The 63550-nt window shown below is 42.6% G+C and overlaps 1 protein-coding gene across 1 annotated transcript; it reads left to right on the top strand.

Moving 5' to 3' along the window:
• The first annotated feature begins 10475 nt into the window (after positions 1–10475).
• On the top strand, positions 10476–40904 carry LOC105036081 (uncharacterized). Its single transcript, XM_010911821.4, has 4 exons — positions 10476–10904; positions 37179–37320; positions 40133–40226; positions 40324–40904. The coding sequence occupies exons 1-4, from the start codon at positions 10522–10524 to the stop codon at positions 40659–40661; spliced, it is 957 nt and encodes a 318-aa protein (XP_010910123.1). The 5' UTR covers positions 10476–10521; the 3' UTR covers positions 40662–40904.
• The last annotated feature ends 22646 nt before the right edge of the window (positions 40905–63550 follow it).

Here is a 63550-nt window from a genome sequence, read left to right as displayed (position 1 = left end):
ATTGTAAACATAGAAGTAACATACATACAAAGTCAACTAGCTCATGTCAATACATGGCCCCAAAAATACAGATCCTAGAGAGGACTAAACACTAAGACCTAGGATCTAGAAATGATCAATGATCAGAATCATCAGAAATGTGATAAGGAGCAGATGGATCTGGATCTGAGATGCGTCCTCGACCCCGTCTGCCTCTGGCACGAGAGGAAGAACTGGCACGAGCAGGCGAACGGGAGGAACTGGGTGGCTGAGAACGCTGAGAAGCTAGGGACTGAACTGAAAGGGTAAGTCTGATGGAGTCAAGTACAGTCAGTGCCCTGGAGACAGCCTGGAGAAGTGCAGTGAACTGAGTAGTAGCTTGCTCACTTGATCCTCTGATCTCCTTCCTCAGTAACTCATAACCGCCCTCAAGAGCTCCTCTGAGTCTGCCGGCCTCTGCAGTGAGATCAGTGACCTCAATCGTAGACTCCTGAGGCTGAGGGTGTGCCAAATCGAAGACCTGCCCCTGTAACTCGAGAACTCTGCCAGTCAGTCTCAGTACAATGTCCTCAAGCTGCTGAATCCTCATGGACTGATCTGCCATCATCTGATATACTGTGGAGATGTGGAGTCAAAGTCTGATCAGTAGAAGTAGCCCCTGGTACAAATGAAGTACTGCTCATCTGACTCGACATCAAGAGACCATACGCTGTGCAATCCGCTCAATCTGATAATCGGACAGTGTGAACTCTGGCAGAGGTGCTCTGCTCTCTGGCTGATGCACAGGTGTGGTATCCTGGTAAACTCAGAAGGGCCAGCCTCTGGATCCGGAAAGAAACTGTATATCTGGTGAAGCTGCCCTGAAGTCATGAACAGGAGATGATGGACCTTCTTCTTCTTCAGCTCTGACTCCTGCTGTATCCTCAGCTCTTTCTTCTGCTCTCTCTTCTGCTCTTTCTTCTGTCTGTCCTCAGCTCTCCTGATCCAACCACCACCACTTTTTGTGAACCCCATCGATGCAAGTGTGTAGGTTGAAGGTATCAACATGAACAGTTTGGTGGAGCCTCCCCCTCACAACTAACTCCAAACCTCCTGAAAACTCTAGTCAGGGCCATACCATAAGGCAAAGTGCCTTAGATCTATTCAGAGTCTCTCTCATGGCCTCTATCATAAGTGCTGGGAGTTTAGGGGTTTCTGTGATAATGTGAAACATAATGCATATGTCCCTGCCTGACAGAAGATCGTGCCTACCACTCCTAGGGAAGAAAAGTTTTGTGACCATTTGATGTAAGATTCTCATTTCTATAGGTAAAATCTTGGCCTCTAGTTTATTCAAATTCCCTTGTAGGTTCCTCCAAGTATAACACTTATACCTCTTCTTTCACGGGGAGTTCCATGTATGCATAACCTTCACTAGGTAAGGTGTAAAATCTCCCCTAAAATGACAGGATCCAGACAGATATCAATCCCTTCACAGTTGAATTACTGACCCATTTCCATAAATAAGATTCTGATAAAACTCCCTAACAAGGTCAACAAAGGTGACTTCTTTGAGTGAACAGTAAAAGCTCCATCCCTGATTTTTGATCTTACTTGCTAAAGAAAATCCCTCACTTTCAAAGAACCGAAAGTCAATGTTTTTCCCGTTTCTACTTTCTATCTGAGAGAGGGTCTTACTGGGGGTTGAGAAGACTGTGAAGGACCTTGAACTGAAGCTGGAACGGGAGCAGAGGAGGACTGTGCCGCTTGCCTTTTCCTTCGGACACTTTCTTCAAGTTCCCGGACAGACTTTCTCCTTTGGGAAAGTTTCATTTTTGGGCCATAACCTCTTCAATACCAGGCGAGGAGACTTGAGGAGCAAGTGAGAGAGTGAGGAAGATCACAAGAGAGTGATTTGAGGTTTTGGAGGAGAGAATGAGTGGATTTGAGAGGACGGTGGAGTGCTAGGGCACGCTCCAACCATGAAGAACAAGGGAAGAGGTCACAAAAGAACCTTTCCCGGAATGGCTATTTGCGGTGGAGAGGAGGCGGGAGGAGTTCCACTAGCTCAAGCCTTGGAAATGGAGCAAATGGGAGATGGGAGAATGGATTTCGGAAGGAGGAAGACGAGCGTGAGGTCGGCTCACGAACAGTAATTCAAAATATAAACCCTTCAGCCCGTTGGAAGTTGCTGGGAATTACAAGTTTGCCATTGAGTCGACTCATGGGGTCGACTCATGAAGTTCAGAAAATCAGGAAAATATGAATAAATTCCAAAAAAATTTGAAATTGGGGAGGAGTTTAGCTCTAAGATGAGTTTTAGAATGAAAAACTTGAGCTTTTGGGACCAAGAAGGTGTTGGAAATTGAGCTCTTAGGAAATTTTGACCATAAATCATTGGAATTTGAAAATTAATTCAGACAAATGGATCAAGAATTCCTAGATTTCTCCTAATTTCACAGAATCTATCCTCACTAAGGGCCTTTGTAAAGATATCAGCTAATTGATTTTCGGTGCAAATATATTCAAGAATTATATTTTGTTTTGAACATGTTCTCTTATGAAGTGATGTCTTATTCAATATGTTTGGATCTTGAGTGTTGAATAGGATTTTTAGATAGATTTATGGCACTTTGTTGTCACATCTTATTGGTGTTTCATTAAGTTTAATTCCAAAGTCTTCGAGTTGTTGCTTAATCCACAAGATTTGAGCACAACAACTTCCGGCTGCAATGTATTCGGCCTCAGCCGTAGACAGTGCTACCGAATTTTGTTTCTTGCTAAACCATGAGATTAGGTTAACTCCAAGAAATTGACAAGTTCCACTTGTGCTTTTTCTATCTAGTTTACATCCAGCAAAGTCAGCATCAGAATATCCTAATAAATCTATTTGTGAGTCCTTAGAGTACCATAACCCTAAAGTTTGAGTACCATTTAAGTATCTAAAGATTCTTTTAACAGCATTCAAATGAGATTCTTAGGATTAGATTGATATCTAGCACATAAACAAACACTAAACATGATATCAGGCCTACTTGCAGTTAAATATAATAATGATCCAATCATACCTCTATAGTATTTTAAGTCTACACATTTACCTTCATCGTCCTTGTCAAGCTTACATGAGGGACTCATTGGTGTGCCAATGGGTTTGGAGTTCTCCATTCCAAATCTTTTGAGTAGTTCCTTGGTGTACTTGCTTTGGGTGATGGAGATTCCCTCTTTTGATTGTTTGATCTGGAGTCCGAGGAAGAAGGTGAGTTCTCCCATCATGCTCATCTCGAACTCCCCCTGCATAAGCTTAGCAAAGTCTTGACAAAGGGATTCATTAGTAGACCCAAAAATTATGTCATCAACATAAATTTGTATAACTAACATATCATTTTGATTTCTTTTGATAAAGAGGGTTGTATCTACATTACCTCTTGAAAAACCATTATTTAGTAAAAATTTGCTTAGTCTATCATACCATGCTCTAGGTGCTTGTTTTAATCCATATAAAGCCTTATTTAATTTAAAAACATGATTAGGAAAGGCATGATTTTCAAATCCAGGGGTTGTTCTACATAAACTTCTTCAGCAATAAATCCATTTAAAAATATACTTTTAACATCCATTTGAAACAATTTGAATTTCATAAAGCAAGCATATGCAAGTAGAAGTCTAATGGCTTCTAATCTAGCTACTGGTGCAAAGGTTCATCAAAATCAATCCCTTCTTCTTGATTATATCCTTTAGCAACCAATCTTGCTTTATTTCTAATTACATTACCATGCTCATCTAATTTGTTTCTAAAGACCCATTTTGTGCCAATTATTGAACAGTTTTTAGGTCTTGAAACCAAAGTCCAAACATTATTTCTTTCAAATTGATTAAGTTCCTCTTGCATTGCATTAATCCAATTATGATCTTTTTCAGCTTCTTCAATAGTTTTAGGTTCAAAATGAGATACAAAAGTACAATGATTAAACACATCTCTAAGTGAAGAGCGAGTTTTTACACCATGCATAGGATCACCAATAATTAACTCCTTAGGGTGGTTGTGAACATACCTCCATTCCTTGGGTAGGTCATTTGTACCTTGAGGTTGTTCTTGAATTTTCTCACCTATCTCATCTTGTTTGTCTTCTTGTTCCTTGTCCTCTGGAGTGGCTGAATCTTTCAGAGTGATCTCCTTCATACCTTCTATTAATGGATCTGCATCATCAACACCCTCATTCTTCCTTGAAGGAAGATCGTTAGATTCATCAAAGACAACATGAATGGACTCCTCAACTACTAAAGTTCTTTTATTAAAAACTCTAAAAGCTTTACTAGTAGAGGAGTAACCCAGAAAGATTGCTTCATCTGATTTTGCATCAAATTTACCAAGTCTTCCTTGCTATTATTTAATACAAAACATCGGCAGCCAAAAACATGAAAATATGCAATATTTGGTTTTCTTCCTTTCCAAAGTTCATAGGGGGTTTTCTTTAAAAATTGTCTGATCAAAGCACGATTTAAAATGTAACATGCTGTGTTAATAGCTTCCGCCCAAAAATATCTTGGAAGGTTGCTTTCACAAAGCATGGTACGGGCCATTTCTTCTAAGGTTCTGTTTTTCCTTTCAACTACCCCATTTTGTTGGGGTGTTCTAGGAGCAGAGAAGTTATGGCCGATTCCATTCTCATCACAAAATTTTTCAAAGTCTTGATTTTCAAATTCAGTTCCATGGTCACTTCTAATATTTTGAATTGAAAATCCTTTTTCATTAGTGACTTTTCGATGAAATTTAGTGAAAATATGAAAAGTTTCATCTTTGTGTGCCAAAAAGAAAACCCAAGTAAAACGTGAATAATCATCTATTATTACAAAACCATATCGTTTTCCTCCTAGACTTGTGGTTCTAGTTGGTCCAAATAAATCCATATGCAAAAGCTCTAATGGTCTAGAAGTTGAAACAATGTTTTTGGATTTAAATGAAACTCTAGTTTGCTTACCTAGTTGACATGCATCACAAATCCTATCTTTTTCAAAATTCAGTTTAGGCAAGCCATGAACTAATTCTTTCTTAATTAATTTTGAAAGAGAATGCATGCTAATGTGAGCAAGTCTACGATGCCAAAGCCAACTAGTCTCATTAACTTTAGCATTTAAGGATACTAGGCATTGCATGTCTAATTTGGCTAAATCATTTAGATCTACCATATAAACATTGCCATGTCTATGTCCTATAAATTTGATGCCATCATTAATAGGACTAGTCACAATACAAACAGATGATTCAAAAACTACTTTATACCCTTTATCACAAAATTGACTAATGCTAAGTAAGTTATGCTTTAAACCTTTAACTAACAAAATATTTTCAATATATTTGGAGGGAGTGATACCAATGTTACCTATCCCGATGATCTTTCCTTTGCCATTATCTCCAAAGGTGACCATCCCTCCATCCTTAGCATCAAGCGTGATGAATTGTGATTCATCACCAGTCATGTGTCTCGAGCATCCACTGTCCAGATACCATTTCCTGTTTTCTCCATGGGATGCTAGACACACCTGCAAATAAATATCAAGTTTTTGTTTTAGGTACCCAAGCTTTCTTGGGTCCTTTTTGGTTAGTCAAGATGGTTCCTTTTGGAATCCATATTTTCTTTACAGTTATGTTTGCACAAGTGTAAGATTTATGTCCTATTCTACCACATTTAAAACAAGTAGTATTGGTAGGCTTGTTACTTGAATAATTTACATAAATATTTTTCAGAAATTTTTGTTTCTTTAAGGGGTTATAGCCAAGTCCGGCCTTATCATATACGGCCTTTTGATTTTCAAGAATCATATTTAGTTTGTTTGAACTTAAGGTGAATTTATCTACTATAGGTTTCAGCTTATTAATATCATTCTTTAGGCTTTGGTTCTCTTGAAGCAAAGTAGATTTTTCAATTGAAAGATTTTCTGCTTGTTTTACTAAAGACTGATTTTTCTATTTTAGTTCTTTGTTTTTCATTCCTAGTTTCTTCAATTCATCAATTAAATCATTGAAGGCTTCATGCAATTCTTCAAAAGTAAATTCACTAGGGGTTTCAGAAATTACCTCATTATCGTGTGCCATAAGGCACAGGTTGGCTTGTTCTGTTGAGGTCTCCTCATCGGAGCTTGAGTCGTCGCTCGCACTCCATGTGGCCATCATTGCCTTCTTTTTAAACTTTTTGGGACCTTTCTTCAATTGTGGACATTCGGATTTGAAATGCCCCGGCTTCTTGCACTCATAGCATATAAGGGGTTGATCTTTTTCTTTCTCTTTGCTTTGTTCCCCTTTTGTGAAAGGTCTCTTTCTCATCCCCTGTTTCCTCTTTCTTAGGAACTTCTTGAATCTTTGAGTGATGAGTGCCATTTCTTCATCCTGTTCTTCATCTTCTGTGTCGTCAGTTTCTTCATCAGGAGAGGCTGTGGATTTGAGGGCAATGGTTCTCTTCTTTTTGACTTCATCTTCTTGATGTTGCTTCATGCTAAGCTCGTGAGTCATCAAGGATCCAAGAAGCTCTTCTAGAGGTAGAGTGTTCAGGTCCTTTGCTTCTTGGATAGCAGTCACCTTGGCTTCCCAGGTTCTTGGCAATGACCTGAGAATCTTCCTTACAAGCTCACTGTTAGTATAAGATTTGCCAAGACTCTTCAAACCATTAATTATGTCAGTAAAACGAGTAAACATAGCAGTTATGGACTCATCATGCTCCATTTTAAATAACTCATATTTATGTACAAGCATGTTTATTTTAGACTCCTTTACTTGATTTGTTCCCTCATGGGTTACTTCTAACCTATCCCATATTTCTTTAGCAGATGCACAGGTAGAAATGCGATTAAATTCATTTGCATCAAGTGAACAATAAAGAACATTCATAGCTTTAGCATTTAACTGTGCCAATTTCTTATCAACCTCATCCCATTCTCTTTCGGGTTTGGTTGACTCCTCACCATCTATTATCTTGGTGGGTGTGTGTGGACCGTTCACTATGATACTCCACATATCATAGTCTAGTGCTTGTATGAAAATCTTCATCCGAGCTTTCCAATAGGTGTAATTAGACCCATTGAAAAGTGGAGGTCGGTTGGTAGATTGCCCCTCGGCTAGAGAAGTGCCGACGTGGGTTGCCATAGATCTTTGGCTCTTTGATTGTTAGATCAAAGAAGGGCTAGAGCACCGGGCTCTGATACCACTTGTTGCCCAGCTATGCAACCCAAGAGGGGGGGTGAATTGGGTTTTAAAAATTTTAGGCTTAACTAATTACTTGTAAAAATTATATATCAAAAGCTTGATGAATGAGGAGAGAGACTTTAGTTTGAGATTAATTACTTAAAACAAGAATGCAAGGATATAATGGAGAATTAAAGAGAAACAATAAAGCATGCCACAAACACAATGATTTATAGTGGTTCGGTGCCAACCTTGCACCTATATCCACTCCCCAGGCTCCTACTTGGAAATTCCAATCCACTATACTTTGTATTCAACCCGAATACAACCGTCGGAAACTCCGACACTAGCTATCCCAAGCTAGTCCACTTGTTTCTCGGGTACAAGCCGACCCAATACACTCCGATTTCAGGTTCGGATCAACCTTTCCTTGTTTTGGAAACCCTCCAAAACAAAAACAATTACTCACAAGATAAAATCAGTTTAGAGCACAAATAAGTACAAGAATAGCTCCTTAAGTGAGCGAATATAACAATAAATACGCTTTACTCAAATGAAGAAGCCCCTCTTGGATTTCCTCAAAGTGGATGAGAGATGAAGTAAATGCTTGAGGAGTTGGTGAGCTTGATTGATGGCTTCTTGAAGGCTTTTAAATGAGCTCTTGTATGATGTTGAGTAGTTGGCTTGAAAAACCTTCTCTTGAATGCACTTGAATGCTCTTGATTTTCTCTTTTCAAATCACTTGAATGCCTCTTGGATATTTGGATCTCTCTCTATTTTGTTTTCCACCTTTTGAAACCTTTTATAGCCTTAAGAGACAAAGGAAAATAAACTAGGCAGAAAAAGAGCCGTTAGAGCACAAAAAGCAGTATTAAAAAGCAACCAAATCTGGCCAAAAACTAGCCGTTACAGGCAAATCCCGTCATATGAGTCGACTCATACCTCAGGGGTCGACTCATGAGTCGACCTCTGTTGCAAAGTCCAGAGATTTGGTTTCTGGATTTTCTTGGCCCAAAACAGCAGAAGTCGACTCATGAGTCGACTCATGCCTTGTGGGTCGACTCATGAGTCGACTCACAGGTCGTGCCAAGCCAGAAAACCAGCGTGCCATGGCTAATCTTTGCATGCCAATCAGCTCATAATTTCATGAGTTGACTCATGAGTCGACTCATGAACTTCAAACCTTCATAACTCCAAAAATATAAGTCCAAAAACCATGAAACTTTCACCAATAGATTACATATCATTTGTTCTACACGATGATGCTATCAAATCAGAGTTTTGATGAAATTACGATTTTGCCCCTGTAGAGCATAAGGTCTTTTTCAAATAAAAAATATTTGTATCTCTTCAAACTGTTTTGTAGTCATCAAAATCAATCTAGGAGCAATATAAGGGAAGGGGACGAGCGAGGTGGGGCAGCTGCCGCCGGCCCACCGACGGACCAACGAAATGGGGGGGTGCGCGGGACCGCCGCCGGCCGACTGTCGCCGACGGGCCAAGGAAAAAGAGGGAGAGAGAGAGAGGAAGAGGGAAGGAAGAGGGAGAAAGAGAGAGGAAGAGGAAAGAGAGAGGGCGACCAGTTAAGGGAAGGGAAGGGGTGGGATGGCTGCCGTTGGCCCACCGGTGGACCAACCACATGGGGGGCGCACGGGCCCACCGTCGGTCGTCTGTCGCCGACGGGCCAAAGAAAAAGAGAGAGAGAGAGGAAGAGGAAGAGAAGAGGGAGAGAGAGAGGAAGAGAAAAGAGAGAAGAGGGAGCTCACCGTCATCGGAAGCTCGCCGTTGTACTGCTAGAGAGGAGAAGGAAAATGCGAAGAAGAGGGAGACGTCAGAGAAGAGGGAGAAGAGGGAGGGTTTTTTTTTTAGGTCTTAAACTATAAAAATGCCCAAAAGAATGGCGTTTTCAAAAATGCCATTCTCTTTGGCTTTTTTATTTTATTTATTTTTTCTCTTTTTTATGATATTTTTAAATTTTTAAATTATTTTTATGTGATTTTTTAATAAAAAAATTAATTTAAAATGGGGATAGTAATTTGAAATGCTAATTTTTATTTGAATTAAAGTTAATTTTTTTAAAAAATAATAATTATAATTTTTATTTTTTTTATTTTTTCCCCTTTTATTCACTTTTTTATGGCATTTTTTATTTTTTTAAATTTTTTTGGAATTCAAATTAAAATTTTAATTTTTTTATAATTTAAAATTATAATTATAATTTTTTAAATTTTTTTATGGCATTTTTCCATTTTTGGCATTTTTAGGTACTTTTTTCCTTTATTTGGAATATTTTTTAAAAATTAATTTTAAATTAATTTAATAATTTGAAATCATATTTTTTATTTTAATTAAAATTAATTTTTTTAAAAAAAATCAAAATCAAAATTATAATTTTTATTTTTTTCTCATTTCTTTCTCATTTTTTTATGGTATTTTTTATTTTTTTAATTTTTTAAAATTTTTTTCGGATATTTTAAAAAAAAATAATTTTAAATGGAAAAAATAATTTGAAATTATATTTTTTATTTAAATTAAAATTATAATTGTTATTTTTTTAAATTTAAAATTATAATTTTTATTTTTTTCTTATTTTTTTATGATATTTTTTTAAAAAAATTAATTTGCAAATGAGATTGTAATTTGAAATGATGATTTTTATTTGAATTAAAATTAAAATTTTTATTTTTTTAAAATTTGAAATTATAATTTTTATTTTTTTAATTTTTTTATAATATTTTTTATTTTTTTTACACTAATTTTTTTCAGATATTTTTTTAAAAAGATAATTTGAAATGGAGATACTAATTTGAAATGATGATTTTTATTTGAATCAAAATTATAATTTTTATTTTTTTAAAAATTTAAAGTTATAATTTTTATTTTTTTAAAAAAATTAATAATTAAATTCGTCACTTAAAATATCGTTTTTGAAAACGTCATTTGAAATGGTATTTTCAAAAATATCATTTCAAATGGTATTTTAAAAAATATCATTTGAAGTGATGATTTTATTTTATTTTATTTTTATCATCCATATAAAAAATAGATAGAAAAAGAAGGTGATGTGTTTATTATAAAATATTATTTTGAATGGCGTTTTATGCGGTTTGAATTATTTTGATAAATAAATTAAAAATTAAATTATTTTTATAAATAAATTTTTTTTAAAAATTTTTTAGGTAAAGCACGTTCTAATAGCGGTGGTGCTACGCGTCTTCCTATCGTATCCCAAACGGTGCGCTCATCGAAACACCCAGTTGAAGAGCTCTAATAGCATTACCAGGGCGCAAGTTGGGGGTGACTAAAATGGTGCACGTATCAAACATGAATTCTTCTCGGTCTCTAGAAACCCCGATCCCTCGGACATTTCGGACGAGACGAGAGAGATGGGAGGAGGAGCGATGAGAACCGCGGCCAAGGCCGCCCTCGGTGGCTACCGCTCCGTGGGGCCGCTCGCTGGCCAGGCGGCGGTGGCTGCTGCCCGGAGGGCTTCCAGACCACCGCCCGCGACCGTCTCCGCTGTGGCGCCGGTGGCTGAGGGAGGCCCCGCGGTCCCCCTCCTCTCCTCGGAGAAGGGCCGGAGCGACGCCCTCGCGGTCCAGGAGATCCAGAGGTCGTCATGGGAGATCGACGAATGGGAGTTCGCTGGCGGGGAGGAGGAGGAGCTTCTCGATTCGCTGCATCCGGCCCCGAGGGTCGTGTTCGGGCCCGTACCGACCTTGGAGGAGGCGAAGGAGGCGACTGCGGATCTCAAAGATGCCGTCGAGAGGTGAGCTCTGCGTTCATATGGCTTTATATCCTCTCAATTTTGACCTAAATTTCTTCTTTATAAATATTTTGTGAGTGATTCTTCAATATTGATATTAAAAATGTCATTTTTAATTATTAAGAATCAGCGAGGACGCTTTTGTTGGAGCAAGGAATGCTTTAAGCCAATATTGAATTTAAATGTACTCTTGTGAAGAGAACTGAAGATATCATCAACATCCCAAGACATAATATGTTTTTAAGGAGGAAAACAATGACTTATTATAATGTGATATATATATATATATATATATATATGATCATTCATACCAAACATGGACATTACCACCAAGTTGTCGCAAAGCACCTGTAGGAATTAACATGCATTTCGATATTAGAATGTTACCTAAAATCCAAACTAGATGTCAATGGAGACTCATTCAGGAAGCTGCCAGCCAGTTGCATGGTAAAGTTAATCTGGCTGTGACGCTATAGCAGGACTGTCTGGTAGTATGTGAACCAACATTCTTCACCATGGTAAAAAGAAGGAAAGAAAAAGAAAAACAGAGGAGGAGAAAGAAACAAGAAGTGGCCCAACAGGTCAACTTGACAATCCAATGGGTGATTAAAGCACCAAAGATCAGGCTGTTCTTTGTTATGCGAATCAGCTTATGGCAGGACTTGATCATCATATATATTTTGACAATGGACTTACAAACTGGAAAATGGTTGTGATTTACTTGATAGAGTTGGAGGAAGAACAAAAATTTTTGGTTAAGTTTGGTGGTCTGCTTTTGAGCAATTCTCATATAATCAATAGGAGGGTCCTATGTGTTGATCAAAGATTGTCGACAATGCATTTGTTATTACATGAGACATATGAATTGAGGTGGGGATGTCTCACATAGGTGCATGATTTAATAAAGTGATGGGTGCTAGTATTCAATTTTGGCTTTGAAATGGGAGCCATTTGCCAAAATCTTCTCTTGCATGTCATTTTTAGAGAAGAGTGAGCTTGGAAGGAGGTTTAATAATAAAGAAATTGGATTAACGTATAAATCAAGATGGCAAGAATAAAATGTTTTTAATATTAGATCTATACATCCTTATTGATTTAGAGATACTAGGGTAATAACAATTATGGTACATAAAATATGATAGAGGGAGGAACATAAAGGAAAAAAATGGACAAATTTCATTGAGGATGGGAATTATAAAAGCAAAAATAGAGGAAGAATTGGAAGAAAACCTACTCGAGAGGCTATGACAATACTATTGCTTCTAAAAGGTATAGCACCTAAACGTCTTAGGTTTTTGAAGATCTCAAGCAAGCTTTTAAATCCTGTGGGATAGAGGTGTCCTGATATCTTTTATGGAACAGGATGTCCTGTTGTTCTGTCCTATCCTGACAGTGGTCTCGATTATGCATCCAGTGAAGGAAAAAATTGGCTTTTTCCTTGTAGGATCTTTCAGATCTAATGAGATCTGGGATGGAATATTTCAAAAAAAATTATCCTATGATATTTCAGATCTAAGATCTATTAGATCTAATTCCTATTATCTGATATTAAATCTAAAATTAAATTTAAAATCATGAGGAATAGAGAAATATCTTTAGGGGAACTAGATTATCCTGTAGATGATCGCAGCAATGCCCGAGGTTCTAAAATAGCCACGCAGTCGTCTGGCTTCTACCGGTATCCACTCGAGCAGGATCTGGATCGTCTTCTCCTCGCGAATCTTTGCTCCAAAAATCAAATCTGGATCTGATCTGAAAGATCTTCAAAAGATCTTCTGAAGCTAGAGCAGTAGCTTCTCGACAAATCTCTGCAGCCTTCTAATCAAAGAGCCACCACGTCTTGGATAAGTACCAGATGGATGCCCAACCTCTTGGACGTGAAGAGGGGAGGGAGAGGAGCAGAGGGGGCATGGAGAAGTGGAGGGGTTTCAGGCTTTTGCTGGGTATTGAGCAGAGACTCTAAACTCTAGGCACAGACAGGGTTTAAATAGACCCTGCTGCGCCATGCAGTGCCACATCATTCGATCAATCAGAAAATTTCAATTAATTCTGAAAAAATTTTGATTGGTGGAGTGATGTCATCTGATCATATCAGATAAGAATCCCTACAATCCCTCCTACTATTGGCGCCAACACTGGATAAGCACAGTGAGATTGGCGCCCTACAGTCCAAGTTGATCAAGGGATCAGAGTCCTCATCTCATGGGACTCTATCCTTATCCACTTGGGGCGCACGCCATATCTGATTATGGTGCTCACTTTGAGGGTAAAATTAGCAGGTGGACACTCCACAAAAAATCTCCAATGACCTCTTGCCAAGTGGCCTTCAATCCAAGGTCCATGGGTCAACGTTTGACCAATGTCCTAAAACGGAATGGCAGGTGACAGAAATTAGCAGGTGTTGTCTTAAATTCATCTCATGAATTAAAACAAGTCCTTTCTGAGCTAGACTGGCTTCAGTCAGACTGAGAAAAATCTTCTCAAAGTTCTCTGGATGAGTCAAATCATATTTGGCTCAGTCGAGATAGAAAAAATTACATGAGGAGAAAGTTAGGCTCAATCGTGTGCTAGTACGATTTTCTTAAACCTAATTGGATCTAATCCAAATCAATCGAACTGGACTAGCTCAATTGATGACATCCAGATCCTAACTCTTGTTTGTGTGATCCAGTTAGGTTCATTTCCATATGGTAATGAGACATGTCGTGATCTCATCATCGACATCATCGAAACTCCTTTCGATGGATCAGAACTCTTCTGATTCAGACAATTAGAATGATCGATCATCAAGATCATTCTAATTGCTCTCAAAATCCACCAGTGACACCTAGCAGTATATGGTGGCAACCCATCAGAAATGAAAACGAATCTCTCGGTGCAGCTACTTGTGTGATTGAGTTCCTCTATCATGAGTTCTGACTGAATTAAGGTTAAGGTGAACTCGTTAAACCCAATATCAGTCATATGAATCAATCGATCGATCCAAGTCCGATGTGAAACCTTAATGAAAAATTCTTTTCTATTATTTCACTTTGCCATGGTCATGGGCTTAAGGACTCAATCTTTCGATCATCATAGGACTACTCTTATCTACCGAGGTTGATAGATCCTATCTTGGTGCAATCTGGTTCCTACAATGAATATGCTACAGCCAACATACACCTCAGGATTCCGAATGGCTAGGAGATCGAGTTATGGTGTAGTCAAACTATAACACACTCAAGATGAACTGTCAATGTACCTCAGGTCAAAGAACTAGACACACAGCTGCAGCATCGAGCTAGTCATCGACGAGAAGGTAGACTTCCTTATGACTGCTCGAGGTGGTCACGCTCAGTACTCTCGTTCTCAACGAATATCTGTACTCTCGCTCCGGTGTCTCTACACCGTAGACTCAAGACACATCTATCCTAAGAAAGCGATCGTACACCAACCTTCCGGATCGATCACCATCCTCATGATGATTCTTTGGTCAGGAGCTGTTTATGAGTTATGTAAATTCATGCCTTAAATTTTCAACTCTTGAAAATATGAATTAACATTCCTACTAACTCAAAGGATGTATCACAGACATAATGTACACAATGTGATAGTAGAATAATCCTTTTATTCATTTATAGTCAAAATTATAAATTTGTTCTTACATTTGTACAGGAATGTGTCAGCCAATCTGGCATCTAGGGCACACATCTAACAAACTCCCACTTGACCTAACATCAATTGGTTACATATCTAAGTCCCATTTTCTCAAGGTGGGTTTCGATCTTCTGCTGGCCTAATGACTTTATCAGTGGGTCTGCCACATTGTCTGTGGAGTCGACTCTCTTAACCTCAACATAACCTTTTTCGAGGTAATCACGGATTAGATGAAATCACCGCTCGATATGCTTGGACTTCTGGTGAGATCTTGGCTCCTTAGCTAGGGCTATGGCGTCATTATTGTCGCAATAAAGAGGGATGGCATTCGATGACATCACTCCAAGCTCTGCGGCAAACTTCTTGTACCAGAATGCCTCCTTCGCAGCTTTCGATGTAGCAATATACTCTGCCTCCATGGTGGAATCAGCAATCACCGTTTGCTTGGAACTCTTCCAGCTAACTGCACCACCATTGCAAATGAACAGACTCCCAGATGTCGACTTTCGATCATCTATATCAGACATAAAGTCTGAGTCTGTAAATTCCTGAACCTGGAGTTCTCCATTTCCAAAGACTAGAAACATATCCTTAGTCCTTCTCAAATACTTAAGGATACATTTTATAGAAGTCCAGTGCTTTTCGTCTAGATTCGACTGATATCTACTTGTGACACTCACAGCATGGGCTATATCAGGTCGTGTACATAGCATGGCATACATGAGGCTCCCTATTGCGGAAGCATAAAGGATCTTGCTCATGCATTCAATCTCTTCAGGTGTGCTAGGGCACATCTTCTTGGAGAGATGAATGCCATGTCTAAAAGATACTAAACCTCTTTTGGAGTTTTTCATGCTAAATCTTTTTAGCATCTCCTCTATGTACATCTTCTGTGAAATCCTATTTGGTCTATCTCTATTGACCTTAATACACAGTATAAAGCATGCCTCTCCTAGATCTTTTATAGAGAACTCAGACAACCATATTTTGATTGACGTCAACATGGAAATATCATTCCCAATCAGGAGGATGTCATCTACGTACAGTACGAGGAAGACAACTGCGCTCCCATTGACCTTCTTGAACACACATGGTTCCTCTTCGTTCTTGATGAAACCAAATATTTTAATCACATCATTGAAACGAGTATTCCAGCTCTGAGATGCTTGCTTAAGTCCATAAATGGACTTTTGCAGCTTGCAGATCTTGTGATCATCATCACTGGATATGAAACCAAGCGGCTGTTCCATATAGATATCTTCCTCAAGATATCCATTTAAGAATGCCGTTTTCACATCCATCTGCCATATTTCATAATCGAAATAGGTTGCAACAGCAAGCAATGTGCGGATGGATTTTAGCATGGCTACGGACGAAAAGGTATCCTGATAGTCAATGCCTTCGCGCTGACTATAACCTTTCGCTACGAGCCTAGCCTTGAATGTCTCCACATTCCCATCTGCACCTATCTTTCTCTTGAAGATCCATTTACACCTAATAGGTACTGTTGGGTATAAAATACCCTCCCAGCCGAAGTTCGGGTCGGGAGTGACCATCCCGGGACTCTGCCGGCGTCCGACTTTGGGCGACATATTTTCGAACCTCTCCGGCGGTTGAGTTTCCGCAACATTCCTAAGTTCTGCTGATGGATAAACTCCCATAACTTCTTCCGCAAGTGTCGACCGGGCTCCCCCGACGGACGAACCCTTGCCGCATCTTCCGGACTTTTCCAACAATGAGCTTCTTCAGTCGTCTATCAAGCTGCTCCAAATGCTCTCGGGATTCTACTGTCGGCTGACCTCCTACAAGGGTTAACCGTTCTCCGGACCTCTTCCAGATTTTTTCCCAACAGGATTCGATCGATTCCAATCCGAATTTCTTTCAGAACTTCGTCAGTTCGTCAGTGGCCGAACTTTTCCAACAGCAGATCTCCACGACGGACGGACTCCATCTAAGTTTCTACGGCGGTCGACCGCCTTTCGGACTTCGTCCGAGCTACTATGGGAGTCGGACTCCTTCCCCGGACTCCTACTGCAGGTAGACTTCGTCCGAGCTCCTACGGGAGCCGGACTTCAGCCTTGAGCTCCTATTGCAGGTAGGCCTCATCTGAGTTCTGACAAGGGTCGGACTCCGAGCCCCCACCACAAGCGGTCTACTCCGAGCTACCACAACAAGCGGTCTACTTCGAATTTCTACTACGAGCGGTCCACGTCAGATTTCTACTGTAAGCCTCCACCTGAGCTTCTATTGTGAACGAATTCCCTCCGAACTTCTATTGCAGGCAGGCTTCGGCCGAGCTTCCTCTACAAATGATCCCCATCCGGACTTCTACGGGAACCAGACTCCGACCGAACTTCTGTAGCGGACAGATTCCGGACGAACTCCTACGACATGAACTCCAGCAGTCGGACCCCTCCAGCGGGTGAACCTCTCCAGCGCCATCCGACATCCACTGCTGGTCGACCTTCTGTCGGATTCTACATGAAACCGAACTTCGTCCACAGAAAGCCCCTGACCGAGCTTCTACAGCAGATGACCTTCGCCTGCAACACTAGCGCCCAAGGCACCCAACGGTAGAAGGCTCGCCAGCAATATCCGAGCTTCTCTTAGACGGAGAATCACCTCTCTCCACCAGACACCCCACCCGAGCTTCGGCCGACAGGCCTGGACTCCCTGGCAGGCCACAGTGATGGCCACGACTCTGCTCCACTTTCTGTAACGGATCCCACTCGGCTCCATCATGCTCTGGCGAGTCACGACAACGGACATCACCCCACTCTCCACAACAGGCTCCACGTGGCAGGCCACGGTGATGGCCATGACTCCATTTCACTACTCTCCGTAACAAACTCCTAATGGCCTTGAACGGCCCACTACCAGGCGGCTACAGACATCGTTGTCAATCTGTTACGTCCTCCGCCTATAAAAAGGGACCCCCAGATACGTTATTCCTTAAGCTCTAATCTCTATCTCAAAACTCTGTCAAAAATTTTTGTTCGAGCACTCTATCTTGTTGAGGCAGAGAACTGACTTGAGCGTCGGAGGGTCTTGCCGGAGCACCCTCAACTCCGGTTTAGACTTTCTTTGCAGGTCCTGGCGGCGATCGCGACTCCCTCGATTCCAGCTTCTCCGACGCCGGCGGATTTTTGTACCAACAGGATTGGCGCTAGAGGAAGGGGCCTGTGTCTTCGCAGTACCCTTGTTCTTAAAGGAGCGCTCAATGGGACCACCTCCGATCATCTTCTCCGACGTCTCCTCCACCGGCTGCCTGCCTGATCTCCACCTGATGCCTCCCCGAAGGGCATCCATCAGACGGTCAACGACCTCCGCGGCCAGATCTCAGCGAGCTCTGCAAGCTCTGGCCTCATCTCCGGATTCCCAGGCTCCTCTCCCTCCGGCGACGGCAGTCGGCCTGGAGCAGCCCGATAATCGGCCTACGGTCGGCTTTACCAACACCATCTCAGGGAAATTCCGGCGGGGAACAACCGGTGTATTGGCCGGACCTCCCAAGCGACAAAGGATTGAGGAATCCATGACCTTCACTGAGGAGGATGCTCGGGGAGTTCAATTTTCTCATAACGATGCGGTCGTAGTTTCTTTAAACATAGCTAATTACGATGTGCACCGCATTCTTATCGACAATGGAAGTTCGGCCGATATTTTGTTCTACGATGCGTTCTCGAAAATGTCCATTCCGGATGATCATTTAGGGCCGGTGAACTCCCCATTGGTAGGGTTCACAGGTGATACCATGCCCGTGGAAGGAATGATAACCCTGACTGTGGTTGCAGGTCAATTTCCGAAATAGTCCAGGGCGCGAGTGGACTTCCTGGTGGTAAAGGCGCCGTCCGTCTATAACGCGATACTCGGCCGGCCCGACCTTAACGCCCTCCGAGTTGTGGTGTCGACCTACCATTTAAAGTTGAAGTTTCCTACGGGCCAGGGGGTCGGAGAGGTCAAAGGGGATCAAGCCTTGGCGAGACACTGCTACAGCATAGCCTTGCAAAGAAGCGATCGATCTGACCTCTGTCCGATCGATGGATTGGACGCCCGCGACGACCTCGCTGAGGAAAGGGGCGGGCCAATTGAAGATCTTGTTTCGATTCCTTTGAATGATGGGAATAAAGAGCATGTGGTGAAGATCGGCTCCAACCTGGGGGAAAAGGTGCGGACGCAGCTCGTTGATTTCCTACAAAAGAATGCGGATGTTTTCGCTTGGGTTCCAGCGGACATGCCGGGGATTGACGCAGAGGTCATGGAACATCGTCTGGCCGTTGATCCAAAGCATCGGCCGACGAAAAAAAAAATCCGAGGTCATACGTCGGAAAGGCAAAAGGCGATAGCCGAGGAAGTGGATAAACTCCTAAAGGCCGGATTCATTAGAGAAGTCAATTATTCTGACTGGATTTCCAACGTTGTCCTCGTCAAAAAGGCAAACGGCAAGTGGAGGATGTGTATAGACTTCAAAAAGTGAATAAAGCCTGTCCAAAGGATAGCTACCCTCTGCCCAGAATCGATCAACTGGTGGATGCAACCTCGGGCCATGAGCTTCTCACTTTCATGGACGCATTCTCCGGCTATAATCAAATCAGAATGGCACCAGAAGACGAAGAAAAGACTGCTTTCATTACTAACCGTGGTCTTTACTGTTACAGGGTCATGCCTTTCGGTCTCAAAAATGCAGATGCGACTTATCAGCGGCTGGTGAACAAAATCTTCAAAGAGCAGATCGGCCGTAACATGGAAGTCTACGTGGACGACATGCTCGTGAAAAGCAAATCTTCAACGAACCACGTCGCCGACCTCGAGGAGACTTTCGACGCCCTCCGGTAATATAAGATGAAGCTGAACCCAACTAAGTGTGCTTTCGGAGTGACCTCGGGGAAATTCCTGGGCTTCATGGTTTCAGGGCGCGGGATTGAAGCCAATCCGGAGAAGATTCGTGCCATCCAGGAGATGGCCGTCCCGAAGTCGATAAAAGAGGTTCAGCGCCTTACAAGGAGGGTGGCAGCCCTGAATCGCTTCGTTGCCAGGTCGGCCGAACGGTGCTTACCCTTCTTCCAAACCCTCAAGCGGCCGAAGAACTTCTGTTGGACCACTGAGTGTCAACAGGCGTTCGAAGAACTAAAGAACTACCTCGGCTCGCCTCCGCTATTGGTGAAGCCCGAGTCCGGAGAGGAGTTGTTCTTGTACCTGGCGGTCTCCCCTATGGCTCTCGCAACAGTTCTTGTCAAGGAAGAAACAAAAATTCAACGGCCGATCTACTACATCAGTCGCGCATTGAGAGACGTCGAAACCAGGTATACTAAATTAGAGAAATTAATTTACGCCCTGTTGATTGCAGCCTGGAGGCTTCGACCTTACTTTCAAGGGCACACCGTAACGTTGCTCATCGACCAGCCGATTAAAGCGATTCTACACCGGGCGGATACTTCCGGGAGGTAGCGAAATGGGCGATCGATCTCACAGAATTCGACATCAACTATCAACCTAGGCCGACAGTAAAAGCCCAGATATTGGCAGACTTTATAGTGGAATGCACTATCCCGGAGGGGGCCGAACCTGAACAAGGTGAAACTGACGGCCTGAAGTTCCGACCGAACTCTTCTGAAGATGAAATAGACCCTCCTGATTGCTTTTGGGCCCTCTATGTGGACGGATCCTCCAACATGTCGGGCGCAGGCGCGGGCCTAATCTTGATCAGTCCGGAGGGGATCGTCGCGGAGTACGCGCTGCGCTTCGAGTTTCCCGCAACGAACAATGGAGCGGAATATGAAGCTCTGATCACAGGATTGAGGATCGCCAAAGAATTAGGAGTAGATCGGCTCCAAATTTACAGCGACTCCCAATTGGTAGTGGGACAAGTCAGCGGAAACTACGAAGCACGGGAGGACAGCATGGCCAAATATCTTGAAAAGGTAAAGGAGATCGTCCCAGCCTTTAGTAGCTTCAACATTAGGCAGATTCCAAGAACGGAAAATACCAGGGCCGATCTCCTCTCCAAGTTGGCTACGCTGGCTCCGGCTGAACTGCCCAAGGAAGTTCTCTTTGAAGTTCTGAAGTGCTCAAGTACGGAAGAATCGCGGCCCGTGATGGAAATTGGCCGTGAACCCAGTTGGATCGACCCACTGGTGGCATATCTTAGAGACGGGGTTCTCCCTCATGATGCAAAAGAAGCTCGGAAGCTCAGAAATCAAGCCTCCCGATATATCCTTTATGAGGACAAATTGTACAAGAGGTCATACTCTTTGCCCCTTTTAAAATGTCTCCGGCCTTCAGAAGCTGACTACGCCTTATGGGAGGTGCACGAAGGAATCTGCGGAAGCCATCTGGGGGCTAGGTCCTTATCCCACAAGTTGCTCCGCCAAGGATATTACTGGCCGATGATGTATCGTGACTCCATTGAATATGTCAGAAAGTGTGACCGATGTCAGAGATATGCTAACATTCAGAGACAGCCCGCCTCCGAACTTACATCCTTAAGCGCCCCATGGCCGTTCGCGCAATGGGGAATGGATATCCTTGGACCTTTTCTTGTGGCATCGGGGCAGAGGAAGTTCCTTCTGGTAGCAATTGACTATTTCACCAAGTGGGTTGAAGCCAAACCGTTGGCAAAAATCACAGAAGCTAAAGTGCAAGACTTCGTCTGGAAGTCAATCGTTTGCAGGTTCGGTCTGTCGAGAATCCTAATTACTGATAATGGGCGACAATTTGCGGGAGCGAGGTTCGCCGAATTTTGCGAGGACCTAAACATCTCTCACAACTTCACATCGGTAGCCCATCCTTAGGCCAACGGCGAAGCCGAAGTGACCAACAGAACTCTGCTATAAGGAATCAAGACAAGGCTCGAAAAAGCGAAGGGAACTTGGGCAGACGAACTCTATCATGTGTTGTGGGCGTACCGAACTACCCAAAGACTGCCCACGGGGGAGACCCCCTTTGCTCTAGCCTTCGGAACGGAGGTTGTTATCCCAATTGAGCTCAAACTCCCATCAGCACGAGTCGTGGCGTTCAATGAGCATCACAATTCGCAGGGTCTCAAAGCCAATCTCGACTTGTTAGAAGAAAAGCAGGAGGCAGCTCAAGTTCGGATGGCAGCCTACAGACAGAAAGTCGTCCGCTATTACAACTCCCGGGTCAAAAACAAAATCTTTAGAGCAGGAGACCTAGTGCTTCGACGGGCCGCTGTCTCGCAATCTTAAGATCGAGGGAAGTTTGCCCCAAATTGGGAAGGCCCGTACGAAGTCAAGGAGGTAGTCCGGTCCGGAACTTACTACCTCAAGGAACTCGGAGGAGCAGACCTCCCGCGATCATGGAGCTCGAAAAATTTACGAATGTATTACCGATAACTTTAAATAAAAATTTTATATCCACATGTCTTCTTTCTTGGCACGAGCTTATATCGACAGGACAATCGAAACAAATCGTGTCGGAAACAGGAGGAGAACCTCGTCTCAACACAATCGAAGGCTCGGTCCTCCTTAGACCGGATGGGGGGAGAGGCCCTACCATGCCCTTACATGCCCCCACAGCCCTGTTAGGGACAGGAGGAGAACCTCGTCTTGACATGAGCAAAGTCGAAGGCCCGGCTACTCTTAGATCGGATGGGGGGAGAAGCCCTGCAACGCCCATATGTGCCTCCACAGTCCTGTTAGGGACAGGAGGAGAACCTCGCCCTAACATGAGCAAAGTCGAAGGTCCGGTTATCCTTAGATCGGATGGGGGGAGAGGCCCTGCAACGCCCATATGTGCCCCCACAGTCCTGTTAGGAACAGAAGGAGAACCTCGTCTTAACCTGATCTGAAATCGACTACATCAGAAATAAGGGAAGAATCTCGTCCTGACACCAACTAAGGTCCGGCCATTCGAGATCTGATAAGAAAAAAGAGAACCTTCTCGACGGCCCTTCTACGCTCCCGTGACCCCGTAAAAAGCTAGGGAGAACCCTTGCTTAAAAAGAGGAGGGAGATGTGAAGGAAAAGCGGCGGACTACACCAGTGAAAAATGGAAGCCAAACTACACCAAAGACACAAAGGACCTCGTCTCCATGAAGAAGGAGAAAGAGAAAGAGAGATCTACGGTCATGAACAAAAAGGCAAATCAACACGACAACGGCTAGGAATCTTCAAACGATGTCGACGTCGAACAAATCGAAAGACACAAGAAATTCGGTAACGACGACCTAATACAAAAATGAACAAGGAACCTTCGGACAACATCGACATCGAATGAGACAAAAAATGAAAGAAGTCCGGCGAACGACAATTCAACACAACGCGCGGGCAAGGTAACAAAAAATCTTTTTTTCATTCTTGGTTAACAAGGTATACGTTACAAAGCCCTGAAGGCCAAGGAAGGAAGAACAATACTACAAGATCTGAAAAGAATACATTAGAGACCGTTTCAAGCTTTCGACTTCTCCTTCCAGTTCCATCTTCCTCAGTATTTTTCAGTACGTGTAACGAACCCATCGACTCTCGCCCCCCACCTCGTTCCGCCCCATTGCCGAAATCCTAACCCTAGGGGGAAAAGGGGGGATAGAACTCAAGGGGCGGCGGCGGCGGCGACGGCAGCGGCAACGACGACCTGCATCAGGAAGAACCGGAAGTACCCCGGAGGCCGCGGTAACACTGGAGGCATGCACCACCACCATGTTCTCTCCGACAACTACCATCTTGGGTACTTCGACGAGGTCAGCATGCGCTACTTCCACCGCCCTCACAACAAGTTCTACTGTTCCACCGTCAGCGCCAACCGCCTCTGGTTCCTCGACCCCGACGACGTCAAGAAATCCGCCACAGCTTATGACGGCAACTCTACCCCTTGACCGGTGTCGCCCCGTTCAACTACTTCGAAATTCTCGGACAGGACGCACTCACCGGCTAGTTCCGTTATTAAATCCCTGTTGTTGAAGAAATTCTCCCTCGAGTCCCCTTCGAAGCTGTGGGAGCCTTCAGTGGCAGCTCGGCAGCCGCTGAACTTGTGGGTCACTATTTCCCCTCTCCTACTCTCGATTCGTAGCATCTCCTCGAGACCGACCTTCGGGGCAGAAGCCCCGACGGGGGAACTCCTCGAAGGGGCTCGGAGGACTGAAGGCTCGGCGTCGTAAGGGACGTCGACGGCGAGGGCCGCCCGGGCAACTCCTACGTCTGTGCCTGCAGCAAGGGAAAAGAAAGAAGAAAATCCCGAAATATCGGGAGAGATTGCGAATAAACCCTCGGAAGCTGAACAAACAAAGCAAGAAGAGGAAGGTTCAACAGTGATGATAAGAGAGGTTTTGGGACCAACCTAGATTGGACGACGAAGGCGGGGAGCCGACGGAGATGGCGAGGATTGACGCAAAGAATGCTTAGGGTCGAAAAGGGCACCGATGGGCGGCAGAACTCTCAGGTAGAAGAAAGGCGTCGTCTGGACTCTCAGGCGAAATGAAGTCCCTGGAGGGAAGGAGGGGGTTTAAATAAGCGACGGGGCCTGGCACAGTCATGGCGGCGGATATCCCTAGGCTGACCAATGTCCGCCACGTGTCCCACTCATCGTGGCGTATGGTTGACTGCTAGCGGGACCATTATGGTGTGACACTTGGGACTGCGCTCCAGCGAAAATTTCGAAAAGTCTCTTCGAATCGCCCCAATTAGAAAAAGACTCCGATATGCGCATATTAAATGTCAGGATTTCTGAGGGCGGTCGTGCACAGAATTCAAGGGGGCAACTTCGGCTGTAAAAACTTCTCTATACTTCCTTCATTCGAAGCTCGAACTCGAAAGTGGGGGAACTAGTGTTGGGTATAAAATACCCCCCCAGCCGAAGTTCGGGTCGGGAGTGACCCTCCCGGGACTCTGCCGGCGTCCGACCTTGGGCGACATATTTTCGAACCTCTCCGACGGTTGAGTTTCCGCAATATTTTCAAGTTCTACTGACGGATAAACTCCCACAGCTTCGTCCGCAAGTGTCGACCGGGCTCCCCCGACGGACGAACCCTTACCGCATCTCCCGGACTTCTCCAACGATGAGCTTCTTCAGTCATCTATCAGGCTGCTCCAAATGCTCTCGGGATTCTACTGTCGGCCGACCTCCTACAAGGGTCAACCGTTCTCCGGATCTCTTCCAGATTTTTTCCCAACAGGATTCGATCGACTCCAATCCGAATTTCTTCCAGAACTTCGTTAGTTCGTCAGTGGCCGAACTTTCCCAACAGCAGATCTCCACGACGGACGGACTCCATCCAAGTTTCTACGGCGGTCGACCGCCTTCCGGACTTCGTCCGAGCTCTTATGGGAGCCGGACTACTTCCCCGGACTCCTACTGCAGGTAGACTTCGTCCGAGCTCCTACGGGAGCCGGACTTCAGCCCTGAGCTCTTATTGCAGGTAGGCCTCATCCGAGTTTTGACAAGGGTCGGACTCCGAGCCCCCACCACAAGCGGTCTACTCCGAGCTATCACAATAAGCGGTCTACTTCGAATTTCTACTACGAGCGGTCCACGTCAGATTTCTACTGTAAGCCTCCACCTGAGCTTCTATTGTGAACGAATTCCCTCCGAACTTCTATTGCAGGCAGGCTTCGGTCGAGCTTCCTCTACAAATGATCCTCATCCGGACTTCTACGGGAACCGGACTCCGACCGAACTTCTGTAGCGGACAGATTCCGGACGAACTCCTACGACACACGGACTCCAGCAGCCGAACCCCTCCAGCGGGTGAACCTCTCCAGCGCCATCCGACATCCACTGCCGGTCGACCTTCTGCCGGATCTGCATGAAACTGAACTTCGTCCACAGAAAGCCCCTGACCGAGCTTCTGCAGTAGATGACCTTCGCCTACAATACTAGCGCCCAAGGCACCCAACGGTAGAAGGCTCGCCAGCAACATCCGAGCTCCTCTTAGACGGAGAATCACCTCTCTCCACCAGACACCCCACCCGAGCTTCGGCCGACAGGCCTGGACTCCCTGGCAGGCCACAGTGATGGCCACGACTCTGCTCCACTTCTTGTAACGGATCCCACGCGGCTCCATCATGCTCTGGCGAGTCACGACAATGGACATCACCCCACTCTCCACAACAGGCTCCACGTGGCAGGCCACGGTGATGGCCACGACTCCACTCCACTACTTTTCGTAACAAACTCCTCATGGCCCCGAATGGTCCACTACCAGGCAGCTACAGACATCGCTGTCAATCTGTTACGCCCTCCGCCTATAAAAAGGGACCCCCAGATACGTTATTCCTTAAGTTCTAATCTCTATCTCAAAATTCTGCCAAACATTTCCGTTCGAGCACTCCATTCTTGTTGAGGCAGAGAACTGACTTGAGCGTCGGAGGGTCTTGTCGGAGCACCCCCAACTCCGATTTAGACTTTCTTTGCAGGTCCTGGCGGCGACCGCGACTCCCTCGACTCCAGCTTCTCCGACGCCGGTGGATTTTTGCACCAACAGGTACAATACCTTCAGGTGGATCTACCAAGGTCCAAACTTGGTTTGAGTTTATCGTGTCAATTTCTGATCTCATTGCGTCTAACCATTTCTCGAAATCGATATCTGATATCGCCTCGTCATAGGTCTTGGGGTCATCACCATGAGCCTCATTTCTCGTGAGGATCATTTCCTCTACTTCTTGTATAGTACCTAAGTACCTTTTAGGAGGACAAAAAGTCCTAGTCGATCTACGAGGTGAAAAAGGTTGTGTTAGGACTGGTTCTAATTGATTGGGTTCCTCAGGTTCTTTAGCTTGTTGCTCTTGGGAGACATTCTCCTTGAGCTTAATTATACTTCCGATGCTATCATCTTGAATAAACTGTTTTTCAAGAAAAATAGTATGTTGATTCACAATCACATTATAATCTTCCGGAATATAGAAATAGATCCTAATGACTCTTTAGGATATCCTATGAACTGAGCTCTAAAAGTTTTGAACTCTAACTTGTCCGTTTGCTGTCTCTTGACATGAGCCGGACAATCCCAAATTCTGAGATGACTCAGACTTGGCTTTTTACCATGCCATATCTCATACGGTGTGGTAGGAATGGTTTTAGAGGGAACCCTATTCAATACATATATTGCTGTCATGAGACAATGTCCCCAAAGAAACTCAGGGAGGTCCGTGAAGCTCATCATGGAACGGACCATATCTAATAGGATCCGGTTCCTCCGTTCTGAAACTCCGTTGAGTTGTGGCATTCCAAGTGGAGTCCATTGAGAGACTATGCCATTGTCCTTAAGATAGTCTAGGAACTTCCGACTAAGGTATTCGCCTCGTCGATCTGATCGAAGAACCTTAATGGGTTTTCCTGTTTGTTTTTCTACCTCATGTCTGAATTCTTTGAACTTTTCAAAGGCTTCAGACTTGTGTTTCATTAGAAACACATATCCGTACCTAGACATATCATCGGTGAAGGTAATGAAGTAGACATAGTTGCCTCTAGCCGGCACATCAAATGGGCCGCATACATCTGTATGTACTAGGGCAAGTAGGTCTGTGGCCCTTTCCCCATATCCTGTAAAAGGGAGCTTGGTCATTTTGCCTTGAAGGCATGATTCACAAACTGGATATGACTCGGAAGTCAACGGACTCAATAGCCCGGATTTCTCTAATTTGTTAATCCTGTTTTCCGCTATATGACCTAGTCTTAGATGCCACAGATACCTATCATTTAGACTATCTCTAGGCCTTTTAATTCTCATGGCATTCACATTTTGCTCGATATGAAATACAGATACATCAATATGTAGCTGATAGAGACCATTAATAAGAAAATCATTTATAATTTTATTATTTTCATAAAATATGTTACAATGGTTCTTATGAAAGCTAATCACATAGCCTTCTTGTGCTAAACATGAAACAGAAATCAAATTTCTGCTTGCTGCAGGTACATAATAACAATCTCTAAGAACTAAATCTAATCCTAACGGTAATCGCAGAGGGTAGGTTCCCACGGCCACAGCAGCAACTCTTGCTCCGTTCCCGACGCGTAGGATTATATCTCCATCCCTCAGCCTCCTGCTCTCCTCAAGACCTTGCATAGAAGTGCACAAATGAGCACTAGAATCAGAGTTAAGTACCCAACTGGATGCAGAGGAAATCGTAAGATTAGATTCTATAACGAGCATTCCTCCAGAAGGACCATCCTTCTTGTTCTTCAGGGTGGTCAGGTACTGAGGACAGTTCTGCTTCCAATGGCCGTCTGAATTGTAGTGAAAATATTTTTTCTTTTCAGCAGTCTTCTTCTTCAGTTCCGTCTTCTTCTTCTTTCCATCCACCTTCTGCTTCTTCATAGACTTCTTCTTCTTTCCAAAAGACTTTTTCTTGGAAGAAGTCCGCTCCACAGTAAGAATTGAGCCTTTTGAACCTTTCAAAGAAAGCTCAACCGTAACCAACATGTTCATTAACTCAGCCAAGGTACACTGCATCTTATGCATATGGAAGTTCATGATGAACTGACCATATGCATCAGATAAGGATTGAAGGATCACATCAATCTGAAAATCCCTGTCTAAGATGACATTGAGCTTCTCAAGCTCCTCAAGGTCCTTGATCATTGTCAAACAATGATCTTGGACTGACTGCCCATCATGCATTTTAGTCTTAAAAAGTCTTTGGCAGACTTGATATTTGGCTGCGCGACTTTGTTCACCAAACAACTCTTGTAGGTGAGCCAATATTTGGCGGATAGTCATAATATTCTCATGCTGGCGCTGCAAGTCATCAGACATGGCACCCAACATGTAGTACCTGGCTTTGTTATCGTCATCCGTCCACTTTTTCAGAGATGCTCTCTGTTCAGCAGTCGGACGTGCTGGTACGGCAGGTGGGTCCTGGTCCAAGACATGAGTTAGTTTCTCAGAATCCAGAACAATTCTGTAGTTCCTCAACCAGTCCTTAAAATTGGATCCAATCAATCTGTGGGTGTCTAGTATTTTGGTCGGGAGGTTGGACGCAGACATGTTTCCTGTAGAGAGTCAAGAGTTTCTAGTTAAATTTTGTAATCAGACCTAATCAATTTATTTAGGGGTTTCATTTTTAAACAAATTAGGCTCCCACTATTTTCTCAGATCCCTACACTCTCTAGGTAGAGATGTGAAAATCTCCGTGATTAGTGATTTCTAATGGGTGGTGCGGTCTCACCGACTGGCTCACCACCTCACCTAACAGTTATTGATGATGGGTCAACCGATGAGTGGACAACTCTTGTCCAATGATTCTCTAATCATGGTGCACCCAAAATTTGGTCTCTAATTCATGAAGCTCACCGTGTCTGGAATATTGCTCCAATCCTTAGTTAATTCAGACCCACCATTTGCACGAATTAGATTTCTGATTGGGTCCCTCACCGTATCCGAAATATTGAGCACAACCCATCCTCTAATCCGTAGCATCCAATGCTTAATGGACATGGTTGTGCCTTCCCGGTGCAACTGATCCACTGTAACCAACTAAGAACAATCAACCTCGGGAAGGGCCCGCACATCCACAATGGTCGAAGACCTTAGACTTAATATTTTCTTAGGGAGATTTGATTTAGGTCTCATTAAACTTGACTTGACATAGTCATAACAATTATGACTAACCTAGTGGCATGGGTTAGCTCGAATTGTTAGCCACCTCAAATCAGAACTGGGTCGACACATATGGCCAGGTAAGTGAGATCGGTGGAAGAAATATGCCATTAACTTGACAAGAACACATTCGAGTCGAGTAGCTCCCAATTAAAAATCAGTCAGTCGCATCTGCCCAACTTACCTTAGATATCAAATTGTTGAATCAGAACCAATTGGGTTAGCCTACAATCCAGGCTCTAACTACTGAGCCAAATTAGGTCTTAACTTGATCGAGTCACATCTAAATGTGATTCGACCTTGACCTAGACTTAATCCTATTAGGCTGGTCAATTATTAGCTTTTATGATTCCACCTAACCAACTTTTGATTCGGTTTGATCAACTGCTAGACCTAATTGAGCTACCCAAGTCCGAACTCAATTTTATGAAAATGACTTAGATCTGAAATTTTCAATTTTAGACCTAATTTAATTTCATAAGCTTAATTCATTAATTAAGTTTTGGGTTCATAAACAAAACATGTAAATAAATCCTAGAGTTTCAGGATCTAGGGCTTTGCAGAAAAGTAAATTTTGATTTCTGATTAAGGATGAATGCGCAGCATCCCTACATGCCATAAGAATACCCCATTGAATGGGAGGAGAGGGTCTTAAACCCTACTTTGTTCTTGTGAACTGGACGGCCATGAGGAACACCTTAATCAGAAATATTAATTTAACTACAAAACTAGTTAAATCAAAGTTACATATCACATATATAATTTCAAATCTAACTTATACATGCTTTGCATACATCTCATGTATTAAAATCTGATCTAATTAGTATGCTTTCAGATCTGATACATCACATATAACATCTGAAAAATATGATTTAAATTGAACTATTCAATATAAAATCTATTCTAGACAGTTACTAGAACAATTCTACAACTAGTCTAGACATGCAATAGATCAATCTTATGAATTAATTAAATTTTATTTTTTTGTTTTCTGATCTGAATATAACATTTATAACATCAGAAAAATAGAGAATAAATTAGATTTAATTTATATTTTAATCACATTAAAACATAAAACTATAAGACTATTCATAGATTAAACTATTCCTAGTCTAGTTATGCATCTCATACATGTAAGATCTACTTAGATTTAATTTTAAATTTTTTTGATTTCAGATCCTATCACATCTGATGTGACATCTAAAATCCATCAATAATAGATAAATAAAAATAAAAATCAGATCTAAATTAAATCTGAAATAGAGCCATCAACCTGGCTCTGATACCAGTTGAAGGGAAAAATCGGCTTTTTTCTTGCAGGATCTTCCAGATCTAATGAGATCTGGGGCGGAATATTTTAAAAAAAATTATCCTACGATATTTCAGATCTAAGATCTATTAGATCTAATTCCTATTATCTGATATTAAATCTAAAATTAAATCTAAAATCATGAGGAATAGAGAAATACCTTTAGGGTAACTAGATTATCTGTAGATGATCGCAGCAATGTCCGAGGTTCTAAAATAGCCACGCAGTCGTCTGGCCTCTACCGGTATCCACTCGAGCAGGATCTGGATCGTCTTCTCCTCGCGAATCTTTGCTCCAAAAATCAGATCTGGAAGATCTTCGAAAGATCTTTTGAAGCTAGAGCAGCAGCTTCTCGACAAATCTCTGCAGCCTTCTAATCAAAGAGCCACCACGTCTTGGACAAGCACTAGATGGACGCCCAACCTCTTGGACGTGAAGAGGGGAGGGAGAGGAGCAGAGGGAGCATGGAGAAGTGGAGGGGTTTCAGGCTTTTACTGGGTATTGAGCAGAGACTCTAAACCCTAGGCGCAGATAGGGTTTAAATAGATCCTGCTGCGCTATGCAGTGCCACATCATTCGATCAATCAGAAAATTTCAATTAATTCTGAAAAAATTCTGATTGGTGGAGTGATGTCATCTGATCATATCAGATAAGAATCCCCACAATCCCTCCTATTGTTGGCACCAACACTGGATAAGCACAGTGAGATTGGCGCCCTACAGTCTAAGTTGATCAAGGGATCAGAGTCCTCATCTCATGGGATTCTATCTTTATCCACTTGGGGCGCACGCCATATCTGATTATGGTGCCCACTTTGAGGGTAAAATTAGCAGGTGGACACTCAAAAAATCTCCAATGACCTCTTTCCAAGTGGCCTTCAGTCCAAGGTCCATGGGTTAACGTTTGACCAATGTCCTAAAACGAAAATGGCAGGTGACAGGAATTAGCAGGTGTTGTCTTAAATTCATCTCATGAATTAAGATAAGTCCTTTCTGAGCTGGACTGGCTCCAGTCAGACTGAGAGAAACCTTCTCAAGGTTTTCTGGGTGAGTCAAATCACATTTGGCTCAGTCGAGATTAAAAAGATTACACGAGAAGAAAGTTAGGCTCAATTGTGTGCTAGCACGATTTCTTGGAACCTAATTGGATCTAATCCAAATCAATCGAACCGGGCTAGCTCAATTGATGACATCCAGACCCTAACTCTTGTTTGTGTGACCCAGTTAGGTTCATTTCCGTATGGTAATGAGACATGTCGTGATCTCATTATCGACATCATCGAAACTCCTTTCGATGGACCAGAACTCTTCTAATTCAGACAATTAGAATGATTGATCATCAAGATCATTCTAATTGCTCCCAAAATCCACCAGTGACACCTAGCAGTATATGATGGCAATCAATCAGAAATGAAAACGAACCTCTCGGTGCAGCTACCTGTGTGATTGAGTTCCTCTATCATAAGTCCCGACTGAATTAGGGTTAAGGTGAACTCGTCAAACCCAATATCAGTCATATGAATCAATCGATCGATCCAAGTCCGATGTGAAACCTTAATGAAAAATTCTTTTCCATTATTTCACTCTGCCATGGCCATGGGCTTAAGGACTCAATCTTTTGATCATCATAGGACTACTCCTCTTATCTACCGAGGTTGATAGATCCCATCTTGGTGCAATCTGGTTCCTACAATGAATATGCTACAGCCAACATACACCTCAGAGTTCCGAATGGCTAGGAGACCGAGTTATGGTGTAGTCAAACTATAACACACTCAAGGTGAACTGTCGATGTACCTTAGGTAAAAAAATTAGACACAGCTGCAGCATCGAGCTAGTCATCGACGAGAAGGTAGACTTCCTTATGACTGCTCGAGGTGGTCACGCTCAGTACTTTCGTTCTCAACGAATATCTGTACTCTCGCTCCGGTATCTCTACACCGTAGACTCAAGACACATCTATCCTAAGAAAGCGATCGTACACCAACTTTCCGGATCGATCACCATCCTCATGATGATCCTATGGTCAGGAGCTGTTTATGAGTTAGTTATGTAAATTCATGCTTTAAATTTTCAACTCTTGAAAATATGAATTAACATTCCTACTAACTCAAAGGATGTATTATAGACATAATGTACACAATGTGATAGTAGAATAACCTTTTTATTCATTTATAGTCAAAATTATAAATTTGCCCTTACATTTGTACAGGAATGTGTCAGCCAATCTGGCATCTAGGGCACACATCTAACATCCAGATAGATATCTTCCATCTCTGTTTGCTTCTTCTTTCTTTTCTTTTTTTTTTCCTTCTTTTTTTCATTTTCTTCTACTTTTCTTTCTTTCCTTTTTCTTCTTTTTTCCTTATCACCTTCCTTTCTTTCTTTTTTCCTATTTTTTCTTCCTTCTCTTTTCCTTTTTCTTCCTTTTTTTTTTCTTCTCCCCTCTTTTCTTTTTTTCATTTTTCTTCTTCTTTTCTTTCATTTTTTTTTTCATATTTCTTACTTTTTTCTGTCTTCTTCTTTCTCTGTATGGATGAATTTTAGAGTCTCGACCTTGTTTCAGTCCTATTTGCTCATAAGAATGGGATGGGACGGCTGGGATGCCCCCGGTCCCATTAGGATGTAAAATCTTGACCTCAAGCCTTGACCTAATAGGATAAATTTTTGCTCACTTAGAGTAGAACTCTTAAGCCCTATTTTGTTTCCAAATATATTTTTAGTTTTGTTCAGGTTTATTCAACCAACCAACTTTTTTGATTCTTGAATAAAGCCTCAATAATGAGCTGCATTTTCAGAATTTGAGAAAATTTGAGCACCTTTTTTTGATAATTATTCAGTTTTAATGAGGAATAAGAACCTATTTGAATAAAGTTATTCAAATATGCTGATTAAAACTGTTCAGCCAAAGTCAGCCTTAGACAATTTGCATTGGAACCCTCTTGCTAAGTAGATCTAAAGTAACGGTAACTCTAACTTATCCTAATTACAAACATGAAACCCTTTAATTCAATTATGGCATTTGCTTCAGTTGTGTGCAAAGTAGTATTGACCTTGAAGCTTGTTGAGCTTTCTAAATCATTCATATGATCCATCTATTTGTCTGGTTTAAATGGTGAATTCCCATTATATGCTGACGTATATCATGTTCATATGTCCATGTAGACATATTTCAGATCATATGTAAGCAAAGATTAAATATTGCACATCTTTGGCCTTGGGATTTCATGTCACCAGTTTTCCTTTAGTCTGACTCTTTTGCTCTGGCATATCCATCTTGGCTTCCTACCTAGGCACCCATCGAAAGCCTTCAGCATTTAGGTGAGGCTTGCCTGGATGGCATGCTACTTGGGCATCTGCCTATTTTTCGGTTCCTTGCATATGCAAGCGGGTGTCACTTTAGCCATCCTCTACCGGAGGTACTTGCCCATCCCAAACCAATGGAGTGGGGTTCAGCCTGATTTAAACCCAAATTCAACTCACAGAACCCATTTAGCAAACCAAGAAAACAAAGAAAGGGAATAAAGTCTGAAACTAAGCCTCTAATATCTCATTCTTCCATCTCTCCACCCTCATTTCACCTAGGGAAAGAAAGGGGCTCCAATCCTTTCCATTGCCGGTGATGGTGGTTAACTGGGGGCCTTGATGCTTGGGCGATGTGGAACAGCAACCAGCCATGATCCAGCAAGACTTCAAGTCTCTCTCTCTCTCTTTCTCTCTCTCTACAATTTTATTCCCTTTCTATTTTTTTAAACTATTTGAAAAATGCTTTGCAATCAATGGATCTATGTGAAGCTTCTCTCCATCCCTCTTTTTCGTTCCTCTCTCTCTCTCTCTCTCTCTCTGTATGTTGTTAAAGCCTTAAGAAACTCTGTTTTTAATGGATTTATTGTGAGTTCATACCCTCTAGAATAGTAGCTTTTTTTTTCTCTCTCTTTTTTGCTATGGTTTTCTAAAGTTTTAAGAAATTCGACAATGCAAGCGAGAGTCTTTTGTTGTTAAAACAAATAGTGAACAATGCTTAAGATCTTTAATAATATGTGTATGAGGGTAGTTAATGTTGAATGAACACAAGGTTATTAATTTCAATAGTTTTTGTTTGATGTTACAATGAACTGACTTAATAGGCTTTTGCAAGCTTGTCGACTGTTAATTTTCAAAACTTGAATGGTGTTGCTCAACAAGTGTTCATCCTGCAGAGTTAGATTGTTTTTTTCCTCTCTAATTGTTGCACATTTGTTGAGGGAAATTGTAGTATAATTTGTTTCTTTCATGTTATTCTTCTCTTTTACTTGTGCTCTGTTTCTTGTTATTTTTGTTTTAATAGTGGTAATGGACTCTTATTTAATGTTGTTAAATAGCATATTTGTCAGAAGTTTCTTTTTGTAATGTTTAAATTGATTGTAGTGGTGCACTTAGTTTCAATCAATCAATTATCATCTTCAATGTTCTTTCTAAGTTCGAACTCATATTTATAGTTAATAAGGAATGTGGGCTTTAGCATTTGATCTAGGATAGCACTAATATTTTACTTTATATGTTTAGTACAAATAACAAAATTGTGATCAACTTGAAAGTTTTATGCTTTAAGTAGAACTCATGCATTAATTGTTAGTGACATACCTAAAGTTATGTGATACAGAAGGTATGCTGATCTTGATCAACAAATGAAATATATGAAACCATAAATTATTTTGTGAATTTTGTACAAAGTCTTTCGTTTGGTTGGGTTGCCTAATAACTTGGTTGATTGCATAATCTATAGGAGGGTGGGTCTTGCCTAGGATATTTGGCTACCACGTTCACTGGATTGTAACTTTCAGTCAACAAAACCTTAGATTTAAATAGTTCCTTAGAAAGAAAATATCTGCACACATTGATCCCAGTGTTGAACTGATCCATGACAATCTCTTATTAATCTAATCCAATGGCAGATCTGACATGAAGGTCTACTCATTCTCATCTAGATGTGGCTTGAGCATTTTTTTTTCATATCATTATTTCTTCAATTCCATACAATCATGTTTATTCCTTTTATTAATTGAATTAACATTTGTATTTAATTTCTTATTAATGGCATGCTCATCTTTGGCTTTTGATGACATATTTCTTTTTTACCCCCTTTTCATTTTTGGTTTCAATCTTCTTACTGAATTAGATAAGTTTCAGTATGTTAGTGATCGCTTGTCGTACATAAAGCATTTCATCATTTTTTTTCCTCAATTTACTAGCCACTTTGATAATGCAGAGCGTTATTTCATTTCAGATTTATTTATTTATTTATTTAATTTATTTATTTTTTGGGCAGGGGGGTGAAGAGGGGGAGGAATGATTCCTAATATTGACCTAATAATTTCATTTTGGGTTTTTGGAGTGAAAGATTTGGGAGTTTGCTGGCCAAATTCCATAGTTGAAAACATTCAATTAAACTGTTACAATAGGGTTTCGATCTTATTTTGTTTCATATATGTACAGAACTCATTTAAAGAGAAATGAAACAAGGAGAAAAGTTCACAGAGAACAAAATCCAAGTGAAAAGAAATGGAGCATAAGAATTGGAACACCAGGAGAAGAATAAAAGGTGATGAACCAAAATAATTTAAATGAGGACTAAGAGGAAGGTTAGCAAACTTCTAGGAGCAAAAGGAGATGCAAAAGAAAATTATTCAGAACCCTTCCCAGGGCAAAACCTTTATAAAATTAGAAAGAAAATTCCAAACTTGTCAGCCTGCTTCAATGCATAATCAAAGAACTGGATAAAATATTAATCTCAACTCTAGTGGAGCCAAAACTTTGATAGATCAACTAATGACTCTCTTACAGGTTTAGGGTAGATGTGAACTTTGAAGAACCAAAGCCAAATTCCTTATATTGAAAGGGTTCTGCACCAGATATAACTCGCTCTAAAGTTTGGCCCTTCAAAATCTATTCTAGTATGAAAAATCCTAAATTCTAATTCTGGATTTTTATACGTTATTACATGGCCAGGATATATGCCCTTTACTCTTATAGATAGATTTGAAAAATAATTTAGGGGAAGCAAGATACAGTTGAATTGCTAATGAAAAGGATTGGTAGAAGTGCTTGCTGCTAGTTAGGGATGATCAGAAATATTTTTTCCTTTAAGTTTTCATTCTATCAATGATTTTTTTGGGATGTAAATTAAAGCACAGAATTAGGATTTATTTTTTTTTTAAAAAAATAAAGAGGCTGTTGAATTTGGTTAATAATTTTCTTCTGCTGTCATAGTTTTTGATAGCATCAAAGGCCTATGACTCCAAGCAGTGTTTTATGTGTACAAGTCTGGTAATGGTACTTTTTAAATTTTAATTTTCTGTATTCTTCTTGATCATTTTATGGATCCTCTTCCTGTTAAGTGGACTCCAAACATTATGTTAATTGATTTATTTCTGAATGCTGAGATGTGAATATGTGTGTATGTTTGCATGCATGTTCATGTGCATGTATATGTGTGTGTGTGTTTGTGAGAGAGAATCTTTCTATTTTTGTAATAAAAGTCGATTATCTTCCAATAATTGTTGACTAAAGTTATCATTTAGTTGCAGCAAACTTTGATTAACTTTTCCAGCTTTTGGAAAAAAAAAGTTTATTTGGCTACGATTAGAATACAAATTGGTTGTTGTGGACTTTGCTTATATGACTCACATATAATGTCCTCAGTTTTCACAAATCAATTTTTTTTTACCCTCCACAGTTAATTTTATGATTATAATTGCTTGTGAAATTCCTTAATGTACCGAATACTGATGACATGTTTCAGGGTATATTTCTCTCCAAGTACTGAGGTTTCTCTAGAGGGAGTTCAGGGATGTACTTCTCGTGAAAATGTAGCACTAGTGCAGTCAATGCCTAAACATGTTGTCCAGGCATTTTCATTGCTGCAAGGAAGCCCGGAAGCTCAGGTTCTAACTCTTTATATTTTGAGAATCTCATGGATACGGTTTATGCAGTTTGCTTGTAGATTGTCACAACTGAACTTTGTCGACTATCATTGTTAGAAGCTGAAATTTTATGTAATATGTGGTGCATAATTTGCTATGTGACAAAGGAATATCATTTTATTGGTTGCTGATGATAATATTGTTGCATAATAATTGGCTAACATGAGCAGCAGATGATTAGCAGCATTCATGCTTGGCAGAGCTTCCTTTTGAAATACTTGTACTATTGAGACTTAATTTTTACAAAGTTATGATTTAATTACACTAGAACATGCGCTTATTAGGTTTGACATTCTTGAAAGTTTGAGGCAGTGTTGATGAGGAGGGTGATGTGCAGGTGGGATATTTCCTTTAGTGAGTTTTGGAAAGCAATGGGAGGGGAGCTCTAGTGCCCTTCAACCCACTCAACACAGCTGAGGGATGGTACTGCTGCAGTTCCAATTTGCAGAGGTGAGAGAGACAATGGAGGGTTGAAGGGTGGAGGTGGAGATGATGGGAGGTGGGAAATGGGGATGGAAAGAGTGGAGATAGGTTTCTACGGAAAGCAAGAGGGTTAAGGAATAATTAAGTCTTTAAATTTTCAATCAAATTTATAACATTGTGAATATGATATATAGTTATCTATATATTTTTGAATTTGGGCCAAGCTTACTATTGTTTTTTGTTCTGCCTAGGCCCAGCCCAAAATTTGTTGGGCCTAAGAATTTGTGCCCACCCAAAATCAACGGGGCTCAAAGTACCCGAGTCAGTTGATCATTATAAGAACAATCTAGAAAATATCAATCAAAATTAGGAGAAAACTAAAAATAAAATAATAAAAATGCTCAAGAAAAAAGATGTTGTCTGGAAGTATATGTTTTTGTTTGGGACTTTTCCATGTGTCTTCGTAGGGTTTTCTTATTATAATATAGTCAAAAAACTGTCTTAGAACATAGTGTCGATCCATTGTCTTTGGAGGGTAAGACGTCATTATACTCTTTGATGTAGAACATATGACCATCTAAGTGTCTAGGAGATTTGTGTTATAAAATAGCTAAACTTTGCCAAAAGGTGTAATCTAGGAGATTTGTGTTATAAAATAGCTAAACTTTGCCAAAAGGTGTAATCTAATGCACCATTTGGCATCACTCTCATTTTTCTAAAATTTCTTCTACTTTCAAACTTTTAAAAATATTGGCATGTTTAGTAAAATATTTAAAAATATAACTATGGTAGCGATGGTGATAGTGGCAGTAAAGGTAGCAACAACTATCATGATGTAAGTGATGGGGAACAATGGTAGTGTCACAAAAGGCAGAGTGGTGGTGGTGGCGGTGGTGGTGTGGGTTATGATGTAAGCTGAAGTGGCAATGGTGGCAGTCATATAATGGAGGTGGCTACAGTGGCAGCAGTATCATGGCAGAGGCGGTGACAAAAACAACAAAGGTTGTGGCAATAGTGATGTATTAGAGGCAATAATAGTGGTGGTAGTAGTTACGGCAGTTGCAAAAGCAATAGTGTAGTCGGCTATGGCTGTGCTAGTAGTAGTGATAAAAAGCACGAGTTTCTTATTTTTTAAAATATTTAAAGTAACAATTTCTTACTTTAATTTTTTTCTAGAAATAACTAAAACAACTTTTGAAGAATAAAAAGTAGAAACGATAGCTCCAAAAATGTTTAAATCTTGGATTTTGTATTTTTGCTTTTATAAAGAAATAAAAGCATTGCCAAACAGGCCCTAAATTCACATCAAAGAGTCCATACTTTTATCTTGTTCTTTGTTAAACTTAGTGTTACAGTACTAGTGTTAGAAATTACAATTTTTTCAAATCTACTAAAAATTCAAAAAAGTCTAATTTAGAGAAAATGCTTCTTAGCTTTTAAAATAGTGGAGTAACACAAAGGAAAGTAACATAAATAGCTCCTATAAACATTTGATTTGGGCCCATATTTAGTTTTGGCTAAAGCTCTGAAACCAACTCCAATTTCATATTTAGTCCTTCCAAAATCAGAATGTTTCTGTTTTGATTTTGGAGTTTTGAGCAAGGCTTCGAACTATGAAGTTCATAAAATCAAGTTATGATTTAGGAATTGACATCTCAACTCTCAATGATTAAGAAACCACATTCATGGTATTTGCTAAGTTAGGTGAACAATCCTGAGTCCTCAATGACTGATAAGCAGCTGCATGAAAGCTGCTGCTGTTTTCCATTTCAGAATTGTCTGGGATTTTTCATTTTTCCGTTGAACGATTCTCTTAGGATCTCATTTGATGTCAATAGAATGTCTCAACCTGTATAATACAACATGTAAGTTGTTTGGGTAAAGAGAAATTTTTAAATTATGGAAAACCCTTTTTCCAGCAGGAATACAAAAAAAAGACTCATTTTTCAGCAGCACTTGGCATATACCTGAGTCCATGTAATATAGTTAGTCATGCACCAAAAGATAGGAAAGTTTGAGATAAAGTTGAAAATTTATGAGTGAAATTGAAAACTCAACCAGATGGAAGTACATTGTATCCAAGAATCTTTTATTTGCAAAGTAGCTGAGGTTGCTTGATTAGAAATATATGGGGAAGGATTTATTGGCTTCATATATTGTAACAATTAGATTGTTTTTTAGTTCACCTTTATTATTATTATTATTATTATTATTATTATTTTGTTTTATTTGTCATTATTATGAAGAAAAAAATGAAGTTATCTTTCTTTTTTTTTTTTTTTTTTTTAATCTTCACTAATACTGGTAGAGATTGAAGGAGTTATTTTTATTGTCTTGATGTCATGTGAAGGATGTTGTTGCTTCACTTGCGGCTGATAAGAATGTTTGGGATGCTGTAATGAAAAATGAGAAGGTTATGGAGTTCTACAGGACTCAGCAGTCTGGTAAGCATTTGTTTAAATTATGGATAACAAATTTCTCCCTTTCTCTGTGGGTTTATTTCATAGTGACTATGGTTTGTGTGAGCTGTTATGTCTGCAGTTGTTCTCCAGGCTGAAACAAATGTGGATTTTGAGGAATCTGTTGGTGAAAATGAGTGCACCAAAGAATATCCCGAGAGCCCAAAAAGTCCTGCAGGAGACTCCCAAACCTCAGTCTTTACAGAAATAATGGGTCACATCAAGCTGAAAGTAACAGAGATGGTAAGTCATATATCCAACTTCCTTCAAGATCTTTTGGGGACTTCAACAGGAGCTCAGAGCTCTAGCAGCACAAAGAGTACCGGCTCCATTGGGTCTAATGTGGATGTCGCTGTAGGAGCATCCTTCATAGCATTGGCAATTGCAACAATCTTGGTGGTTTTGGTCAAGAGAGGATAGTTTGAGAAGCCAGTCTCTCTGCTGCTTTGATATTAATTCACACTATGTTCCAACATACAAGAAACTTTATTCCATTGCATTATCATCTCTCATGGATTTGTGGGGAATTGATTTTTGGAGAGACCTGTGGTAGTCAGTGGAATCTCTTTTCATCCTGTGTCTGTTGTATCTCTGTGTAGAGCATATATATAAGAATATAAACATAATGGTGAAGTGGAATGGTTGGTAAAGAATTTCTCATCAGTGTCATATCCCAGAAGTAAATCACTGTTGTTATTTATCTCAGCAAATTCTAAATCTAGTGGCCCTTTGGCATCTCATTTCTTGTCCAGCATGAAGATATTTTATGAAATATCCTTAGGATGGTGTGGGGGAAGGCATGAGAATGGTCTGTCTTATGAGATTAACAGGTTGATGTATAATTTTGTGAATGCTAATGAAAAGAATTCAATAACCAAATCTTCTGCTTTATGAGTCGAAAGAGGAACAGATAGAGACTATTGCATGGATATGAAGGGATTTCCGTTTAAGAGTTACATATGTAACTTGCTTTACTTGAACGAGAAAGAGAGAAAAAGAAAAAAGATCTTTCCCAAGGCATTTAGTTAGAACAGTTTCCGTTAAATTTCATTTTTGTCAGAAAACCAAGAAAAGTGGGTGGGTTTTGCTAAATTCTTGTCCTGCAGGCTCTCATGCGTGTGGCCATGAACCGATCCCTTCTCTCTTAGCGTTATTGGTCCTGATGCAACATCAAGTTTTTGTACACTTGCAGGCTATTCGTGCAGGAAATTTAGTGTGCGAAATACAATATCCTACAGTGTGCCTTATTATTGTAGTTTGGATCGATCAATCTTCTTGTCACACATCTGCTTATCGGTCTCATCATTTCTTTGTTACTAGCAAGAAGCAACCAGGTCTCATCTGCTTATCGGTCTCATCCTTCTTTGGAACAAAAGGTTGGATTTGCTTAGTTGCTTAAATAGCTTGTCAAGCCATATTAAGTTAGGCAATGTACTTTCTTAATATTACATGCATGCCAAACCCATGCTAATTAGCTTTGCTTTTCTTAGCTCTTTTGGGAGGATTTGAGATCTATCTGCTTTATAAGAGGAGGGCAAACCTTCCATTTACTCGACCCCAGGGTTGATGCTAAGGAATTAAGTACCCTTGGCCAAATTCAGATAATTTATACTAAATCACTTAATTTCTAAATGACATGCTGCAAGGGGCTAGAAAAAATATGGTAATACTAGCAAACACTTGACAGTCCGCTACATTTGCGCTGAAACACTTTAAGCAAGCAGCACCTCCTTTAAAGGTCATACAGAGCCATAACTAGAGATTAAGCTTCACTTGTTCATGAAGCAGAAAAATTCTGCCATGCACCATCATATCTCCGTCCACATTTCTCACGAATTGCACAAATGTCAAAATCATCTATGGTTGCACCAATCCCTTCTTGCCACGTCAGACAAGCAGTGGAGCACGAAAGAACAAAAATCATATAGGGTAGGTCTAGTTTTTTGCCACGTTTCCTTTTCTTAGCATCTTAAAAAGGATATTTAAAAGTTAAATAGGGATTGGATTTCTCATACTAACAAAGACCGTTAATTTTATAATTGAAATAATAAAAAATAAAATAAAATACACATCTAAGAGAGACCTTTTATGACCATCCATATCCAAAAATCATATTGGGTAGGTTTAGTTTTTTGCCACATTTTCTTTTCTTTAAATCTTAAAGAGGACGTCTAAAAGTCAAATAGGGATTGGATTGCTCTTACTAACAGAGTCTATTAGTTTCATAACTGAAATAATAAAAAAATAAAACAAAATGCACATCTAAGAGAGACCCTTTGTGACCGTCCATATCCTCTTTCTTCCTCATCAAATTTTCATCCATTATCTTCTTCATCGAGCCACTTCTTCCATCCGTAAGATCTTCTCCCTAAGTCTCTTTCTCCTCTTCCAAATCCTACGCACTATCTCTTCTATCCATGAGGTTTTCCTCAAAACCCTTTCTTTTCTTCCAAATCCTTTTTCTAAAATCTTTGCATATAAACAATTAATTGATTTGATCATGTTGATTTCACCAATTGAGATATTGGACCAATCGTAATGTTGGATTGTGTCACCTGATCAGTTCGAATTGTACCTCATGAATTCTCTCTCCTCGGATTTTCTCTCTCCACTTGATGTTATGAAATCGATGAAGAAACCTCGGTCCTATCACTTCGAATCCGATTTGATCTGATAGTCAAACTTTGGATCATTTAGGTCCTAATTAGATTTTGATTAGATAAAATTAGATGATCGGACCCAATCTAAACCGTTGAAATATGGTATTCGTATTCTTTCTAATTATTGAAATTGATTCTATATAGGATTGTGGATGTTTAATCATGGGATATTGCGATATGATCTACGAACAGAATTTTTGGAAGAAAATTTATAGAATTATGTGGATTTATTGGAGTGCGTTCGAGGTAAGTAATGTTTCACTTTTTCTAGATTTATCGACAAATTATAATATATTTTTCTGACATGATTTGTGAAACGATGCATGAATTGGATGAATAGTATTTTGCTATGAAAATATCTTATTTGAAATGTTATGATGAAGCATGATTGAACATATTGATTTCGTGATGCATTATATTGATTGATTTCGATATTACATGATTATATATTTTATTATCGAAATTAGAATATGAAATATGATTTATGAAGAATTATGATATAAGAAACATTATGAATTGACAACCTGACTATGTAAGGACCCCGTCAATGGGGGCATATACGTTGGCAATTGATTGTCCTGAGGGTTTATGTCGCCAGCGAGACCAGCGACATGTCGCCAGAGAGACCAGCGACAAACCGCCAGCGAGACCAGCGATTCCAAAGGACATGGCTGTCAGATGATTCGCAGCCTACCGCAAGCAGATACGCGGTATTATGACCCTGCCACAGGAAAAATGTGGTCATAGCTCATGGTTGACGAAAAGAAATTGAAGAACAAAAGAAATTAAAATTTGGAAAGAAACTTGAATTTTCGAAAAGAAATGAATTTGACATGAATTATGTTGCATAATTGAAATTGATTTCGAATTGATGAACTCTATATACTTATTTTCTATAAATGATGATTTACTTAAATGCCTGATGAAATCTGTTGAAAAGTGATCATTGCTTACTGGGCTGTCTAGCTCATTACCTCCTATTTTATTATTTTTACAGATGTTGAGGAATTAAGATGATACAAGATATGAATGGAAGAGTGATCAGAAGCAGAATCTTCATACTTTTATTTTGGGTTGAAAGGCTTATTGAATTTGATGCAAAGCCTTTGAATTGTTGTTGAATTTATTGAGATATTAAAGAATAAAAATTTAGATCGTTATATTTTAGATTTAAATTGTTGACTAATTATTCTGCTGTTGTTTAGGATAGTATGATAAGATGCCTTGCATGCTTATGGAAAGAGTTTTCTATGAGTATGCGGCGGTTGTCATGACCCTCGATTCAAAATCTCGGGTCGGGGGCGTGACAATTATAGTGGTATCAGAGTTAAACTTTTTCTATAATTGTCACGCCCTCGACCTGAGATTGTGAATCGAGGGTCATGGCAACCGCCGCATACTCATAGAAAACTCTTCCTATAAGCATGCAAGGCATCTTATCATGCTATCTTAAAACAACAGCGGAATAATTAGACAATAATTTAAATCCAAAACATAACGACCTAAATTTTTTCTTTAATATCTCAATAAATTCAACAATGATTCATAGTCCTTACATCAAATGCAATAAGATTTTCAACCGAAAATAAAAGTCTAGAGATTCTGCTTCTGATCACTCTTCCATTCATATCTTGTATCATCTTAATTCCTCAACAACTGTAAAAACAGTAAAATAAGAGGTAATGAGCTAGACAACCCAGTAAGCAATGATCACTTCTCAACAGATTTCATCAGGCATATAAGTAAATAATCATTTATAGAAAATAAGCATATAGAGTTCATCAATTCAAAATCAATTTCAATTATGCAATATAATTCATGCCAAATTCATTTCTTTTCCAAAATTCAAGTTTCTTTCGAGATTTCAATTTCTTTTGTTCTTCAATTTCTTTTCGTCAACCATGAGCTATGGCCACATTTTTCCTATGGCAGGGTCATAATACCGCGTATCTGCTTGCGGTAGGCTGCGAATCATCTAGCAGCCATGTCCTTTGGAACCGCTGGTCTCGCTAGCGGTTTGTCGCTGGTCTCTCTGGTGACATGTCGCTGGTCTCGCTGGCGACATAAACTCTCAGGACAATCAATTGCCAACGTATATGCCCCCATTGGCAGGGTCCTTTACATAATCAGGTTGTCAATTCTTATTGTTTCTTATATCATAATTCTTCATAAATCATGTTTCATATTCTAATTTCGATAATAAAACATATAATCATGTAGTATCGAAATCAATCAATATAATGCATCATGAAATCAATATATTCAATCATGCTTCATCATAACATTTCAAATAAGATATTTCATAACAAAATACCATTCATCCAATTCATGCATCGTTTCACAAATCATGTCAGAAGAATACATTATAATTTGCCAATAAATCTAAAAAAAGTGAAACATTACTTACCTCGAACGCATTCCAATAAATCCACATAATTCTATAAATTTTCTTTCAAAAATTTTATTCATAGATCATATCGCGATATCCCATGATCAAACATCCACAATCCTATACAGAATCAATTTCAATAATTAGAAAGAATACGAATACCATATTTCAACGGTTTAGATTGGGTTCGATCATCTAATTTCATCTAATCAAAATCTAATTAGGACCTAAACGATCCAAAGTTTGACTATCAGATTAAATCGGATTCGAAGTGATAGGATCGAGATTTCTTAATCGATTTCATAAAATCAAGTGGAGAGAGAAATCAGAGGAGAGAGAATTCATGAGGTACAATTCAAATTGATCAGGTGACACAATCCAACATTACGATTGGTCCAATATCTCAATTGGTGAAACCAACATGATCAAATCAAATCATGGCTAGATCGAAATCATGGATAATCAAATCTAAAGATTCATAGTCTGATTAAGGTGGATGCCAGTACGCTGTCTGACAATCATAGATCAGGGTTCTTCATTAAAATCAGATCAGACTTATTAAAAAAAATTTCTTCATTCACTAACCTTTTTTTTTAGAGAGAGAATCAATCAAGAGAGAGAATATTTTAGAGAGAGAAAATTCTAGAGAGAGAAAACTCATCTTGAATTCTTCAGACAATATGATTCAACAAATTTTGATCAATCAGATCAAATCATGCTAAAATTATCATGTGGATAATTCAATAAGATCATGAGAAATAAAATCTAAAAATATCTGATCTGATCAAAGTGGATGTCGGTGTACCGTCCGACGATCACGGATCAAAAATCCATCACGAGGATCATTTAAATTCATCATCATTCTTCTCAAAATTCTAAAAATCTTAGGAGAGAGAAATAATCTAGAGAGAGGATTCTAGAGTGAGAAAGTAGAGAGAGAAAGTCCAATTTTAGAGAGAGAAAATACTAGTTCAGGCTGAAGAGAGAGAGGAAAGAGAGAGAAACTCTCTTTCTTATATTTTATTATTTATAAATTAATTTATTTTATTTTTTTCTTTCTCTTTTTTTTCCTTCACGGAAGAGAGAGGAGAGAAAATCCTATTTATTATTATTATTATTATATTATTATTATTATATTATTTTTCTTCTTCTTTTTTTTTTTTTTTTCTTTTTCTTTTTTTCTTTCTTTTTCTTTTTCTTTTCCTTCTTTTTCTTTTCTTTTCCTTCTTTTCTTTTTCTTTTTCTTTTCCTTCTCTTCTTCTTCTTTCCTTCTTCTCCCGTGGGCTTGTTTTGGGCTGAAACAGGGGACCGTGAGGTCCCTCGTTGGGTGGCCGGCCGGCGGCGCAGCTGGCGTGGGACGACCATCGGCAGGAGAGGAGACGTTCCGACGGCAAGGGCGGCCAAGCCGGTGGTCGGCGGTGACCACCGACGACGGCAAAATGGCAAAAAAAGAAAATTCTTCCGCAACAAAATCTGACGACTCCGGTCGCCGGCGAGTGTGCACATCGGCACGGGAAGGAAGGGGGAGAAGAGAGCAAGAGGAGGAGGCTTACCTCCGTCGTCGGTGAAGCTTTTCCGGCGAGAAATTGGACGGCACAGCGACGGGTCTCCGTGAGGAATTTCCGGCGATTGCCGCCGTTTTGCCCCGGGATTTCTCGATGAGAGGAGAGAGGAGGGTTCTCCTTTTTAAATAGAGCCGGAGGGAACTCATCTCCGACTCTGATTGGGGAGCCGACGAGATGAGGAAGAAGACTCCCTTCGGGAGTCTTCTCCCCTGTTATCTGTTTTTTTTTTTTTTCCGTTTGGGCTGGCTGGGTTATCACATTCTTTCCCTCTAAAAGAAATTTCGTCCTCGAAATTTTTCTTGCTTGAGTCTTCATATTTTCTTACTTGAATCTCATCCTCAATATTTCAATATTCTAATTTTGATATAAATTCATTCTTAAATCATTTCATAAGAAAAAGTTGGTACATCAAATATCTATCTGAAACGGAACCTTCATTTTCTTATTTATCAAATCCACGTCTCAAAGATTTTCAGTGTTTCAAGATTTCGAAATTATGATCTCATTTCCTGTAAAAAAAATTATGTTCAATACCTCATGACTAGATCAAAATCAAATCTATCTCTTGTGAATCAATATCTCTATTTTTGCATAAGAACTTCATTCATCATCATCATTCATTTTTTTTATTTATTTCAAAATATTAACCACTCTTAATTTTAACCCATCATAAGATAGGAAAAACATACTTCTTATGAATCATATGATGACATCCTAATCAATCAAAATTCAAAAAAATATTTTCTCTTATTCGTACTTTCAAAGGTTGAAGATTTATCATTTCAATCTCATTCTCGAGCTTTTGATATTTTAATTCTCGATGCAACTTCATCATTAAGTCATTTCATAAAGATCAATATCACCATTATTGATTAGAATCAAAACCATTATTTCTAGTCATCGAAATTTTTTACTCAAACCCTCAAACTCTTTAATATTCTAATTCTTGAAGCAGATTTTTATCATTAAGTCATTTTATAATAAAAATCAATAACTCAAAAATTGATCTAAATCAAAACTATATTTTTTCTTATAACCAAAATCAATGTCTCTATTCTAAGTAAATATATCAATTTTCTTTATCTAAACATTAACAACTCTTAATTCATCGATTCATTATCAAACTAAATTATAAATAACTCCAATCTATCTTTTGTAGAACAATCGTCAATATCAATAGATAACCTCAATCTTTTTCATTCAGTCTGAGAAATAATAATAATCAAAAGAGTTCTAACTTCAAATTTCATTATACCCTGGAGATAATTATTTGAGCATACTAATCTAAGATCAAAATCATCATTCGATAAATAATCTCAAATTCTTTCTAATAAATAGAGAATTATAAAATTTAATTTAGAATAGAAAAAATTTATCTCTAAATATTCTAAATCTAAAATAAAAAATCAAAAATCCACTCATCCTAGAATTAGGATGCTAACTATTTTTGTAGCACAGTAAGTGGAAGCACCGCTTTTAAAAATCATATTAGGATATCTAAAATAATTCAAAATTTTAAAATATTATTCTTTTTAATATCAATAAATTTTTCATATCAAACCATATCATCTATCATAATTCTTTAACTCAAAGAATCAACATTCTTGACTTACTCAAAATAATCTAGATTACCATGCTTCCGCTGCGCACTCTGATCTAACAATCAAAATTTCTTAGGTTCACCAAAAAAGTTGGATCAAATTATTTCTTTATCCTAAAATTTTAAATTTCAATTAAATCAAAGATTAATTTTTGATTCTCATTCATACCTTTACTGGTGTACAATAATCTTGATTAACCCTTGAGTCCAATATCATATTTAAACCATCATATAGATTTACTATAATCAATATGAATCAAATCTTAATTCTCATATCAATTCAATTCGATAATTTTCAAACCAAAAATCCTTATTAGTCAATTTAACGAAAAAAATCCTTCGATGCTACACCAAATTTGGACATAATCAGAATATATAAAAATTTTAAATCATTATATTATATATATATATATATTTTAAATTTCTATCATCAAGATCTTCAATATCTATCAAATATCCTTTCATAACAATTATACAAGCTTCAAAAAAAATCAAACCTCCATTTAATAGTAGATTCAATTAGGGACCTCGTTAACAAAAGCAAAGGAACTCCATATCAATTCTTAAATCTCAAATTTCTAAATTGTAAATTTACATGATCTCTTAGTCTGAAATAAATATAAATCAGATCTTTTATCATAATCTGAAGATATCAATTTTTCATTAACAATCTCAACAATAATATCAAAAAATCTCTTGATCGACTTAGATACGAAATCTTTAAATTGAAATTTCATACACATCATGTAGTCTCCAAGAGACATAATAAGATCCATTATTTAGATCTAAGGATGATGATTCAAGATTCCAGTACGATGAATATTCTACAACCTCAAAATCAATTTCATCAATAAGAAATAGACTTCTTTGCAATATCTCCAAATATGCATTCATCCTAATATGCCACTTTATATATATGATCCACATACCAAGTTCAATTTCGATAAATATTCCAATCAAGCATCATAAAAAAAAACTTTCTTAGCCCATTCTGGAATAATATTTTATTATCAAATCTTTATCTTGCCAATAATAGTCAACTTCTCAACTAGAAGTAATATCATAGTATTATTCTCACATCGAATTTGAACTTATGATTCACTTGAATAACCATAATGCACAATAAAATTTTATGTCAATCCTTTGTGATTACTTTCGATCAAAATCTAACTAATCATATCATGATCTACAGATTATCCATCATATTTCAAACTCCATATGTCATAATCTCTTGCGATCTTTTTATACATAATCTCAATGTTTAACCAAAATTTTTAAATATTTCTCCCACTACAATCATCAAAGATCTACACTATAATGTCCCTGGTGTCTATCCACTAACACCCATTCTATATCTTATTCTATGTTTCATAATTCATCCACTTATGCTCTGATACCACTATAATTGTCACGCCCCCGACCTGAGATTGTGAATCGAGGATCATGGCAACCGCCGCATACTCATAGAAAACTCTTCCTATAAGCATGCAAGACATCTTATCATGCTATCTTAAAACAACAGCAGAATAATTAGACAATAATTTAAATCCAAAACATAACGACCTAAATTTTTTCTTTAATATCTCAATAAATTCAACAATGATTCATAGTCCTTACATCAAATGCAATAAGATTTTCAACCGAAAATAAAAGTCTAGAGATTCTGCTTCTGATCACTCTTCCATTCATATCTTGTATCATCTTAATTCCTCAACAACTGTAAAAACAGTAAAATAAGAGGTAATGAGCTAGACAACCCAGTAAGCAATGATCACTTCTCAACAGATTTCATCAGGCATATAAGTAAATAATCATTTATAGAAAATAAGCATATAGAGTTCATCAATTCAAAATCAATTTCAATTATGCAATATAATTCATGCCAAATTCATTTCTTTTCCGAAAATTCAAGTTTCTTTCGAGATTTCAATTTCTTTTGTTCTTCAATTTCTTTTCGTCAACCATGAGCTATGACCACATTTTCTCTGTGGCAGGGTCATAATACCGCGTATCTGCTTGCGGTAGGCTGCGAATCATCTGGCAGCCATGTCCTTTGGAACCGCTGGTCTCGCTGGCGGTTTATCGCTGGTCTCTCTGGCGACATGTCGCTGGTCTCGCTGGCGACATAAACCTTCAGGACAATCAATTGCCAACGTATATGCCCCCATTGGCAGGGTCCTTTACATAGTCAGGTTGTCAATTCTTATTGTTTCTTATATCATAATTCTTCATAAATCATGTTTCATGTTGGGTATAAAATACCCACAGCCGAAGTCCTCAACAGAATCAACGATTCCGCCCACGATACTGACCTCAAAGGAAGACTCCGCCCGGACTCCTACGGGAGCCGGGCTTCGTCCTTGACTCCAACGGCTGCAGACAGACTTCGTCCGGACTCCTACGGGAGTCGGACTTCGCCGACAACTCCGACCTCAAATTGACTCCGCCCGGACTCCTACGGGAGTCGGGCTCCGTCCTCAACATCAACTGCTGGTAAGCCCCGTCCGGACTCCTACGGGAGCCGGACTTGGCCTTTAACTTTGATTGCAGGAAGACTCCGCCCGGACTCCTACGGGAGCCGGGCTTCGTCCTCGACTCCAACGGCTGCAGACAGACTTCGTCCGGACTCCTACGGGAGCCGGACTCTGCCGACAACTCCGACCTCAAGTTGACTCCGCACGGACTCCTACGGAAGTCGGACTCCATCCTCAACATCAACTGCTGGTAAGCCCCATCCAGACTCCTACGGGAGTCGGACTTCGCCTTTAACTTTGATTGCAGGAAGACTCCGCCCGGACTCCTACGGGAGTCGGGCTTCGTCCTCGACTCCAACGGCTGCAGACAGACTTCGTCCGGGCTCCTACGGGAGCCGGACTCCGCCGACAACTCCGACCTCAAGTTGACTCCGCCCGGACTCATACGGGAGCCGGGCTCCGTCCTCAACATCAACTGCTGGTAAGCCCCGTCCGGACTCCTACGGGAGCCGGACTTCGCCTTTAACTTTGATTGCAGGAAGACTCCGTCCGGACTCCTACGGGAGCCGGGCTTCGTCCTTGACTCCAACGGATGCAGACAGACTTCGTCCGGACTCCTACGGGAGCCGGACTCCGATGACAACTTCAACCGCAAGGGGGACTCCGCCCGGACTCCCACAAGAGTCGGGCTCCGTCGCTGACTCCGATTGCCGGTGAGATCCGTCCGGACTCCCACGGGAGCCGGACTTTCCACCTGACTTTAGTTGCAGAGGACTCCGCCCGGACTCCTACGGGAGCCGAACTCCGTCATCAGCTCCGACCACTTCTGAGCTTCAGCCGATGGATCTGCACTCCCTGACAGGCTGTTTTAACGGCCACGATCCTGCTCCACTTCCTGTGGCGGATTTCGTGCAGCTCCATCACTCCCTGACAGGCTGCAGTAACCGTCGCAGCTCTGCTCCACTTCTTGTGGCGGATTCCGCACAGTTCCACTACCCCCTGGCAGGCCACAATAACGGCCACGATCCTGCTCCACCTCCTGCAACGGATACCGGGCGATTCTCCCATCTGCTGGCAAGTCACGACAACGGACGCTGCTCCACTCCTCGCAATTGATTCCACGTGGCGAGCTACGGCGATAGCCACGATTCCACTCCACTACCCTTCACAATAAATTCTCCCTGACTATGGGCGGCTCACTACCAGACGGTTACAAACATCGCCATCAATCCGTTACCTCCTCCGCCTATAAAAAGGGGAACCCAGATACGTTATTCTATAAGCTCATTTCTTATCTCAAAACTCTGCTAAATTCTTCGTTCGAGCACTCCATTCTTGTTGAGGCAGAGAACTGACTTGAGCGTCGGAGGGTCTTGCCGGAGCAACCCCACCTCCGGTTTAGACTTCCCTTGCAGGTCCCGGCGGCGACCGCGGCTTCCCTGACTCCAGCTTCTCCGACGCAAGCGGATTTTTGCACCAACAGGATTGGCGCTAGAGGAAGGGCTGAACCTTCGCAGTACCCTTGTTCTTAAAGGAGCGTTCAACGGAGCCACCTCCGATCATCTCCTCCGACACCCACTCCTTATTTTCCCCCGCTGGATCCACACTCGATGCCTCCACGCAAGGCATCCACGCGACGGTCCACGGCCTCCGCGGCCAGATCTCAGGCTCCAGCCTCCCCTCCTATTTCTCAACCTCCTCCTCCTCCTCCAGCGGCGGCGGTCGGCGCGGAGCAGTTTGACTTGCTGGCACAGCAGGTCAGAGGCCTCATCGAAGCTGTGCAAGCAATGCAGCAGCAGCAGCCACAGGCGTCAGCGCACCCGAAAAGGGCATCTCCGGAATGCCAGGACCCGGCGGCGCGGCGGGCCACCTGGGCCAGCCGCCCCGTCCTTCCTGGAAAAACAAACCCGAGGGTAGAGAGCCCTCAATCGGACCACGACTCCACCCCCGGAAGATCCCTGCCCCCGTTCTACCAGAGGACCCTCGAGACTCGAAGTCGAGAGGATTTCCTAGACCGGAGGCTCCAGGAGATGAACCGGCGGATTGAAGAACTCTGTCATGCGCCCCCGCTTATGGTGAGGACATTTGTACTGACCCTCCCTTCTCCCAAACGATCATGCAGGAACCGATCCCGCCAAACTTCAAGCTTCCCCAGTTCAAAAGCTACGACGGGACTTCAGACTCGGTTGATCATCTGGAGGCCTTCCGGACGATGATGCTGCTTCACGGTGCTCCTGATGCCATCTTATGCCGGGCTTTCTCGTCTACTTTGAAGGGAGCAGCGAGGAACTGGTATTCGGCTTTGAAACCGGGTACTATCTTCTCCTTCGATCAAATGAGCCACCAATTTGTGGCCCATTTTGTCAGCAGCCGGCGCCTCTGGAAGGGTTCGGAGTCCCTCATCAACATCAAGCAGAGGGAAGGGGAGTCCATACGGGCCTACATCAACCGCTTCAACATCGCGGCGCTGGAGGTCCGGAACTTGGACCAATCAGTTGCCATGGCCGCCCTGAAAGGCGGCCTTCAGAAGAATGATCTTTTATTCTCCCTGGAGAAGAAGTATCCCAGGGACTTTGCCGATTTGCTGGCTCGGGCTGAGGGATACGCCCGAGCGGAAGAAGCCTTCAAAATGAATGATGAAGAGACAGCAAGGGAGCGGCAAGCGGGAGATTCGAGTAAGCCCGCAGTTGAGAAAAGGCCAAAGGAAGCCCGACCGCATTCTCGATCCCCTCCTGGGCATAAGCGCGCCCATACTCCACCCCGGGCACGCAGGCAGAGAAGCCCGGACCGCGGGGTTCGGCGGGGTTCCCCACCAGGGAGATTCCGCAACTACGCCCCCCTCAACGCCTCGAAGGCCCAGGTGTTAATGGAGGTCAGGGAGCAGCTCCCTAGGCCGGAGAGGATGCGCACACACCCCAGGAAGCGCAACCCCAACAAGTTCTGCCTCTACCACCGCGACCACGGCCACGACACAGAGGAATACATCCAGCTCCAGGATGAGATCGAGGAGCTCATTCGACGAGGTCGACTTGACAGATTCATCCACCGCAGGCCTGAGGGTAGAGGAGACCGGCCAAGAGCCCTTCCACAGCCTGAACCACCGAGAAGGGAGGAGCAACCCGGGGACCGGCCTCCCATCGGGACCATCGACTCCATCACCGGAGGGCCTCAAGGAGGAGCGGGCCACCCACGACCGTGGAGCTCGGAAAACCTGTAAATGTATCACTTACGATTTCGCCTTGAATCTAATTTTCTTTCTACTTAACGTGCTCTTCCCACCTGGCGTGGATTTATTATGACTGGATACGACCCCACCGAACACTTAAAACAGAGTTATGTCAGGAACAGGAGGAGAACCTTGTCCTGACATAAACAAAGTCAAAGGCCCGGTTCTTTTAGACCAGATGGGGGGAGAGGCCTTACAACGTCCTAATGTGCCCCCACAGCTATGTCAGGAACAGGAGGAGAACCTCGTCCTGACATGAGCAAAGTCGAAGGCCCAGTTCTTTTAGATCGGATTGGGGGAGAGGCCTTACAATGCCCTAATGTGCCCCCACAGCCATGTCAGGAACAGGAGGAGAACCTCGTCCTGACATGAGCAAAGTCGAAGGCCCGATTCTTTTAGATCGGATGGGGGGAGAGGCCTTACAACGCCCTAATGTGCCCCCACAGCCATGTCAGGAACAGGAGGAGAACCTCGTCCTGACATGAGCAAAGTCGAAGGCCCGGTTCTTTTAGACCGGATGGGGGGAGAGGCCTTACAGCGCCCTAACGCACCCCCACAGCCAAGCCAAAAACGGGAGGAGAACCTCACACTGGCTCGAACAAAAAGGAAGACTTCACCCGGACTCCTACGGGAGCCGGGTTCCACCCACAAGGAAGACTTCACCCGGACTTCTACGGGAGCCGGGTTCCGTCCACAAGGAAGACTTCACCCAGACTCCTACGGGAGCAGGGTTCCGTCCACAAGGAAGACTTCACTCGGACTCCTACGGGAGCCGGGTTCCGTCCACAAGGAAGACTTCACCCGGACTCCTATGGGAGCTGGGTTCCGCCCACAAGGAAGACTTCACCCGGACTCCTACGGGAGCCGGGTTCCGTCCACAAGGAAGACTTCACCCAGACTCCTACGGGAGCCGGGTTCCGCCCACAAGGAAGACTTCATCCGGACTCCTACGGGAACCGGGTTCCGGCCACAAGGAAGACTTCACCCGGACTCCTACGGGAGCCGGGTTCCGTCCACAAGGAAGACTTCACCCGGACTCCTACGGGAGCCGGGTTCCGCCCACAAGGAAGACTTCACCTGGACTCCTACGGAAGCCGGGTTCCGTCTACAAGGAAGACTTCACCCGGACTCCTACGGGAGCCGGGTTCCATCCACAAGGAAGACTTCACCTGGACTCCTACGGGAGCCGGGTTCCATCCACAAGGAAGACTTCACCCGGACTCCTACGGGAGCTGAGTTCCGCCCACAAGGAAGACTTCACCCGGACTCCTACGGGAGCCGGGTTCTGACCACAAGGAAGACTTCACCCGGACTCCTACGGGAGCCAGGTTTCGTCCACAAGGAAGATTTCACCCGGACTCCTACGAGAGCCGGGTTCCAGCCACGACGCCAGGGAAGACTTCACCCGGATTCCTACGGGAGCCGGGTTCCGTCCACAAGGAAGATTTCACCCGGACTCCTACGAGAGCCGGGTTCCAGCCACGACGCCAGGGAAGACTTCACCCGGACTCCTATGGGAGCTGGGTTCCGGCCACGACGCCAGGGAAGACTTCACCCGGACTCCTACGGGAGCCGGATTCCGTCCACGATGCCAAGGAAGACTTTCGACACCGGTTAGGAAGATAACGACATCTCCAAAATAATGTGGGGCCCGGACGGCCAAGCTCGGGCTTGCGGCCACGCACGATGAGAAAGGCGAGCTAACGCATCGACGACCGGGCGCCCCCTGACGACGTCTACATCAGACAAGTCAAACGACAAGAAAGGTTTGACAGACAGCAATATTAGTGCAACGCGCAGACGAGGTAACACAAAACGCTCTTTTTATTCCATTTCTGATATACACACTACAAAGCCAGGAAGGCCAAGGAAAGAAGGGCAAAACGACAAAAAGGAAGTAACTACATGACAAGACAGAAAGACAAAAGGAGCTCTAAGAAGGCCCTGCTCCCTCCGGCCTAGAGTTATCTATTCCGTCCCTCAACCAGGACTGCCTCAGATTCTCAATTTCCTCTTCTAGCTCTTCCCTCTTCCGCAGCGCATCCTGGAGCGCCCGACGAAGTTGCTGGCTCTCAGCCTCCGCCTCTCGACGCCTCTTCCTCAAAACTTTGGACTCCGCCTCTGCGTTCACGACGGCCCGCCGCTCGAGTGCCAGTTGGATCTTCACTTGTTGCAGCTCGGCTGTCTTTTCCCCGAGGGAGACAGAAATCTCCTTAACGGTGCCTCTTAGGGCTTGGAGCTCTTCAGAATCTTGGGCGGAAGTAAGCTGTGCCCTGCTAGCCAGCTATCTCTGGAGATGGATGACTTCGTCGGCTGCCGTCCTGAATCTCCCTTTGTATTCTTCCACTTGCCTGTGCCAGCTAGCCCGTTGCACGTCGTGGCTCACCTCGGCATCCTGAAGTTGCTGCTGAAGGTCGAAAATCTTCTGCGACCACCTCTGGTCATCATCGACCCGGGCCAAGAGCCGGGATGAATTTCCTTCCAGCTGGCCGATCTTCCCCTTCGCAGCTGACAGTTCCACCTTGAGGGCGCTGATCCTGGCGGCCTGGGCCCAAATCCGATCGTTGGAGCTCTTCTTGCATTCCTCGAGCTCCTTTGCGAAGTTCGCCTTCCTCCGGCTATACTCCATGATCCCCTTCACATGGAGACTCTGAAAGTGGGCGGCCTCAGTGGCGGCTTCAGTGTGACCTTCTCTCGATTTGCGGAGCTCGGCTTCCGTCTTCTTTAACTTCTTCGTCAGGTGAAGAACCTCCTTTTTCAACCGCTGGATCGTCGATTTCAGCGGGACCCCCAAGGGTAGGGGGAGTGTTTCTGTAGGACACTGCCATCGAAAGGTAAAGGCGTCAAAGAACGATTCATTGCAGGAAGAAAAATAGAGAGAAGGAGGGAGGAGGAAAGAGAAGCCGTCCGCAACAAGAAATTCAACTTTATTGATTGAATAGTTTTTAAAGACAAACGGAAAAGAAAAATTATGACGAAATAGAGGTACAAGATCGGAGGTCTCAGACCTCAGGGGCGGGGGCTGCGACAGCAGTGGCGGCTGACGAGGGGCCGACCTCATCCTCAGACTCCTCGCCTAGGAAGCTGAGGTCGAGCTCTGGGAATTTTCTGGCCACCTTCTCTTGGCAGAGCTCGAACCCCTTAATGAACGCTTCCTGGCCGAACTGGATATTCAGGTCCCTCATCTCCGCGGAGGCCTTGAATTCCTCCACCGCAAGGGCTCTGGCCTCCGAGACCAGGGCCGGAGTTTGCTCGACCAAGTGGGCGACCTCAGCCTCCGCCTTCCTCGCCGATTCCTCCAAGATCTGCCTCTCCTCCTCCCGGGCTTTCTTCTCCCTTTCCAGGGCCTCCTGGAGGGCGGCTACTTCGACCGTCTTTGCTTGGAGGCGAGCAACCTCCGCCTGACAGCGTTCCTCCACCTGGAGGATGTCCCTCCTCGTGCGGCTCATCGCCTCGATATAGGCGAGGAGCTGGTGCCCAATCTGCAAAGACAGCTAGGGAATCAGAACAACAGTCGAATAGCCATGTAAATGAAGAGTCGCTCACCTCAAGGAAGGACCCCAAAGAATCCCAAGCCCGCTGCTCAGGATCGGCGCGGTCGATCCTCTCCACGACGTCAGGCAGAATGCAGCTGTCGATCAGCCGCCTAATCAAGTCCCTATCATTGAAGGGATTCTCCGACCCCTCCTCGGAGCAGAGGGACTCGTCCGCAGTATTTCGGCGGCTACTCGCCCTGCGGGCCACCGATTTCCTCCTTTTTCTCACGGCGGGCGCCTCCATGGGGCGAACCCTCGGAATGGGGGCCCCAATCGACGGACTCCTCGAGGAGGCCCGGGGAGCTGTTGGCTCGGCATCCGAGGGAATGTCGATGGTCGGGGCCGCCTGGACGGGTACCGCTAAGCTCGTCTCCTCCACCCTGGCCCTCTTCGCCGATCCGGAGGTCATAGCGCCCTTTCTCTTGTGGACCCTCATGCCCCTGGCGAGCCTCCGCACTGCTTCAGCGTCCATTCCTAAAAAAAAAAAAAAAAAAAAAACAAAAGAAGAGAAGAAAAGGAGAGAGAAAAAAGGAAAGAAGAAAAAGAAGCAAACCAATCAGTCAAAAAAAAAAAAAAAGAGAGAAAAGAAAGAAGAGAGAAAGAAAGAAACAGAGGGGAAAGAGAGAGAGAGGGAAGAGGAGGTAAAAAGAAGAAGAGAAGGGAAGCATGAAAAGAGAAGATAAGGTAAAAGATGAATACTCGCTGGATCCTGGGGACTCAGGCCGATGTTGAAAAGAAACTGCTCCCTCAGAAGATTGGGAAGGGAAGGAGCGGAATAAGCTAGAAGCTTTTGGGCGGCCTGGAGGTCGTCCTCCCCCAGGCTGGGAGCCCGGCGGATAGAATCCCTCAGAGAGCCCCAAGGGGGCAGGCCCAGTTTCAGGGTCAGGCAATGGACGAAGAGGTATTTCTCCTTCCAATTGTGGATCGAAGAAGGGGCGCCTTTCAGCAACCCCTTCTTGCCGAACTGGGGGGAGAAGTACCACCAGTCCTTCGTCGAAGAATGGCGCTTGAAGGTATAGAAGTGCCTAAACAAGGAGAGAGATGGCTGGACCTCGACTACGTGACAGAGGGAGAGAAATCCTATCAAAAACCTAAAAGAATTAGGGGCCACGGAAGCCAAGGAGATGTCCAAGAAACGGAAGAGGGCAACGACAAAGGAAGGAAGCGGAAGCCGGAGTCCGACACGGAACGCTTCCTGGTACAAGCAAAAGCGACCGGGAGGAGGAGTGCTGGACCGGTCAGAAGGGCCAGATAGCTCCAGGTCGCATTCCGGAGGAACTCCGTACTGAACCCTTATCAGAAGGAGCTCCTCCGAGGTCAGGGAACACGGAATGGCGCCCGGCGTAAAAATCGGGCGATGCCTAGCCCCAGACGCGGGTTCGTCTGCAGAGATGGAGACCTGGGGGTTTGAGGCAGAAGAACTCCCGGAACTGCAGGGAGCAGAAGAGCCGGAAGACATTTCGAGTAGTTTCGAAGGGGGGGCTCTAAAGGACCCTAAGAAGGCAGGCAGAAGGGGGAATGAGAGGTCACAGGAAGCTAACTCGGAGGGATGCAAAAAGATAATAACAGAAAAGAAGTCCCTAGGTGGTGAGAAGAAGGTTGGCGGTACTGGAACTAACCTATATCGCTCTGAGGGACCTGAGGAACGAAAACAGGAGACGCCTACGACTCGAGAAGACGCCCACTGAAACAGGGCTCTCGAAGAAAAGGTAAACGCTGGTAAGAACTCAGGAATGAAGTAGGGCACCTAAAGGTGGGAGGACGGGTTTAAATAGACCCTGGGATCCAGCGCCATAATGATCGCGAATCCCCCCAGGCCAGTCCGCATTCGACACGTGTCCCACTCCCCCTGGCAGGCGGCTAAAAGCGGCTGACGGTTGGCAGGGCCATTATTGCGCCGTACCTAGACCAGTGTACCTACGGGAATTTCGAAGAGTCACTTCGCACCGCCCCAATTCGAAAAGACTCCGGCACGCGCGCAATTAATGCCCAAAATATCTGGGGGCAGCAGTGCGTGGGATTCGAGGGGACGGCTTCGGCTGTACCCATCTCTCTGTACTTCCTTCGTTCGAAATTCAAACTCGAAAGTAGGGGGACTGGTGTTGGGTATAAAATACCCACAGCCGAAGTCCTCAACAGAATCAACGATTCCGCCCACGATGCCGACCTCAAAGGAAGACTCCGCCCGGACTCCTACGAGAGCCGGGCTTCGTCCTCGACTCCAACGGCTGCAGACAGACTTCGTCCGGACTCCTACGGGAGTCAGACTCCGCCGACAACTCCGACCTCAAATTGACTCCGCCCGGACTCCTACGGGAGCCGGGCTCCGTCCTCAACATCAACTGCTGGTAAGCCCCGTCCGGACTCCTACGGGAGCCGGACTTGGCCTTTTAACTTTGATTGCAGGAAGACTCCGCCCGGACTCCTACGGGAGCCGGGCTTCGTCCTCGACTCCAACGGCTGCAGACAGACTTCGTCCGGACTCCTATGGGAGCCAGACTCCGCCGACAACTCCGACCTCAAGTTGACTCCGCCCGGACTCCTATGGGAGCCGGGCTCCGTCCTCAACATCAACTGCTGGTAAGCCCCGTCCGGACTCCTACGGGAGCCGGACTTCGCCTTTAACTTTGATTGCAGGAAGACTCCGTCCAGACTCCTACGGGAGCTGGGCTTCGTCCTCGACTCCAACGGCTATAGACAGACTTCGTCCGGGCTCCTACGGGAGCCAGACTCCGCCGACAACTCCGACCTCAAGTTGACTCCGCCCGGACTCCTACGGGAGCCGGGCTCCGTCCTCAACATCAACTGCTGGTAAGCCCCGTCCGGACTCCTACGGGAGCCGGACTTCGCCTTTAACTTTGATTGCAGGAAGACTCCGCCCGGACTCCTACGGGAGCCGGGCTTCGTCCTCGACTCCAACGGCTGCAGACAGACTTCGTCCGGACTCCTATGGGAGCCAGACTCCGACGACAACTTCAACCGCAAGGGGGACTCCGCCCGGACTCCCACAAGAGCCGGGCTCCGTTGCTGACTCCGATTGCCGGTGAGATCCGTCCGGACTCCCACGGGAGCCGGACTTTCCACCTGACTTTAGTTGCAGAGGACTCCGTCCGGACTCCTACGGGAGCCGAACTCCGTCATCAGCTCCGACCACTTCCGAGCTTCAGTCGATGGATCTGCACTCCCTGACAGGCTATTTTAACTGCCACGATCCTGCTCCACTTCCTGTGGCGGATTTCGTGCAGCTCCATCACTCCCTGACAGGCCGCAGTAACCGTCGCAGCTCTGCTCCACTTCCTGTGGCAGATTCTGCACAGTTCCACTACCCCCTGGCAGGCCACAATAACGGTCACGATCCTGCTCCACCTCCTGCAACGGATACCGGGCGATTCTCCCATCCGCTGGCAAGTCACGACAACGGACGCTGCTCCACTCCTCGCAACTGATTCCACGTGGCGAGCTACGACGATAGCCACGATTCCGCTCCACTACCCTTTGCAATAAATTCCCCCTGACTATGGGCGGCCCACTACCAGACGGTTACAAATGTCGCCATCAATCCGTTACCTCCTCCGCCTATAAAAAGGGGGACCCAGATACGTTATTCTATAAGCTTATTTCTTATCTCAAAACTCTGCTAAATTCTCCGTTCGAGCGCTCCATTCTTGTTGAGGTAGAGAACTAACTTGAGCGTCGGAGGGTCTTGCCGGAGCAACCCCACCTCCGGTTTAGACTTTCCTTGCAGGTCCCGGCGGCGACCGCGGCTTCCCCGACTCCAGCTTCTCCGGCGCAAGTGGATTTTTGCACCAACATTTCATATTCTAATTTCGATAATAAAACATATAATCATGTAGTATCGAAATCAATCAATATAATGCATCATGAAATCAATATATTCAATCATGCTTCATCATAACATTTCAAATAAGATATTTTCATAACAAAATACCATTCATCCAATTCATGCATCGTTTCACAAATCATGTCAGAAGAATACATTATAATTTACCGATAAATCTAAAAAAAGTGAAACATTACTTACCTCGAACGCATTCCAATAAATCCACATAATTCTATAAATTTTCTTCCAAAAATTCTATTCATAGATCATATCGTGATATCCCATGATTAAACATCCAACAATCCTATACAGAATCAATTTCAATAATTAGAAAAGAATACGAATACCATATTTCAACGGTTTAGATTGTGTCCGATCATCTAATTTCATCTAATCAAAATCTAATTAGGACCTAAATGATCCAAAGTTTGACTATCAGATCAAATCGGATTCGAAGTGATAGGATCGAGATTTCTTAATCGATTTCATAAAATCAAGTGGAGAGAGAAAATCAGAGGAGAGAGAATTCATGAGGTACAATTCAAATTGATCAGGTGACACAATCCAACATTACGATTGGGTCCAATATCTCAATTGGTGAAACCAACATGATCAAATCAATCATGGCTAGATCGAAATCATGGATAATCAAATCTAAAGATTCATAGTCTGATTAAGGTGGATGCCAGTACGCTGTCTGACAATCATAGATCAGGGTTCTTCATTAAAATCAGATCAGACTTATTAAAAAAATTTCTTCATTCACTAACCTTTTTTTTAGAGAGAGAATCAATCAAGAGAGAGAATATTTTAGAGAGAGAAAATTTTTAGAGAGAGAAAACTCATCTTGAATTCTTCAGACAATATGATTCAACAAATTTTGATCAATCAGATCAAATCATGCTAAAATTATCATGTGGATAATTCAATAAGATCATGAGAAATAAAATCTAAAAATACCTGATCTGATCAAAGTGGATGTCGGTGTACCGTCCGACGATCACGGATCAAAAATCCATCATGAGGATCATTTAAATTCATCATCATTCTTTTCAAAATTTTAGAAATCTTAGGAGAGAGAAATAATCTAGAGAGAGGATTCTAGAGAGAGAAAGTAGAGAGAGAAAGTCCAATTTTAGAGAGAAAAAAATACTAGTTCAGGCTGAGAGAGAGAGGAAAGAGAGAGAAACTTCTTTCTTATATTTTATTATTTATAAATTAATTAATTTTATTTTTTCTTTCTTCTTTTCTTTCTTTCTCTTTTTTTCCTTCACGAAGAGAGAGGAGAGAAAATCCTATTTATTATTATTATTATTATATTATTATTATATTATTTTCTTCTTCTTCTTTCCCCTTTTTTTTTCTTTTTTTCTTTTCTTTTTCTTTTCTTTCCTTCTTTTTCTTTTCTTTTTCTTTTCTTTTCCTTCTTTTCTTTTTCTTTTTCTTTTCCTTCTTCTTCTTCTTTCCTTCCTTCTCCCGTGGGCTTGTTTTGGGCTGAAACAGGGACCGTGAGGTCCCCTCGTTGGGTGGCCGGCCGGCGGCGCAGCTGGCGTGGGACGACCATCGGCAGGAGAGGAGACATTCCGACGGCAAGGGGCGGCCAAGCCGGTGGTCGGCGGTGACCACCGACGACGACAAAACGGCAAAAAAAGAAAATTCTTCCGCAACAAATCCGACGACTCCGGTCGCCGGCGAGCGTGCACATCGGCACGGGAAGGAAGGGGAGAGAAGAGAGCAAAGAGGAGGAGGCTTACCTCCGTCGCCGGCGAAGCTTTTCCGGCGAGAAATTGGACGGCACAGCGAGGGTCTCCGTGAGAATTTTCGGCGATTGCCGCCGTTTTGCCCCGGAATTTCTCGATGAGAGGAGAGAGAGGGTTCTCCTCCTTAAATAAGCCGGAGGAACTCATCTCCGACTCTGATTGGAGCCGGCGAGAGGAGGAAGAAGACTCCCTTCGGGAGTCTTCTCCCCTGTTTCTTTTTTTTTTTTTTTTTTTCGTTTGGGCTGGCTGGGTTATCAC

The sequence above is a fragment of the Elaeis guineensis genome, chromosome 5 (assembly GCF_000442705.2).
Source record: "Elaeis guineensis isolate ETL-2024a chromosome 5, EG11, whole genome shotgun sequence".
Taxonomy (NCBI): Eukaryota; Viridiplantae; Streptophyta; class Magnoliopsida; order Arecales; family Arecaceae; genus Elaeis; species Elaeis guineensis.
Note: the sequence above shows the minus strand (reverse complement) of the source record. Positions and strands in the feature narration are given on the sequence as shown.

What these genes read in the sequence shown, in the direction of transcription:
- LOC105036081 (XM_010911821.4), top strand. Translation starts at nt 10,522, where the DNA reads ATGGGAGGAGGAGCGATGAGAACCGCGGCCAAGGCCGCCCTCGGTGGC. An exon ending in CTCAAAGATGCCGTCGAGAG is followed by an intron (nt 10,905 to 37,178) that starts GTGAGCTCTGCG and finishes GACATGTTTCAG; the next exon opens with GGTATATTTCTCTCCAAGTA. An exon ending in AAGGAAGCCCGGAAGCTCAG is followed by an intron (nt 37,321 to 40,132) that starts GTTCTAACTCTT and finishes TGTCATGTGAAG; the next exon opens with GATGTTGTTGCTTCACTTGC.